Source organism: Camelus dromedarius, chromosome 20, assembly GCF_036321535.1.
Source record: "Camelus dromedarius isolate mCamDro1 chromosome 20, mCamDro1.pat, whole genome shotgun sequence".
In the NCBI taxonomy this organism is placed as follows: domain Eukaryota; kingdom Metazoa; phylum Chordata; class Mammalia; order Artiodactyla; family Camelidae; genus Camelus; species Camelus dromedarius.
This window is the reverse complement of record NC_087455.1, coordinates 12,994,021-13,066,109: the sequence shown is the minus strand read 5'-3', so window position 1 is coordinate 13,066,109 and position 72,089 is coordinate 12,994,021. Positions and strand designations below refer to the sequence as shown.

Sequence of the window (72,089 nt, the reverse complement as noted above, 5' to 3'; positions counted from 1 at the left end):
TGATTTTTTGTTACTAAATGTGTGAATTACAAATCATCAAGGCAACTCAACTCCCCGACTCCTCAAACAGTTGTCAGTCTAGTGAATGGGTACATTTATCTGATCTTCTTCACTTCTTTAAATGCATAAAATACTATTATCTTCTAGTAGAGGCCAGAAACTACCCTTCACACTCTTTTCACAAGCTATGGTGACCTGGGAATCGAAGAGTCATAAAGACTGACCTCTCTTCTCACAGATAACCACCATCTCCATACAATGCTTTCTAGGCTCTAGAAGCCTATCAAAAGTTAGCCTCTTGGCGGAGGCACCAGAGAAAGAGGTTAATTAGTGATCAATCTTGAGTTCATTTAGACATAAGAAAAGCCACCCTTTGGAAATGGCGATGAAATTCTTAGTTCCTCAGCCATCCATCACTGTCAAACAGGCAGGATTTAATCAATTACTTAGCATCAAAAATGTTGAATATCCAAGGGAAATCCATCTCTTCGAACTTTATTTCCAATGTTCCTTTCTCAACCTCTTGATTAATCCAATTTCCCTGACCAAGGAAATTGAAAGCAGGATCAGAGAAGAAGTACTAATTCATCCTCCCATCCACCACCACTATCACCATGATGCTGCCTGCAGATAGAGACCTTCAACTGGTTCAGACGCAATCCTTGCTCACAGAGCCTAGGGAGCTTTATAGCTTCCTTGGGCTCCATCTCCAACAGAGTCCCTTCTCTAACATGGAAGGGAGCATGCAGAAACTAGGATGACCTCCCTGGCTACTGGCAAAGCTGAGATCTCAGCCCTCAGGCCCTGCTTTCCAGAACTTTCCACACTAGACCATAGCCCAGTGTGGGCTATGAAGTGGGCCAGGCTAGAGTCCGAATCCCAGAGCTGACATCTACTTTTAGTTTGACTTTGGGTCCTGACTCTCAGTTAAAATGCACCTCAAAGACTTGTAGAGAAAGATTCAAGGTAATGTGTGGTGTTTAATCCCTTAGTGTCATTCCAGTACTCAATAAATAGTATTAATTATCATTCATGATTATAATTGCTTTTACACGGATGAGAAGGACCATATAGAAGGAGGACTAACACAACAAACAGTGATATAAAGATCTATCACTGATTAAACATGTCACCTCAACTAAACTCTCCACACCACTAGGAATGGTATGTACTTATCTTCAGATATTGCCGTGTGTGTCCCCTGGGAGGGGTGCTGTCTTAGAAAGGCAGCCCTCTGGGGCCAGTGGCCCTCCAAATTCCATATGGGGTCTCTTATTCAATGAAACAGCCTGTTCCCTTTTCCATTCGTTCACCTTGGTTTGATGGTCTCAAGGTGGAGGTATTCTTCTGCTTTGCTGTGATGTTAACAAATTCCTCAGAATCTTTGTCCAATTACATTCCTCCAGACGGGTTTGACTTAGATTCAAGGACTCAGACTATAGGACTAGGTGTGTATTTCTTGGTGAGCCTCTGATGCATCCCTGATTAGATTTCTGTCTGGTAGGTTGGGGTTTGGGATGGGGATCCAAAGTACGGGAACACCTTGAGGGAGAATGTGGGAGTGGCAGGCCTGCCATGGATGTGGATTCTCAGAGGAGGACACCTTGCTGACCTGACCTGAAGGGGACAGTGATTGACTCCCCCAGCTGACGATGAAGCTCTGACCAGATTGAACTCTGAGAAAACCTCTACCACATAGTTGCAGAGATGGTCAAGGACCCAGCAGAAATGCAGTTTGATGTGAAACACGTTCCAAGATGGTGAACATGGCTGGATATATTTGCCTCCTGACCTCAGGAGCAGCCATACGACCTGATTTTCACTACTTTGAGATGGATGAGAGGTTGTAAAAGGAAATAGAACACTTGGCTTTTCCTTTTCGGTGAGAAAGGAGAATCACAGGGAAATTCTCTCAGGGGACATTCTACCCATATGGGCCCAGTGAGGAAGGTGCCTGCCCCATCCTTCATCCTCAGAGCTTCAGATCACTCACCACAGACAGGTGGGGCAGCTGGAGAGACTGGTTGACGCCTCCACTCTGGATATTCCATCTGTAGCGGATAAGCTTGCAAACTGGTCTTCATGGAGGAAGGGATGCCCCTCATCTTAAGAATGAAGACAGAACTGGAGTCCAAGGGCCTTTCCAATGACTAGCTGAGGAAAAACACTACTTCGTGGAGCATCTTTTACATGCTGGGCATGACTCAATTTTTAACTTATTTTTTCAAATGAATCTTTAAAAAAAAAACACAGTAAAATAAATATCTAATTATACATTAAAAATATTTGTCTATGTGATACCCCAAATCATCATGCTTATCGGTGAACGAACATACCCCACACTTTAGGCAACAGCGATCTCAAACCAGCACGACACGTTAGCTCTTAAATTGTCAGAAGACAAGGGATAAAGGTGACATCTGTAGGGTTCAAACTCATCTTTGAAGTTCTCAAATTATCATAAATATTCAGCAGTTCAATTCCACCATGTGGCTGCACTCCTGCTGTGAACAGTAATTTGAATCACATCAGCGGTGAAGTTATGTGGAAAAACTGCAAAACGACCAGCAAAGATGGCAGGTGAAACTCTACTTCCTAACAACTTATGTTTGGTGAGTTCTTTATTTTTGGTGGGTGGGGCTGGAAGGTGAGGAGAGTGAAATTTTGAGGGAAATATGTCTTCTTAGCTATATAAAATTATAAATTATACTTTCCTTCTTCAGAGAAGGAAAGCCATCTTAAGTTTCTGGCATTAAAAGCATAAACAAATCTCTAGGCTCTACTATGACTTGATTTTTTTTTCCTTTTCCTGATTTTAAAAAGGCACACGCATCCTACACCAAATCCCAAGAAAAGGCTAAATACAGTCAGCATTTCGAGCCTGCTCCATTTACTCTGCAGACTCAGTCATTTCAATTGTGATTTATGCTCAGGCGGCAATTCAATCAACTTAGTCAGTTAACTTTAGTCAAACCAAAGATGTATTTTCCATAAAAATCTCCATGCTTATTCTCAGGCGGTATTGTTGTAACATGACTATTTTAGTTATGTGCTCATGGATCCACTTTGGGATCCCATTTATGTATCCATTGCCATGTGACAAACCCTCACAAAATTTAGTGGCTTAAAACAACCTTTGTATTTGCTCACTATTCTGGAATCCAGACTGGGCTTAGCTGGACAAGGCTTCTGCTGATTTTGATGGTGGTCCCTCATTGGCTGAATTCAGCTGTGGGTTGGTTGGGGGCTGGGCTCGGTTGATATGCTGGGATGACACTATCTCAAGCCACTTCACATACCCTCTAGTCAGACTCCTTATACGGCAGCTCAGGCTCCCAAGAGCATCAAAGCGAAGCAGTACTTCCTGACATGGGGCCACTTCTGCTACATTCCATTAGTTAAAGCGAGTCATAAGCCGAGCCCAGATTCATGGCAAGGGAAGTACACAGGGCTGTGAAAGCCAAGAGGCATTGTTTCCTGGGGCCAGAAATGAAACAGACTGCAATAATTTGCTGTCTGGTCCCTGATGGCTCGCAACCCTCCCACATGCCAAGAACCCTAAGAGCCTCACCCTATTACAGCATCAGTCTCAGGCTCAGGGTCCAAGATCTTTTCATCTATACAGGGTCCAGGTGTAGGTGAGACTTCAGTATATCTCCTTTAGATCTGAAAACCTGTGAACTTAAGAGGTGAATTGTTTTTCCCCACATACTGGTGAGACAGAGGTAGGATAATCACAGTAGAAATTCCTGTTCAACATGGAGGGGAATGAAAGGCTCAGAGTAGTTGCTGGTCCACAGCAATTCTGAAACCCAACTGGGCATATATTACCGATTCCCTCTGCTCCAAGGGACAGTTCTGACTCCTGAGAGGTATATTTTCATTGCTCATTTGTTTTCCAAATGAATATATCTCTAGGCAGTTCTGGGTGGAAAAGGGTATTTGTTAGAGAGCTTGTTTCTTAATTCTAAAGTCTATACCCTATTAATAATTGAACACATGCCAAGACCCAAAAAAAGGTGCAGTGTTATTATCAGAAAAGTCTCTTGCAGAATGGTATTACATTGCAGCATCCATTAAGGCATATTGCTTGGCTGCTTAGGAAAAACAAATAGCAGAAAGAGCAGACATCAATATATACAAAGCATCGGCCCCTCCAGGTGCCCTTCTCTTATCTGCCTCCCCTTTGAAGGCAGATTAGTACTGTGGTCAAGACTGTATATTCTGGAGTCAGACCAAATCCAAACACCAGCATGGCTACTTAGTAGCTGTGTAAAGCTGCACTAATTTTTGAGCTCTTTAAGCTTCCTTAGAGATAAAATAGAATGTTGACAGTACCTACCTCACATGGTTGTTGTAAGAATTAAGGAGGGTAACGCACATGGGGTGCTTAGAACAGTGTCCAGTGGGCACTCAAAAATCACTTGTCATTGTTTTCTCTCCATCTGAGTATTTACTGAGTACACCATACTATACGTCACGTACTCTAGCAGGTACTAAAAACACCCAGGGTACTAAAGTAGATACTAAAAACACCCGACTCTATCCTCACCCAAAGAGTCAGGAAAGGTTTTACTGACTCCTGATGAGACTTAATGGATAAGCAGGAGTTTGTCAGGTGGGCAAGGAAAAGAAGGCTGCTCCAGGCAGTGAGAATCTCAACCTCAGTCTCAAAGAGGGGTCAAGCCATAGCATCTTGTGACAATAGAAGAGGACTCATAAAACTTGAGCAGAAACAGCACAAAATTGAGGGAGTCAGGGGACAAGGGAGGCTTGCAGGCTGGAGGATGTCACACAGGGGACCAGATCACAAAGGACCTAAGCATCATACTCTGGAGTTTAAACATTATCTGGTAAGATCCACCTTCTTAAATTGGCAGATGGTCATGTACTAGCAAAGCTAGCATGAGAAGCTGCAGCGTAAACAGAGTGCATTTTTTAGAGTGTACACTTTACTTCAAGATCCTTGGAAAAGAACCATTTTTAATTAACACATACCAGTTCTAACATTTTCTGCCCCCAGGTTCCTGAAAAGAACGCAAAGAGGAGGACAGAGGATGAATTACCAATGCTACTTTCTCCTCCATGTGCTCCCTCAGTGCAGCCACCACAGCAGAAAGGCCTTCTGTTAGAATTCCAACACCGCCCCGAGAAGCATATTAGGATCTCACGAAGCACACTGGAATTCTGCCACCTCCCCATTCTTTCTTCTTGTCCCCTGATACTAGCTGTTCCTCCCAGGAACAAAGGATAGAACCAAAGGGTAGAAACCCTGGTGTGGCCTCATTATGTGCCACATTTGGTTGTAAGCACATGAGAAGATACCAAGTCTTACCCTCTTTGTAGTCCTCACTACAATACCCCTTCATCTTTGTCCTTTGAGGCTCTAAGTTTCTCTCCTAATTTAGCTCCAACCCATTGAATCACTCTCCTTGTTTCGTCCCCCTTCCACAGGTTGGGCATTATCATGGTCATAATCTCTCCTGACGCTGGGAGTGTTAAAAGTGGCCTGACTACCCTGCACACCCAGAACTTTCCCTGGGACCCAGCAATGGGTGTGACAATGTAATTTACCAAAATGCAGAGCCATAGTTTTAAAAGTTGCGTGTGTATTCTTCTCTTTTCTCTAACACCTTTTTTTTCCTGATGTTTCCACCTTTCCTTGGCCTTCATCGAGTCTTCCCTTTGGGCTCTGAATACAAAACTTCCATTTTCCCAGATGCATCCCGACCTAGTATTCTTTTATCTTTCACCTGCAGTACGACTTCTACAGCATTCGGATGCTAGAAATTTACATATCTGCTGTTTTTTCAGCAGCTTTGGTGTAATTTTGAAAAACCTACAGAAAAATAAGCTTTGGAGAGTGGAGAAAGATGGGCTATTTTTATTGAAAGCAAAATCCATTACTGGAACTGCTATCTGGGGTTTAAAAAAAAAAAACTTTTGGAAAACAAGGCATTCAACAATTTCCATAGCAACAAGGGAATCAGGCATTTCTACGTGGCCCAATAGAAAGTTTATGGAACCACCAACGCCTAGAAAGGGTTATAAAACAAAGAGCATAAGATTTAGAGGCCAAAGACCTGGATACCAGAGAACCACCTCTGTCATCCACTGTTGGTGACCTTGAAGTTCTCAGAATTCAAGTTCCTTGCCTATGAGATGAGGTAAGGGATACCTGTGCCTTCAAGGTTATTGTGATGGTCTATATGAAATTTTTTTGTCAACTAGAGAGCTCTAGATAAATTATAATCACTCTTTTTGAGCAGGCTTAGAGGTGGCAGCAATCAAAGAAGAATGACCAAACAAGGCACACATACACATCCACCCCAGACCTCTGGAACATGTAAAGGGTGGGGGTAAATGCAGAGACAAAAGTCATAGTAGATGTGTGAGTCCCTGTTTTCCAATGCATTTAAACAGCACACAGGCATCTAGCAAGGCCAAACTTCAGGAAGAGAAAGCTCAGTCTTTGGCCTGTGGGGCTTTTGAGTTGTGTGACTGAATGCATACAAGCCCTTTACATGATGTGACTGAGGGTTAGGGTCTAAAACTTGCGATCCCAGCAATATGATGGGGCAGAACCTTGGTTTCATCCTTACATCATAACCCCAGCACTCATCAGTTAGCAAAATCAAGAGGTTGGAGTCAAATCTAGGGGGTCACAGCTGCATAACATGGCAGAACCTCAGTATGCAGCCCAAGTCTGCCACCTTGGTATTCTCGGTTGCAGGAGCACCAGTCCAACTAAACTGCCACTCAGATTTCTGCTGTCAGTTGGTCTGACTGTCTTAAACTCTCAGCTGTAGCTGGTTTCTCTGGAGTTTTTCAGAGTTCATCCTGTAAGGAATCAGTCTTGGTTAGGTTAGCCCTTACTTTTCAGTGGGGTAATAAAGAATATTCCTTTTTCCTATTTGAGTTCTGAACTTTTCAAGAAACAAAAAGAAGATTAAAAATATCAGCCTTATTGCTGTTAAAGCCTAGGGAGGAAATACGGGTTAGGTGTGCAGAAACAACGGGCTTCATAATTCTGCACTGCAGAATTAGACAGACCAGCTATCAAGTACTAGGTATCTTTTGTAAACCATGGGCCTTTCTCAGCAGCAGAAAAGTGTTTTCTAATAAAATTATTAAGTGGCTAATTTCTCTGCAGAGGTAGATTCCAAAAAGGACCCCCAAAATGACAGGAGAGGAGCCAGGTTAGTGACTGAGAGAGGCTACGACTTACAATAGATGGCCCGTGAAGAAGTTAGTGCTATGAGATTAAGTATTTCCTTAAGAATCCAGTGAACTGTGGTCATCCCATTTCACATGAGAAAGGAGGTATGTCTGAAGTTTTCCATTAAATGGAATCCCCATTTCACCTCCATGGATGTTTAGTATTATTACAATTTAAGATAACAGCCATCCCAATGACAAAGCCATTTCCCATGTAATGTCTCTTTCAATCTTAAAACAAGCCTGTGAGATAATAAGAGTGTATGGAACTCATTTTGCAGATAAGCTAAATGACTTGCTTGGGATCAAACAGCTAGTAAACAAGAGACCTGGGGTTTAGGTTTAAGTATCATTTGAAAGAAACTACAGGAGTTTTATAAGACCTTACTAGCTTTTCACAACACACAAGAAAAAAATTGGTAGGCTCCAAATCATTGCACTTCAGTGCAGTTATTTTAAGGGTAGCAGTGGCAAAGGAATTTCAAAACTATCTGTTTGATCTGGGTTATCATTTGGTTGCTTAACTTTCATCAAGGCATGTCTAATAGACTGAGATTTCAATATTTAAAATCACACTATAAATGTGCAAAGAGAACGAGTGGAATGTTTTCACTTTCCCATTATTCTCAGCTCAAAAATATTCAACAGGTTCCATTTTTTCCCCCAAATATTTAAGCACCAAATTGAAGGCAGGAAGAAGAGCCCTAAAAACTGCTATCTTCACTATGACCATTTTCTGAGCACTTTCTATATGCTGAGAATTTTGCCAGGCATTAAAAATATATAATTCAATCCTCACAACCTTGTAAGAGAGCTGTTACTGTATCAGCTTTATAAACGGGACACTGAGTTGAGAGATTAGTCCTCATGTGTAAGTTCCCACAGTTAGGAATTGATTGGCTTAGAACTGTTGGATTCCAAATGACAAGTGCTATTATTAACATGGCTAAAGAAAAGCAAAGGACTTCAGCGATGAAAGTAGATCTTCCTATCTGACCAACTGCCAGATCTGTCAGCAGCAACCATTCCCCTCAGAGGCTCAGAGGCTGAAGGCTTAAAAAGAGAATTGAAAATGGGTGAGTAGTTTAAATCTATTCATGTATTTTTAATGAATTTGAAGCTCTCTTATCAAGTCTTTAGAAGTTCAAAATTGATATTAATGCTAATAAAAATATATATAGAAATAGGGAAAACCTATAATATGCTATCATGATAAATACCAAGGACACAACAATGAATTAGATATATCGCCTTGGCCTCAGTGTTGACGCATCACACAACAGACATAAAATAATAGTATCCAGAGGGAGCCATGGTAGCATGGAGAATTTAACTCAAAAATTCACACTGAATTTGAGTGATGGGAATGTTAGCTATCTTGATTCTGGTGGTGGTTTCATTGATATATACATCTATCAAAATTCATCAAATTGTACATCTGAAATGTACAGCTTACTGTACAGGAATCATACCACAATAAAGGTGTTAAACAATAATTTAAACTAAATTGACGTCTTGCTCTCTAAGATTGCTGTATTTCATTTATATTTTTCCTGAATTGGAGTAATTCATTATTTTTATTTAAAAGGGTACATTAAGTCTTAGTGCAGAGTAAAGATTAGCTAAGATGAATATGTCAAAATGACTTTATTGCCCAATATGTTGAATTATATAAAAACAAAAAAAACTATAATATAATGCATTATAAGAATGTAAGGTGGGTGGGTATAAGCTCAGTGGTAGAGAGCATTCTTAGCATGCACAAGGTCCTGGGTTCAACCCCCCCTCCATTAAAAAATAATAAAATGACACACAGCAAAAAAAAAAAAAAGCCGAAAAAAAAAGAGTATTATTCTAAGAAAAATATAGCTAAAAATAAATTACAAAAAAAAAAAAAAAGAACTTAACAGCAACATTGTGAACCATGTGGAACTCTCACTAAGAATCACAGAATTCTGGAGCTTGCAGATACCCAAAGATACTCTCTGATACCAGAAGATCCTCGAGGGAAGGGACTGGATCTCATGATTCTGTTGATCTACTCCCCTCAAAACTTTGCTCCTTACTGGACATCAAACATCAAATAATAGGAGTGAGTACAGAATTTTTTTTTTCTGAATTGCATTTTCAATCTCTAAATTTTACAGAGACAAAGAGGAAAGCTCAATCTTAAATTAGTTAAACTATTTATTAGCTGTCTGAGTGGGAAGAATATTGCAGGAAGATATAATTATAAAACCTAAATGTAGCTGGGATCTGGCCTAGAGTATTCAGTCTGTTTATAAAACATGCCAAATATCAGATGGCATGCAAAGGGTAATGTGTTAATAGCAGATAAGCAAAACATTGGCTGCAATTTCTAGGAAAGACTAAAGAATTTGGACTAAGATTTGGCAGAGCTGCTCCACAACATGCTTTGTCTTTTGAAATCTAACTGCTTAGAAATAAAACGGACTTGAAATAAATGAGGAGAGTTTATTTTAAGCACCTTAAGCATTGTTCTTAAATCTTTCGTTTCCTACACAGGAAAACATAAACACAAAAAGCACAGTACCAACCACCAGAATGTTTTCTCTAGAAATTCAAAGCCCCAAAGCTACCCACCCCTCTCTTCAATTGCCTAACACAGTATAATCCTATAAAATTTGAAGGAAAATAAAAGAGCCTAGAATTTGGAATCAAAAGAGTTGTATTTAAATAAGGGTTAGCTACTTAGCTTTGCAACCCTTCTCATCTATAAAACTGGGGATTGTATTGTCCTTACCTATTTTGCTCCCCAAAAATGCTGTGATTATTAAGATATTCTGATGGCTTATCAATAGTTGCTGTCTGCTTTTGCTTGCTATTGAGATTATTATTTTAAATGAGTTGGGACCTACCTTTTCTACCCTACCACTACAATGACACATTTTCAGCTTTAGTTTTTTCCCACATTCCTTTATTCCTCTCCTCATTTGGGGAAAATTCAACACTTATTACACAGTGTGCAAGGTCTGTGATCATTGCAAAGGGAAATACAAAATTAGTAAGATCCTACTTTCAAGGAACTTACGATAGAAGGGATACAGGGGGCAAAAAAATGCCCATGATAAGGCATAATCTGGAAGGATAGATTATTATAATAATAGCCTCCAATGAATAATGCCTCCCTGTGTCCGTATGCCTTTGCAATATATTGCTGTTCCTCACATCAGAAGGGTGAAGTCAATTTCCCCATCCCTTTAAATTTGGGCTGGTTTTGTAATTTGTCTTGACCAAGGGAAGGTGGCAGGAGTCACATAGTGTAAGGTCCAGAATATAGGCATTATGAGACCTCATGATTTCCACTTTTACTCTCTTGGAACCCAGTTGCCACACAAAGATTTGGTTAGACCACAAAATGACAAGAAACCACATGGTGCGAGAGATCCCAGTCTTCTATCTATGCCAAAAACATCTTAAACCCTCCAGCTTCTGCCAACTCACCAGCTGACTGCAGCCACATGACTGAACCCAGGCAAAACCAGTAGCGTAACTGCACAGCCAACCCACAGAAATGAGACAAGTAATAAAATAATTGGTTTCAGCCATTAAGTTTTAGAATAATAAATGAGACGTCTAATAAATACTATAATGGAAGCAAAAAGTGATTTTGGAATAAAGAAGAGTTAGAAATTATTTCCTGCTCAGAAGATGCGGGGTGGTGATGGTGGTAAAGAAAAATACGCAGTAATAATGGCTTTTATCGCTTTTCCTTTCACTCTTGTTTTTTGGAGGGGGCGTATTTTAACATAGCTTTATTGCAAATATTTAAAGTATAAAATTTGATAAGTCTTGGCATATGTAAAACCATCACCCTAATCAAAACAATGAATGCATTCATCACCCCCAAAGGTTTTATCGTGACCTCTTTATAATCCTTCCTCCTCGCTTTCCATCTTGACAACCAGATGTTTGCCATCCCTATAAGCTAGTTTGCATTTTCTAGATTTTATATAAATGGAATCATATAATGTGTACTTTTTTTGTCTGTCTTCTTTCTGTCAGCATAAGTATTTTGAGACATATCCAACTTGTTGCATGTATCAATAGTTTCTTTCCATTGTTAACGTGTATTACATTTTTCCAAAGAAGATGTACAGATGACAATACAGGCATTTGAAAAGATGCTCAACATCATTAATCATCAGAGAAATGCAAATCAAAACCACAATGAGACATCACCTCACTCCTGTCAGAAAGGCTATCATCCAAAAAGACCACAAATAACAAATGATGGTGAATATATATAGAAAAGGAAACCCTTGTACACTGTTAGTGAGAATGCAAATTGGTGCAGCCACAGTATGGAAGTCCCTCAAAAAAGTCAAAATAGAACTACCATATGATCCAGCAATTCTACTCTTGGGTATACAGCCAAAGAAAATGAAAGCACTAATTCGAAAAGACACATGCACCCCAATGTTCACAGCAGCATTATTTTCAATAGCCAAGATTATAAAAGCAACCAAAATATCCATCAATAGGTGAACGGATAAAGAATATGTGGTGTATATATACATATATATACACAATGGTGTACTACTTAGCCATAAAAAAATAAAATTTTGCCATTTGCAACAACGTGGATGGACTTGGAGAGTATTTTGCTCAGTGAAACAAGTCAAAGACAAATACTGTATGTTCCACTTATGTGGAATCTAAAAAATAAAACAAACTAATGAATATAACAGAAAAGAAACATACTCAAAGAGAGCAAACTAGTGGTTACCAGTGGGGAGAGGGAAGGGGAAAGGGCACGATAGGGGTAGGAGATTAAGAGGTATAAAGTACTATGTATAAAATAAGCTACAAGGATATATTGTGCAGCACATAATATAGTCAATATTTTGTAATAATTATAAACAGGGCGTATTCTTTAAAAATTGTGAATCACTATGTTGTATGCCTGAAACATATAATATTGTAAATAAACTATACCTCCATAAAATAAATAAGTAAATAAATAGAAAGACAAGGGGGGAAAACCAATACAATTGACTTCTGTATATTGGCCTTATATTCTGCCACCTTGAGAAACTCATTTATTACTACTAGTAACTTTTCAGTAGACTAATCAGGATTTCCTACATGATTATGTCATCTACAAATTAAGATGGTTTTATTTCTGTATTTTTAATCTGAATGTCATTCATTAATTCATTTACTCATTCATTCATTTTTTATTTCATGGGCTAGAACATCCAGGACCATCTGAATAGAAGTGGTAATTGTATACATCTTTGCCTTGTTCCTGATCTTAGTGGAGAAGCATTTCAATCTTTCACTTTAAGTATGATGCTAGTTGTAAGTTTTTCATAGATGTTCTTTATTAGGTTGAGAAAGTTCTCTTTTATTTCTCATTTGCTGAGAATTTTGGCCAAGTATGGATGTCTGACTGTTCTATTGGATTTTGTCAATTTATTTATTTGCATCTATTGAGATGGTCACATAGAGGAATTAGGTCCTTAAATACCAATGATTGTTCTCCTCACCCCCACTCCCAATCACACTTAGAATTCAGTTCTTGGACCTCCTCTCCTACACTCTACAAACTGAGAGACATATATATTACAATGGCTTTAACTAACATCTGTGTGTAAGTAACTTCTTAGCATATATGTTTCATCACAAATTCTCAACTAAAATTGAGAACCAATATTCTCAGCTTCTGAATGTACTCTGTCTACCAGGTTATCCTCTATATGTATCTGTAAAGATAAATACAGGTAAGATAAAGAAGCCAATGCCTATTTCTCAATTAACTGACACTGAATTGTAATGGGATCCTCAACTTGAATTTATACCTTTTGTACACTGATTGAGATCCTTTAAAGGTAAAATCAGGAAAAAATCTGAAATCTGAGAACTTCCCCCCCAAAAAACCCAAAAACGAAAACCAAAACACAATGCTGCAGGATTTCTTAATCTTGGTACTATCGACACTTTGTGCCAGACAATTTATCGCGGGGGCTGCCCGATGCATTGTAGATACTTGGCAGCATCCCTGGCATCAAATCCACTAAATGCCGGTAGCACCTCCACCCACCCCTCACTTATGACAGCCAGGAATGTCTCCATATGTTATCAAACATCCCCTAGAAGGGGGAAAAATCATTCCCAGTTTGAGAACTACTGATGTAGTACTTGCAATAGATCAATGCTCACACAGAGATCTAGTCGAAGAGCCATTTAAAAAAATCTGTTTGAAGGCACTGGGGAGCCTCTAAGCAGCTAGGATATGATGGGTTTCCACTGCCTTCAAATAAATAAGCTGAGGGATGGTGGTGGTGGATTTAATAATTTATAGCAACTAATGATAGCTGTGTTGCGCTTTCTTTCCCTTCCTGAAAAGAAACTGTCATTGCATACTGGGTGTTTAAGGGTAGACACTTTTTTTCATTTATAGGTTATCTGACACCACAAAGTTGGTTTAAGACATTATATAGAAAATGGCACATTCCCAGAGTTGAGTGCAGTCATTGCATGGAAACTTGAGCCCAATCTTTTGCAAATGGGTGTCTCCCAAAATGTCCTTCCCTTCTTCCAATTTTTGGCTATACACTTGGCCATACCAAATGGAGAGATTTACAAGTATCTCTTTCAGCTTAGTGAGCCCATGTGATGGAGGCCTGATAGGTAAGTAGATGAGTCACATGGTAACTTAAAAAAAGTTGGATAAAGCCCTTTCTTTTTAGTTCCCTCCTCCTGCGTACAATGTGGATATAATAGCTGGGACTTACGCAGTCATTTTAGACAATGAAGTGACTTTGAGGACAAAAACTACACATGATAAAATGGGAGGATGTGAATCTGGGTCTCTGACTACTTTGGGGAGCATCACCCTTACACTAGCCTTGGAAAACATGCCCCAGTAACTTTACATGAGGGAAATAAATTTCCATCTTATTTCAGCTCCTGTTATTTTTAGGTTTGTCATTTACAGCTAAACCTAATCTAAACTAACTAAAAGTTCAGGACAGCCGTTCTCAAAGTACAGAAGTGTGGTCTACAGCCTCCTGATTTTCTTTAGGGAGCTCGTGAGTAGATGAACCACAAATCAATCTACTTGAAGCAAAATGTGTCAAAGTTCAAAAGTGATATAAATGGGACACAAGAAGATTCTCAGTACTGAAACAGAATGAGTTGGGAGTCAAGCGAGAAGTCAAGTTCCTAGCGAGGACAGCATAGTGATATGGGTAGCACTGACTCACACATTAAACAACCTTCTACTGTACAAATACCGTGTGTCAGCGGCTGCACACAGCATTAAGGATAGAGAAGTAAGCAAGACAGAAGAGACTCCATCCTTCGGAGGGGCTAACATTTAAAGCACAATCAATACCTTCTTTTTCCTCTTATGAAATGTGAGCTCTTTACCTGAGTTGGTATGGAAGAAAGAACAGTTAAAATTGTTAACAATTAAAGAGTGAACTAAATTAACTAAGATTTGTTCTCCTCCTCCCACATGGGGGTGGGAAAGAAAGAGACAATGTTTGATTTAATGCTTTTAAAGTAACCATGTAGGACATAAAATATATTCTAAAAATTGCATTTCCATCAGTCTGAAGTTAAGGAAAAGAAGGAATAGAAAAAATACATTTGAGACAAGGGACAGAGATACAGACACACTGCAAAATCAACCCACTGCAAAGTGGGAATGGTAGGGTTACAGGGTGGTGGGGTGACATAACAGAACGAAAAATCTTAATTCTAATTAAGGTACCTAACAGTTTTCTTTGACTCAATTACCTCTCTTAAAGCCCATTTATATCTTGCATCTGCATAAGTATTTTATAAATAGTAAAGCACTATATAAATGCATAGCTTTCATATTAGCAAATACCAAGTCTTCACCAAATTCCAGTTATCACAGAAAATCCTTTTATCATACAGTTTTTGAGGGTTCTCCCCACCTACCCCCCAAAGTAGTTCCTTCAAGTTTAACTCTTTAGTCATCATTCTCACATTTTATTCACTTAAACAGAACATCTGACTTGTAGTTGCAGAGAAATTATATAATCTATCATATGCCTACTCTAACTTTTTAATATTTAAAAGTCAATAAACATTTTGTTGAAATTTCTTTCATTCATAAACTTATCAATAGCTTTAACCTATGTATGATAAGGTTTCATGTAAGTACCAATACAAAACATCATGTGCTTCATACAGCTGTCAGCATAAGATCAACAGATCCTGAAAGTCCTGGGGTTTCAAAATTAGTGTTACAAGTCCCTACTTCAGTCACTACTTCATTTCTGAAAGTTAGAGGAGAAAAACTAACTTCAGTGTTACAACTCATATACCAATAGCATTCACTACTTTGGTTAAAACAAGTCATCTGTTAGGAAGGTTTCACTTATGAGCACACAACAGACACTAAATTATTTGCTGATAGTGATATCCACTGACTATGAATCCCATGGTAGCTTCCCCAGGCTTCTGGGCCATTTCCCTCTACTGATGCCAATAAATATGCAATAGTATTCATTTTAATATTTAAATATTAATATTTGGGCTTAATCCAGAAAACATGAATAATACAAAACAAACAAGAAAATATCTTACAATGCTTTCCAGTGAAATGTATTTCATATGTTGGAGATTTTCTTAACATCAACTTTCTGGAACCTAGCATGGTACCTTCTCTTCCTAGATATGATGTTTATGCTCTCACTTCATTCAGGTCTTCCCTGACTGCCCTATATTAAAATAACCACACCTCCCCACCCCCTTACATTGACCACCAGTACCTTCTAACCCCCTTGTTTCATTGATCTGTATTGTACTTATCACCACCTGTTTAAGTGTATATTGGCTTCCCTGTACTCTCCTCCCCTACTTACGCCTCCCACAGAATAAGCTTCATGAGGATAGGGATGCTCGGGCTGTTTTTTCAGTGCCTTGAACAGTTCCTAGCACATAATACACAACCAAAAACACAGGATTGTTAAATGGGCTTTGAGATTTTAAGTAAAATTCCCTTAAGTTATAAGTGAGAAAAATAATTCCACAAATAGGTTTTAAAAAGGGCCCTAAACAGAGAATATATATATATATATATATATATTTTTTTTTTTTTTACATATATATATGTCCTGACTGCAATGATAAGTAGTTAAGGACACAGACTTCACACTTGGACAAAGCTAGATTCTATCCACTTATGAGTAGCGACTCTGTGGGCAAACGAACCTCTCCATGTCTCAATTCACCCAACATGAAATAGGAATAATAACAGCACCAACTTAACATTGTTATTAAAAGTGATTAAATATGACAATGTGTGTAAAATACTACAGTACATAGCAACAAATAAATGCTTAATAAAAGGGAGCTAACATTATGCTCATCATCACCATCACCATTTTACTCAGGTTCCATAGCCTAGTTACTAATATTTCCCAAATAATATAAGAAACTATCTAGTTTCTAAGTCTACACAGCAAAGAAGCAGCAAATTAGAGAGAACAACTGCCAGAAGAGAGAGCAGCAAAAAAATGGGAAGAAAATGAAAACTATTAAAAAAAAAAAAAAACAGATTCTGGAGGTACTGCATTACAGCACAATAATAATGTCCATAGAGGCGCTTAGCCACTAAGAAAAAGATTACATTCTATTACCTTTAATACACTCTTTTATGATAGAAAGAAAATATAATCCGAAAATTAGGAAGATTTACTTCAAAATGGTTTACACAAAAATTTGATGTAAAAGATAAATTTTGAAATGTATCTTCTAGAGAAAGGGAGTAAAGTAAATGAGGTGTTATTATATAGAAGACCTGGATATCTCTGCTGTAAATACCGTCACTGTAATTTACACCAATTTTCCCATCTAAAGTTTTTTTGACATCCTATTAAAGGTCAAATTCTCTCAATATGGGATCACTCTTCTCTCATAATCTGTAACGTCATATTATCAAGTGTGGACTTCAGGGAAGTGGTGAGTAGTTCCATTTGACTGTTTCAGTGACATTGCTACAATCCTGTAACAAATCTGCATTTATCAATCCTATCTCCTTAAGCTACAGAATAACCAGGGTTTTCTGAGATTAGGAAGAAAATTAAATTTTAAAATCAAAACCACATTCCAAAATTTCTTAAAAGATATTTTTTTTGTTCAGTTCCTCTGTAAAAACATTGGTCACCATTTAACATACAGTGGCAACAAAATGCACCCAATTTACATGCATCAACAAGTCTGTAAATCATAATACATAGACAATATGAATTTTAAACGAACAGTACTGACACAGCTCATGTTGCATTTAACCATAGCTATAGTGCTCCCAATATAGAAATAGCTAATAGGAGAAATAAGAATTCCAGTTTCAATCTGCAATAAGGTTCTTCGTGACAAGGAATATGAAACAACGATTACAAGAAGTCATTATCTTAAAGGGAACCATTTTTCAGAAGTCACTTTGTGCAAAGCACCATACTAGTGTAGAATAAGATCTTAAAAAAATGCATACCTTAGATTAAGGACAAAAGGGCTCCATTTTTTTAAAACTAATTAACTGAATATTGTAAATTTTTATCATGTCCATAAATTAAAATGCTTTTCAATATAAAGGTTATATACTCCATGTGTTTACACCTTAAATAAGTCTACAGATGCCCAGCTAAACTAAGAGATTCCGTAGGACTGTGTTATTTTCAAGAGCAAAGAAAAAGAAACAATAATCAAAAGCCCTTTCTAAACTCACAGGCAAGTTTTCTGAATATGGGATTTAATTAATAAAAAGAAAATGTAAGCACCACAATAAAAACGTTCTTAGAAAACAGAAAGAATGGCAATACAAGTTAGGGACAAAAGCACTTAAACATTTCCAAAAAAATTTTTTTTTTAAATAACCACTCTAATCCTATCATCTGAAATAATAAAAAATTTTTGATGTGTCTGTGCTATTATGTAGAAGATATAAACCACAATTCAATTTAAGATGTCAAGTTTTATCATTCTAATTTGATCAGAGATGTTATATTATTTGTATATAATAAGAATGTTATATATTTATTTTTATATTGTATGATTTATTTTTCCCTCATAAATCTATGATTAAAGAATAGCATTAAATTATTTTGAAGTGCACAGAAGAGAATTCAGGACAAACTGCTGTGAGAAAAAAATAGCTCCTCTGAAAATAAGAGCTCAAAGTAAATATGTGCAAATAAAACTTTAAAATAAGGTAGCTGTAAATACAGCCATTTTATGTTTCCCTTCTTTTACATCTATTTAGCAAAATACATAATTTCAGTGGCCCAAATAGTAATTTTAATTTGTTTTTCTCCTCCATGATGTATTTAATTACTCTTACAATTAAGAGTAATTTTTTGGCACGTGTAACAGATCACATGCTAACAAACTTTAAGGGTTCACAGAATTAAAATTTATGATTCACATCTATACTTAAGTCAGATATATAAGATTAAAAATAAGTAACTTCAATCTAGAATACGATTTAAACACAACAAAAACACAAAAGGACCAAGAAGGGAGAAAGGGTTTCTCTTCATGTAACTTTTGACTACTAGGCTATATATAGCAAATAGCAAAATATAAAATATTTATTTTTCACCTCAAAAGAAGTTATTCAGAAATTAAATTCGCCAAACAACATATAACAACATCAGGATTATGAGTACTCAAACTCATTCAATTCAGATGAGAAGCCATTTTTAGGGGAAAAAATAAATTCTTCCCAAACAATATAGTTTGTATCTGATCAACCTTACAAACACACCTCAACTTCACCACTTATACTATAAAACTTCTTAACAGTTACCATTTTCTACTTCTGTGAAAAAAATTCTTTAGCCTCTTAATTATCCAAACGTCATGTCAAACTACTTAGTTCACCTTAATTCTACAATCCCCATTAAAAATTCCCTAAAATAGTCATTTTCTTTCCCTTAAGAGTCAGAAACCACTGAGTAATTATTCAAGTTTGAGAAATTAAAAGTAAAAAAAAAACTCAAGATAATATACTTGTTAACATACATAGTTTTATGTAATAGGGAGACCAAAAAATCATTCATTCTGATTAATATCTGGCTCTTGAGACAGTAAGGTCAGAAAATTAAAGTGAGTGATAGCCACATAAAATACTTAACGTCTCTGTCCATTTTGAATAGATGTAAAAGCTTTTTTAAAAATGATTAAAATTATATGATTGTAAATGTTTACTGTGAAACAGTACAAAATTGATGTTGCCAAAAAAAGAGTTAAAAAAAAATCTTTAACTGATATTAAACACCCTAAGTAATTTGGAAAAAATCTTAAGGTTGAATCGTAACTACAGGGAACGTCAACAACAACAGGAAAGGCTTCCATGCACGTACACGTGGTGAGCAACAAACAGCCAAACCCCAAGTCAGCACAGTACATCAATGACTTCTACTTAAATGGTATTTTGGTATAGAAAGAAAGAAAAATAAAAGGTAAAATGTTGACTGCCATTGATGAAAAAGCATTTCAACAATTTACACAAAAGTTTTTTAAAAAGATCCTAAGAAAACCAAGCCACAATAAGTTAGTGTTTTCCAGAATACATGCTGAATTATTTGATCCCATATCTATTACACTGTTACTGTCTTAATTCCTAAATGTTGTGACAGCATATTTAATAATTGAGGTACATTAGTTTACATTTTTATAGGTATTCTAAGAGAGTTGATTTTTCTTTTCCAGTTTTTCATCTTCTTCACTTCCTCCAAAGAAAATCAAAGGGAACATTCCTAGAATGCAGCCAATAGTCACCCCAACAGCTTTGCCCTATGGAAACAAAAGCAAACATTTTTTGAAAGTTATTTCATCCCTGTAAGAGGAGTTCTTGCTTAAGTATGTATGATTTACTAGGTATTGTAAAATTCAACTGTGACTATATTTCTTTCGATTATAATAACTTAAATATAAAAATAATCTACAAAAAGTTTCTAAAACCAGTAACATGTAAAGTTCAAAGCAACCAAGATATTTTTTTTTCAAATTGCCATGAAAATAACATTAAAGAAATATTCAAGTAGAAAAACACTTTTTAAAAACTGTACATATATTTTAGTATCAAAAGGTAGGAAGAAAGAAAAAAACCTCACCAAGTACTCTCAACATATTTGGATTTGCTACCCTTTGTATATATTTCTTTTCAATATTTATCTCCAAGTAAACCTGATTATATGTAGGTCTAATCATTACATAGACGTATCTTTGTTTTTTTCCTCACTCCTCCCCTCAAAGCCACACAGGGTATAATAAGCTCTTTTCCAAACTGTTGCATAAACTTATAAAAACTTCTAAATTCCACTGAATTGATGGGCCTGTAATCTACCTAAACCTCTCCTTACTATTAAAAATCACTGCTACTTTTCCACCATTGTGATAGAACAATAAACGTTTCTGTGTATAGTTCTTCCTTGGTAATGTATTTAAAAATCAAATAATATGAATATTTGTGCATATTCATAGAGTATTGGCATGCTGTCTAGCCTAGACAAAACTGCAAATATATATATACCAATTGCAATATATTTATATGTATAGATACACACGATTTTTCTGCAACCTTGCCTATATTATGGACATTTTTTTAAAATGTGTTTGTAAGTGATTTTTAAAATTTGCATTCCTATGATGACTTTCAAGGCTAAACACTTTTCAATGTCTTCAAACAAACATTTACTGAGAATCTACAATTTGCCAAACTCTGGTAGGTACCAGGGAAACAGGGACTAATCAGTTGCAGTCTGTCTCTCTCCACCAGGAAATTCCAGTCAGTTATACAGAGAAAGGCAAATACACCAAGTCCTCTCAAACAGTATAGATGCTAAGACAGCTACATAATCTACAGTCTTGAATAAAATGTGCTTTCCTATACTTTGTCCATTTATCTAGGTTATACAGATTTTCTAATAAATTTCAATAGTAGACATTAACATTTTGATAATAGCTTGCATAAAAATGTTCAATTCTGCTATTTTGCAGGTTTTGTTGTTGTTGGTAGCAGTGATACCCATGTTTTATCAGATTTGTCATTTTCAGATGGTCAGATTTGTCATTTTCATCATATCAAATTTTAAAAGGTATCACTCCTGCAGAGTTTTAGTAAGCAGAAATTTTCTGCGTTTCGGATGCTGATAAAGTTAATCCTAAATTCTTATTTTGACCTTAGATACCATTTGTATTCGTTTATATATGCTTAAGAGAGATTGTATTCTATTTTAAATTCCTAATTCCTCATATACATGAAATGACCATTCTAACAGGTTCCACTTCCACTTCCCATCCATTCTTTTTAGAATGCCTGTTACTATGGTGCATGGAAACCCAGGCTTTCCTCCTCCCCCCGTCCCCCCACTTTAGACATTCCAGCCAATAAGTTCCAACCCAGTAATCTCAATGGGACATAAAGTCAACAGGGCAGAGAGGGAGAAAAGAAGAGTGATACCCTTTTCTGGCTCCCTCATCTAGGACCTGAAACACATTTTTCCATTGTAAAAACAGTTACTTATGTATTATTATCAGGTCTTATGATAATCTAGGCCCTATTGTTAACTACACTGGGGCTAACCTGAGGATTTGAGTACATCTATAACATTGTTCGGCAAGAAAATATTGATCGAGTTTCAGACTACCAAGTTACAAATGAGGCTTTAAAATACAACTTTCGTCAACTGGAACCCTGCATGTGTACTGGTATATACTCTTTCATGGGTAAATTTCAGTGTTGGCTTATGTCATGAATAGATCACTAACTTCAACTACTTCAGGTTGTAAGTAACTCAATGTTATATTAAAGAGTGGAAGATGTGATCCTAACATAAAATCAGCAGAGTCAACCACGAAGGAATAGAATCACCCCATATGCTGGTGGGGGTTTATCAAAACACACGCACATACACACACTATATATATGTATACATACATACACATTAGTTTAGTAACTGAGGCGCTTTTGTCATAGAAGACGGGAAATAGACCTGATTAGGCTATAGAAAGAAAACAGAATTATCAATTATGTGAGAAGAGGAAGCCTCAGGAAAATAATCTTCACTCGATCCCAACTGAAGCGCTAAAATGTTAAGTCAAATTGTTAGAATGTTAGAATATCTTTACTTGTCAACAAATAGCTAGTCTCACTTCAATTTACCTGCAAATGGTAGGATATGGAAATATACATACATATATATATATATATATAATTTTTTATATAGGTCTAAGGTAGAGTCTGAAAATTTGCATTTCTAACAAGTTTTCAGGAAATGTTAATTCTGCTGGTCCTGACGACATTTTGAGAACCACTGCCCTATACAATCTCACCTTCTCTCATGCTTTTAACTACCACCTACCTTTTCAGTGAGGCCTGCAGTGACCTTCCTATTTAATACTGCAATCTGTCTCCATCCTAGCATGCCTAACCTCTTTTACCCTGCTTGGCTTTCTTTTTTCCTTTAATCCCTGTAACATTTGTAAAATTTTAACGTACCAAATGTGTGTCAAGATATTTAATTGTCTGTTTCCCCCTACTAGAAAGTAAGGTTTGCCAGGAAAAAAAAAAGATCTTGTTTTGTTAACCAATATTTAAAACTCCTAGACCTACACCCTGCATGTAGTAGTAAACAATAAATATTTGTTGGATGAAAGAATGATAATATTCATCATCACTAATTTATATCTAATTTTTGACCATTAATCCAAATGCCTATTAGGTGTTACCACCTGAATGTACTACTAACATCTCCAATTCAACATGTCCAAAACAGAACTCATTATCTTCCCTTAACACACTTGTTCTTACCCCTTTTCTTCATGACTTAATTGATGGCATCATGATCCATTCAGTTTCTTTTCACTATCACTCCATCACCTAGGTATGAGGTTCAATCTCTTTAGCATAGCTTATTCATAGACAGGAAAATGTCTTTCCTCTCTGATCCACTCCTACCTCTCCATTGCTGTTTTCTGCTGCTGCTTCTGTCCACAACAATTACATTTTATAGTCCAGCAACACCTAATTTCTTATATTTCTCTGAACACATCCTGTTTTTATTACGCTTTTCTACTTGCTAGTCGATAACACTTGGAATTCTCTTGTTCACCTAGTGAATGTCTCATCAATAATTTTAAAATAAGTGTAGATCTAATACTGACAAAAATCTCCCCACCAAAAGAAACATCTCTCCACAGTTAATTCTTTTACTGGTGTTACTGCTATATCTAGTGTATAATTCCATTACTGCATATGTCACACTAAACTGTGATTTGTTCATTATGTCTAGTTCTCTACCTACACAATTCTCAAAAATAACTATAGTTTATTACTCAGTTTGCCTTCAGTCTCAGCACATAACTGATACTCTTCAATATTAACTGAATCACACAAAGAATTTTAAAAAAATCAAGCATACCTACAAAAAATAAAAAGTTGATAAAAATTACTGTTTTTCTGAAAACTGTCAAATCTTGGACAATTTCTGTTAAAAGTTCCCCTCAAATCAATTTTAGTCTCAAATTTCTCAAGGGACTGAACTATACAGTGTTTTGTCCTGGCTACTCAAGCCCATTATCATAAACCATATAAAGTACTCACCAAATGTGTACTAACACGTGTTTGCCACATGTCAACTTGCTTTGGTGTGAGATCAGGAATTGACAGGCCTAACCTGGAAGCCAAAGCTTCAACGTAGCCTGCAAGTCTTTAAAAAACACAAGAGGACAGAATATAAGTTTTTAAAGAGACATTGTCCTCACACAGGAAAAACTAATTTACTACAAAGATAAGATAATTTTACACCTGTAACTGGCACTCTGAAATGATGTAAACATTCTTTTACAATTTTCTTCTTTATTATGTATAAATACATGGTTTAAAATTTTTCATATTGACATATTTAATACATAGGTAAATTAACTGACTTAGAGCAATTAATCTCTACTACTACTTTAAAAAGAACAATTCAAGGTACAGAAAAAATTTTTACAATTACAATTTATGCATTTATTCCAAATTCAAAGCAAAGCCCTTTAACATATAAGTTAATAACTGTTATCATAAAACAAAAAATTTCCAAAATTTATCAGATATACTAAGAAAAACAGCTTACAATTTTCAGAGAAATTTCAAGTATTTGTCAATTCTAAGTTGCCATTGCTTATTAGATACAATCTTACATTACGAATTGTAAGAAAGAAAAAAAGCTGCCAATTAAACTATGCATACCATCAACTATAAGATGGATCCTAATGTCAGATATATTAAGTTCTAAAAACCTGTACAATTAAGATTGGTGTAATGTGGTATTTGTTACTTAATGCTGTTTTTTTTAAGGCAGAGGAGAAATAGTTCTTAAATATAAGACTCCTGACAAAATCTTTCTCTTTAATAACAAACGTTTAATGATGCAATCTAAAACTAAATGGCCTTAAAGGTCTACTAGATCATTTGTTTCTATTAAAATATAAAAAGTTATCACAGTGGCTGTATAAAATTATCCTTATCAACCTTATTGTTGGAAAGTGGGAAATGGAATGTTTAAAGGGTAGTATCACTGAAGATTTATGCCAGGAATTCCAGGAATATAAAATTTCTGCCTCAGCTCAGAAGCATAGAAACTTTGTTTTTAACAGTAGCTTTGGCTCCAAACGCTAGTGCAAAAGTCTAATACACAAGGTTAGATAATGTAGAAGCTGCCTTTGCCTTGATTATAGGGCTAAGTAGACTTCTATTTGACCAAAATCCAAATCTCAAAACCATTCTAATGAACCAAAAAAGGAAGAAACAGAACCAAAGACTGAGCAAAAGAGAGTATGTTTATCACAATAATTAATGCCAGCTTCGTCTAATTTGTACTTCCCAGGCTTCCCGAAGCTCAGGAAGAAGACCAGGCCATCTGTCGCTTGGAAGAGAGAATGTAAAAACAGAAAGAGAGAAAGCTGGCCTTTTGCAAATAGGCATCCTCAGTTTGTTTCATCATTCCCGCCACACGGAATAAAAAGAGCAAAAACTAGCCAAGCCCATGTGTGCTTTGGCCATTATCCCCTTTCAAAATTCCTCTCTCTAGAAAACATGCCCAGTCAGTATCCTCCCATTTGAGCCATATCTCTTATCTTTGGGCTTAGTGAGAGGAGGGTGAGGGTGAAAAAATGATAGGGTTTCTTACTTTTAGTCCTGTATCATCCTTGGAAACATTTACAAAATACATATCAACATTTTAGTATATGAAAATCCAACTCTGCTTACATTATAGTTTTAGGAAAAATTTTGGATATATCAGAATTGCTTGAGAAGATTATTAAACAGAAAATGTCAGGGCCCCATCCCCAGAGACACTAAATCTGCATGACTAATTCTGCAACCTAGGTATCTATATTTGATGCACACCAAAGATTTAGTGCTACTGATGTAGAAATATTAAATTAAAAAATCTAGTTCTAAAACACACACAAAAATAAATGTCCCTCTTTCTTATCCTCTTCAATTAAAGGAAAATGGAGAAGAGAAAGAGAGCAAGTATCTACGTGCACAAATGAACAAATGAATGAACCTACCCAAGACCTGCTAAATCTGACACAAGATTTCCCAAAGCAGCAGCTAAAAAAATGAAAAACAGACAAATGAATTGTTACATAGAAATCAGAAAAATCATTATAATACATTACTATGTAATCAATAAAGCACTGGTCTGAAAGAGTTATCACATTTCTCAAACTACAACAAATATATCCAAAGTAACTCATTTGATAGCTCTGAATCTAAGATTTCAAAATAGAACACCATTTTTCTGAGATTATAGTATTCGACCTCCAACAAGTAGTAGGCTTTTTCTGATGGAGCAGCCAGTTTCCATTTTAGCTTCAATATTAAAACACCTATACAGCATTTTGTAGTTGTAAGTTTCAGATAATTTTTAAGGTAATTTGGATACTTGAAAGTTAAAAACTAAAGCTATATGTACAGCTCTGACTTTCAAGAAAATCAAAGAGAAGTACTGTCTTTTTCATTAACTCAACTACTTCATGTGTTCCATATAATAACACAACACAGAATCATTCCCAAATTTCACCATCATGAAGAATAGAGTGGTAATTAGGGGGATAGAAGGAGACAGAACCAAATTAGATTTTCTATCTCGTATTTCCTTCCTTGATTTTCCTACCCAATTTGAAAACAAATAATTTAATAGAGAAAAGGGTAGGAAGCTTTAGGGTAACACTGAATTAAAAGAAAAACTTTAACATAGTCAATATAGTAGATTATTGTTACCCATTAACTAGCATAAAGTACTTAAACTTTCTCAGAAAAATATGTGCTATATACACAAAACTAAAAGTTAGAGGAATAGTATTAAGGAGATAAACCAGTAGACAACTCAATGAACAAACTCATCTAAAGAAAAGTATCCTCTCCTAAACCTAATCTACTAAAATTCTTCATAAATATACAATGGAATAATAAAGATTACTATTACTAAATACCTGCCATAGTTGAAATTCCCAAAATAATTCCAATAGACAACTCAATATGGGTTCCCTGAAAAATGATTACAAAGAAATTAATCTTAAAAATTAAAACTGGACTATAAAATAGCAAAGTATTAATAAAACAGATAAAATAATCAATATACATCAAAATTATATAATAAAATATGCATAAATATACACATATATTGCAGCAATTCACTTATTAAATATATGCATTCATGCAGAAATGATACATTTTATTCATTAAAATTAGGCTTTCATAAATATTAAAAATAGCAACACATGTAGTAATACAATTCATCATCAGTAACCTAGAATTCATATTTTCCCATCACAGAAAAGCGCTTTAATGCTCTTTGAACACAAAGATGACCTAACTTTACAACTCTGAATGATACAACTATACTATTGATATTTACCCTATAAAAGATTTAAAAGACAGACTAAACCAGTGTCTAAGGATCCAAAGGATCACAGAGTTCAAATCATATCCTTATATCACTTAGTTTTTTCATTATTAAGTAATGAGACTGTATGATTCATTTATAAGCAACAACAGCATTTAATACAATAGAGCTACAGCAAAAAATGAGGCGCCATTGTATTTTCACTGAATTTATTCATTCAGGGATTTTAAGACTTTCTATGCCCATCTCATTTCTCTAGAGAAAACGGGCTCATATTTTTACTTCTACTTTAAAGAAAAGGAACTGAAGTGAAGAAGATTAAACCACTTTAATGGGTTATTATGCAGACTAAGAAGAAATTCTAAAATCTTTTGTGCTAATTCAGTTCCAGTCCTTATGCAATGCTGCCATAAATGGCCTTAATTTTCAAAAGCTCTCTTGAATACTGATACTTGAAAATTTGTAAAAAATTTTTTAAATTTCAATGACATTTGTAGAGGAAAAAAAAGAATGGCCTATTTAGTATGTAGAAATATTGCATTATTCAATTATTTACAAAGCTGAAGAGAAGCTGGTTTCATTTCTTCAATTTTCTTGCCCCTAGGCCTTTTGGTTCCACTCCTTTAAAATATAATTCTTGTAGAGTGTGGACCAAACAGCCTGATGTACAAAAGTTTCCCAGGCACTTAAAATTGCAAGGTTGTAAAGCTACCCAAAGAAACAGATTTCTCAAGAAGAAAAGAAAAGAAAAGGCACAAAGAAGTATCTTTATATAAGGATGCAAAATGACCTGGAGCATCAATATAGAAGAGAGGCATCTGACAGCTACAGTGTATAAAAAATAAATACAGCATCTTTAACAGCAATGAATCATTAGAAATGACCCAAGAAGAATGTTTGCCAATACATGCGTTTAAAAAGCATTTTTTTAAAAAAAGCATTTAAGTGCTTAATCATTTGGTTGAATTAAAAAAACCGGAAAGTCCTTCTAATAGTATGAAAAGCCTCATATAAAGTCTAAGTCAGTTTGAAGGCAATGGACTATCCACTCCTTTCCCTTTTCGCATAGTTACATCAAATTTTATGTTAACAGGTAAGGCAGAAATTAGAACTAAATCTAATACTAGTTATGTTAAAAGTATACTAGGTTTATCACATTAATACAACTAATCTATGCTAGAATTCTAATAAATTCTATCCTAATTAAACTGTAAGAGAAATAATACCCCCAAGCCCCACTAAAATATGTTATAAAAAGCAATCCCAATAATATAAAAATACAATTTAAAAAACTATGAAATCAAAAGCTTGGTATGAACAGCAGCCAACAATAAAGGTCAAATCTACTACCAGACGTTATACAGGAATTTGCTTTTCTGACTACAACTAGGGTAGCAGCCAAGAGAGTATACCTAACAGGAAAAACATCAAATGGTATGACAGGAAAGAAGAATCAAATAATTTCTTGACTTAATATCTTCCAACAGTCACAGCCATCCTATAATGTTAGAAGGCAATCAGCATTTAAAAAAAAAAAGGTGAAAAACATTCTTAAGATTATAATGTTCTTACTTCTTTTTTCATAGATTCTATAGTTATATAATTTATGAATTTTAGTCTCACCAGTCTATTAAAAAGCCTGCTTGGAAAATTTCACTGTTCCTGAATTATTCTGCAAATTTTTCACAGGATAATGTCTTTACCACACCTATTAATCAGGTTTAAAACCAGTGGTTTAAATATTTAATTCAGTACTATATGAATTAAAAAAAAACTAGTGATAAGTCTCAGAAACTTTTCAATATAAACTAGAAAAACAAGTATTACTGAATTAGAGTGAACCATCTCAGGGCCTGGAAAAGTAGTCCACTATCAGTGATACTAATAATGAGACACAGGCCTCAGTAACACAAAACAGGAACGATATTACAATAATTTGACTCTAGAAAGTGGGTGTTCTGTTTGTTCTGTTAGTAGCTGTATTAAACACAGATATCTGTTACTTTAGATATTTATTTCAAAGAAATAGTAAGACCATACTGTGAAGGTTTTATCGTTTTATCCAGGATCAAAGCAGCTACCGTTTCCCTATTCTGATATCTCTTCAAAATTTCTGTGCACCCCTCTTTATGTAAAATATACCATCACAATACTTCCCTGTAGCAAGTCATCATTTGACTATCTGAGATCTGCCCAAGTGAGATGAAAAAAGTAAAGATTATTAAGATGTTAGAATGAGGGATACTAGCTGTCAATAAAGAGAATCCAAAATACTAAAGAGAATCTAAAATACTAAAATACTGAGTGTAAACTTGAAAGAAATACTTGGCACAGAGAAGCTTTAACTCAATCGATTCAAGAACACACCAAGTCTTATTAAACTACAGATTATAAATTCATCACAATGGAGTTTTCATTACAATTAGATTTTATTTACATTAACTATTTAAGTAATCTAACCAACTCAAGATTTTAGTAATTTCAGAAAAGGTAGTGTGGTATGGTTGAATAAGTTTTTGTATTCACAGATACATAAATTAGCCAACTTGATTCTTATATATATATATTAGGAAAATATCATAATCAGTCAAAAAAAACAGCATTTTGCAATTATATTTTAGAGGCGCTTACCAGACTACTCTGCTAAAGAATTATCCACCCAATGGGTGCTTATCACCTTCAAATTATGTGCATGCTACAGTATCATCTGTGACCGTTTATAAAGTAAGATACCTTCCTGCTGTGTGAACCCTGTTTCCTTAACCAGGTGAATGGCTAGACTTTCTGGATATCTGATCCCCATCAACCTGGACATAAGGTGAGACTATATAGTAAAGAAAACCATTCTTGAGTGAACCAATTTTAGATATTCTTTAAGCAAATTTTATAATCTATACAATGTAAATTATACTTTTATCCCTATTTTGAAACCAAATATTCTATTTAAATCCATCTGTAGTACACGTGACCTCCAAAACACCAAAACAAAAAACAAAAACAAACAACAACAACAGAAAAACCCTGGCATCTCCCAAATATATTCTCTTCACATTCAATAATCCTAAAATCATTCCCTTTTTTTTGAGCAGTCTCCCACCCAATACATAGAATTTACAGAATTTTTTTTTAAAAGTTATAGTCAGTGAAGAGAAGTGGATAGAGCACTGGGAAGTTACAGAAGACCTGCATTTTAATCATGGACTTTTATCCGACTTTTTAACCTGGACCCATATTGGTATCTACTGAGAAAAGGAGTCACAGAACAGTTAGAAAGGTAAAGCAGCCATCCTGAGATGAAACAATACTTTTAAGAAATTTCTTTAAATTAAAATGACTTCAGCAAAAGAGAACTTTTTAACACTAAAATGGAACAAAGACTGAAGGGTTTATTATTCCCAGTATTCTGAATACCTTCAGGTTAAATGGATAGACTGTGTATCAAAACACCCTTTTAAACATTTTGTATGGGAAAACTGGACAAGGAACTAATTAAATAATATACATGTGATGAGAACCGCCGATACAATTTTAAGAACATCAGAAAATTTTACATACTTCTTTCTTTAATAAAAGTGTTGAAACAGAACAGGATAATATAGACCCAATAAATATGTGTTTATTATTGTCAATGCTTTACCAAAAGTCTTAATGATTAATAGATACGATGCCTTAAAAGTGATGTTAATGAAAACTTTATAGCTAAAATATGTAAACTATTAGGAAAATTTAGACCACATTAATTTCTTTATTAACTCAAAATAGAAGGGTTGAAAGAACTTACTGCAACAATCATAATTGCATTATCCAAAAAGCCAAACCCTATGAAAGGTATCGCATTGTGGATGAATACTGAAAAACATCAAAAACAGAAAAATATATTTTAAGATTTCTATAATTTTAAAATGACAAAAAACAGACCATATGATTAAAGTTTCATAAATAGATTTGATTAAGTTTTGAAATTTGCTTTCCATTCTCCATAGCCAAAAGATTCTGCTTCTGCTATGTTTAGATACTTGGTAGAAGCTATACAGGGGGAAAAACAAAATAAAAGACACGTAACACATAAAATTAACTGTGTTAGGCTTTTGTGTTTTCTTACTGGCAATACACACACACATACACACACACACATTACATACAGTTAATGGCAGAACAAATAAATACATATCATGAGTACCATGCTTTACCTGTAAATTACTACTGACACCAATTTCTTTCCTTCTTAGACCTAAAGACTGTTATCATAAAGTTGATCTCCATATTAGAAATAATAGAAAATGTCCGGAATCAATTTCAGGGAAGTTATCTGGTCACTTTTACTCACTAAACAATTTTTTAAACAAATGTTAGAAAAATGTGACTATCTCATCCATATTAGACATCTGTGTTCAAAGTCTTCTTTCCCCCTCAACATATCAGTATCCCTGAATGCTTTCACAAACTAAAATAAACAATATCTGATTTAAATAAAAATGTAACTTGTCTTGTTCCTACCAAAGGCACACCTTATCTCATCTATCTAGAACATAATCTGAATGATCTGAGAAAACCGAAGTGTAACTAGGGAGAACAAATATCTAATATTTATATATTTTATATATTTAGCCTCATTTTTTTTCATATTTGTATCTTCAGCAGTTGCAGAATGCCTAGTGCACTGATGCTTAATAAACATTAGTTAATTAAGTTGAGGACCACTAACCTGGAAAGGAAGAGAATTCCAGATTAAGAGAATTGAAGGAAGACTGTGAAACAGACTGAAATCTGGGGAGAGTTAAGACTTTATTCTAATTAATCTATAAATCTGCCAAGGTATAGTCAACATCTGTTCAACTGAGGACTTTTTTTACATAAACATCAAAGCTCTCAGTTTTATATCACATCCAAAAAATAATCCTTTAAATCAGTTACTTACATATGTATTCAGTGACTTTAAAGTCTTTTTTCTTTTAATGCAGTTAAGTCTCCAGGAAGTATAATTAAAATACAATCAAGAAGTTACAAAAATTTGATATTACTATAGTGAGTTATGCACCTATCAGGGAAGGTTAATAAGCAGTAAAACAAAGAACATTTCTACCTACAAACACTACCAAACACTAAGATCAAGAGAAAATAGTATATATCCTATGTCATTTCAGATTTCTTCTTTTTATCACATAAGAATGTCCCAGGTAAAAGGCAGCATCTTTTTAATTATAAAGTATATTATTTTAAAAGCTATGAAAGATGGTAAAAGTCAAATGGCACATTAATGAAATGGAACTTTGGGGGGGGGTTAAATTAAGGAGTCTAGTCCTAATTATTGACTTTTTGCCTAGATTTAGCTGCTCAATGATCAGACATTCAAAATATTGTAATAATCAACTTCTAAAACACATACACAACTTCAAGAATATAATACAAATTTGATAAGTCAAAAGAGTATAATGAAAATTTAAAAATTCAGTGAATGAAACATTTATAGTGAAGAGAGAGCTACTTAAATATATATCTGGAAAGAAGACTCCCCAGTAATCTTCTCAACTGTCTTTGAAATGAAAATATGGAAAAGTAACTATGAAACCTTTGGGATTATTTAACATTTGGGGGTTAATTTGATGGCATCTCTGAAAGTGGCTAGTTATAAATATCTTAAAATTAGGTCTTAAGTTTATTAAACTAAGTAAGACAGACTAATTGCTATCTTAGTAAAAAGTTGGTTAAGTAAAACTAAGGCACGTTGTTATACTAATTACCTTGAACTATAAAATATATCATGTTTTGATGTTTAGACCTAAATAAACGTATCCTATAAATAAAACTTTATTTTCAACCCAAAGGAAAAATATAATTTTCAAAAAGTTAAATAAACATGTACTGAGCACTCCACTGGGAATCTGAGACTCAAAGATACTTGGTTACCAAGCCCTCAAGAAGTTTGGGTATGATAACACAGCCATATAAACAGTTAATTCCAATAAGACCCCTCACAATGATAACAGCACTATATAGTGCTATGGAAATAAATGAATCTAGGTGAAGGATCAGGAAAGATTACCTGGGAAAGAAAAGTCTTAAAGAATTCTTAAATTGTCTTGGGATCTGGAAAAAGTTACTTATTTCTAACAAACTATATCGTACCTCTGAGAGAAAAAAAGATTAAAAAGAACTGGCTATTAAATTTTAATTATGTAAGTTTGCTCTCCAGTAAGTAATGATATCCTACCAATTTGTGATTTCTTCAGTTTCCTTTGGGAAATAATTATTCTATAATTCAGTAGTTGTAAGCAAATCACATCTAATATTTAACTTTAACTTACAACCTTTTCAAATTCACTGCACTGTTAAATAATTCTCTTCTTCCATTGTCTCTATAATAAGACCCCAAACTGTTTTACATTTCTTTGGTGTTAGCCCTTGTATATGTATTCCAATCATAACAGAGAAAAGAAAGCACACCCGCAGCACTGTAAGGTTCTTCTTCCTGGTGGTTTAAAATTAACTTTATTTACTTTCTTCATTATTACAAACAGCAAGTCAGTGTATTTTCTTCACCAGAGGAAACAGCCTAGAAATTCTAGTTCTGAAATTACCCAACTGAAATTCAAACTAAAGTAAACATACCCTTATTCCCGGGAATTAAGAAAATCTCTACTATAAGTATAATTCTATTTCTATATGGTAACAATATTTAAACAATAATAGATCTATGGTTAACAATCTTAGAAATTCCATAATATTGTAATATGTCTTAAGCCAAGTATATAAACTTTTTGCTTAGGCATAACAAATAGGATAATCCACTTCATCTGAACAATTTAATTTACTGGCTCTTCTGTACTAATAATGAATGACACAGTTATTTCAAGTCCAAAAGATAGATGTATAAATATTTAGCAATTATAGAACAATTACCATATCTCAGCTGTCCTGGGGTAGGTGGTGCAGCTTCCAATTTTTCTAAAGGGGGAAAAAAAGGGTGTTGGGCAAAAATTAGTCAATACAGCATGTTTTCTTTTTTATTACAATGAATAAAATACCAGCAGATTTACAAAGTGAGAGAATATCTGAGTGTATTTATAAATTATCTTTAGGTTAATGGACTGAAGTTATCCAAACAGAAAATATTACTTGGTATGGATTAAACTGGCTAGAAAACAAGACAGCTTCAGCAGTTACAGGCCTCCCATGGACCCTACAGCCCTAGGTAAATAATTTGCTTTTTGGTTTTTTGTTTTTCAAGTCCTTGCATCTATATAATAAGACTGTTTACATTAATTACAGTAAAAAACAGACAAAAAAACCTTCAAAAATGTAGCTACCCTTCTCTAATATGGCAACCCTAGATAACTTAAGAAATATATACCAAACAGAATGTGAAAATGAATGTATGTATATTCATGTATGACTGAAAAATTGTGCTCTACACCAGAAATTGATACAACATTGTATACTGACTATAACTCAATAAAAAAGAGAAATATATACCAAAAAAAATTGATAGCAGAAAAAAAGGATATTCAAACAGACCTCGATGTCCTTTAAAAATAGGAAAATAATATTTTTAAAGCAATGTATTACAACAATGACTTCAACAGGTTGTGTTCTGTTCCTTAAGTAATATCCCTTGATAATATACCAAATGTTCTGAGTTTTGAAACCTATAGTACTGGATTATATAGAATATTCTACACAGTAAAATGCCCCCCAAAAAGTAGCATTAATTCAACAAATGGCAATATATGATTTATAATATATGTAATAATAAACACACAGTTTTCCCAGATATATATATCAAAGTAAGTATCTTCAAGTGCCATCATTAAATCTAAAAATTAACAATTATTACAAAGAAGCAACCTACCTAAATCTCATAACAATAACCATCTCACTCATTTGTACAAGTAAAAGAATAAGCTATGGTAAAATAGCAGAGAACTCTACCTTCTTTTTCCTCATCAATCCAACAGAATTAACTGATAACCTATAGAGATGACCCCAAACCATGGATTAGTCTGATCTAAAAATTCAGTACAAAAAAATTGTCCAAGGAAATACATTACAAACTGGATATACATTTTGTAAAATATTTATTTGTAATGTATGACAGCATAAAAACTGAAGAATTCAGTTTAAAAAAAGTAAGAAGCAAATTAATCTCCATTAATAAGCTATATAAAAAGGAGTATGATTCATATTTGTAAATGGTATTTTACTAAAATAGTAGCATAATGGCTTTACAATAAGAATATACTGACACCTAGAGTTTAGTCAATTATCGTATTATTCAGAAAGTTCTAAGAATGCAAGTTTAAGTTTTGTTTTTTCCTTTTTTTAGAAGAGTTAAGAAATGAAGATATTCTAAAACTTTGTAGAATCGTGTATCTGCTTAGAATATATTCTCCATTCTTTGACTACCACTATTACCTCAAAATCTACTTTGAAGGCATGCAAATGGTTTTCCAAATTTTTAACAAAAAATATGGTACCACTGTACTCCACAGAGTTTTCCAGTGAAGTAAACATGCAAAAGTGGTTACATACCAGAACTATTTGCTAGTTGCATTACTCTCATCATCACTACAGTTCTGACACTGTGAGGAGTCCTTGTCAGTTGACTGGAACATCTTGAAATACCTAAAAATTCAACAAGCAGGACCTTCCCAATATAATGAGAATATACAGAGTCCTTGCTTTTACTTCTTCAAATCCCCTACATATTGAACAAAATATTTAAAATATTGTACAATTCCTAAGACAAAAGGATAACGGCTAGGCAAATGCATAATGTGTAGCAGTAAAGAGGAAAAACTCAAATAATGTAGTCAAATTCCTAATCTTTCTTTCCAACTATGCGTAAGGACTAAAAAATTAAAGGTAATGAAAAAAATAACTTTTTTAAAGAGAGAGAAAAAGAAAGAAATATAAAGTAAAGGAGATAGAGCAAGGAGGAAAACCACTGGCATAGAGATTAAAGTAAAATCAAAGCATAGATTCTGCCTCCTGCTTCATAAAGAAATTCAGGAGTAATAAGAGGAAACATGAAAGTAACATTTCCTAGAAAGTGGAAATTTTATTGGAAAGTATCCATCAAAAATTATGAATCATAAACTGATCATTTTGAGGACTCTGACATTAAAAATTATCTTCTTTCCTATATTAACTGAATGAAAACAAAATATATATCAGAAGTAAAAGAAACATTAGATGTATAATACACAACAGTACTCAACCTTGGAAATAAATCCAAGGTTTCAGTAATCCATTCAAGTTTTTAAATGTCATGGTGCTAATATAACCTAATTACCCCACACACACACACACACAAAGTATAAGTAAAAGATAAAAAGACAACATTTTTTTAAAATTTTTTAAAAATTTAAATTATTTTAAATAATAATAAATAAAAAAATTTTAATTAACTGGTTAGGCTTAAAAACAAAATGAAGGTGACAGAAGAAACAGCTAATGAACATGATGATAAATTGGCAAAATTACCCAATCTGAAAACAGAATAAAAGGACTGAAAACTAATAAACCAAATCTCAAGGACCAGTGGCTAAATATCAAAAGGCTAATATATGTATAACTGAAGTTCCAGAAGGTGAGGAGAAAGAGAAGAGCCAAAATTTTTTGAATAAATAATGGCTAAAGCTTTTCCAAACTTGGAGAAAGACAAAAATTTCAAAAGATTCAAGAAATTCAGTGAATCCCTAGTAGGATAAATATGAAGAAAGGCAACGATGAAGAAAAAAACAGTGAAAAGCAGTCAGGAAAAAATGACACACTAAGGAAAGGAAAACAATAATTTGAATATACTGAAAACTACATCCAACTATACAATTACTTTCACTGTTAATGGACTAAACAATCCAATTAAAAGTCAGAGATTGTCAAAAAATGGATAAAAAAAGCAAGACTTGCTGTATGATAGCTGCAAGAATTACATTTAATAGGTTGAAGGTAAAATGAATAGTAAGAGATAAACTACATAAACAGTAAGCTTATAAATGCTGAGGTGACTATATTAACCACAGATAAAGACAAAGTATTACCAGAATCAGGGACATTTCAAAATGATTAAAGAGTTCATCAAAAGGCATGATAACAATCTGTTTATGCCTACTAACTTCAAAATACATGATGCAAAATCTGACAGAATTAAAGGGAAAAGAAGCACTTCCACAATCACAGCTGGAGACATAAAAGTCTCTCTCTCAGCAACTGACAGAAAACTGGGGGAAAATATCGGTAAGAAATCAGATTACCCAAATAACATTACCAACCATCTTGATCCAACTGATATTCAGACATCTATAGCCAACAGCTACAGACAGAATGCATATTCCTTTCAAGTGCAGATGGTACATTCATCCAGATAAACCATTTGCTGATCCATAAAACATGTTAATAAATTAATGATTTAAATTGTAAAGAATATGTTCTCTGAGCAAAATGGAATCAATAACAATAAGATATCTAGGAAAAAATTTGGAAAATAAATAACATCTTCTAAATACATGGGTCAAAGAAGAAATTAAAAAGGAAATCAGAAAATAAGTTTTAAACTGAATAACAATGAAAATACAACATATCAAAATTTGTGGGATACAGATAAATGAACACTTGGAGGGAAACTTCTAGTTTTAAGTACTTATACTAAAAAGAAAGGTCTAAAATAAATGACCTATGGTCTTATCTTAAGAAGCTCAGAAAAAAAAGAGTAAGGTAAGTAAAGTAGTAGAAAGAAGAAAATAGTAACAAGTAAAGCTGAAATCAATGAAATAAAAAAAAACAATTTAGGATATAGAAAAAGCCAAAAGTTGGTTCTTTGAAAAATCAACAAAATTAATAAACCCTTAGGTATACTGGTCAAGAAAGAGAGAGAAAACACAAATTACTAATATTAGAAATGAAACAGGGAACATCAGTACAGATGCTACAGACACTGTAAGAGACTATTATGAATAATTCTATGCCAACAAATTCCACAACTTAGATGAAATGGACAAATTCCTTGAAAAATATAACTTACCAAAACTGACATATGAAAAAAAATCTGAATAGCTCTATCTAATAGCAAAATCAAATTTGTTACCAGGCAACTTTCCGTAACATTCACATTAAAAAGCCCTCCAGGCCCAGACAGTTTCACTGTGAGTTATACCAAATAGTTAAAGAACAAACAGCAATCTTAGAGAAATTTACAAGCTCTTTCAGAAAAAAAAAAAAAAAAAAGAGGAAATATTTCCCAATTCATTTTATGAGGCCAGAATAGTACTAAAAATAAAAATAAAACCTAACTAAGAACTTACAAAAAAGATAAAACTACAGATCAATGTTCCTCATGAACACAGACAGAGAAATACTTAATTTAATGATAACTGTTCTGCTTTCCCAAAGTGGCAAGACAAACATAATAGTGGCCAAAAAACAACTAACATCCAGACTTCTTACATTTTTCCCCTTCTCAGATATTTCTCATTGTTTTAAGGAGAAGTTGCTCTTAATAGGGTTCCATGTTTAGAAATATATAGGTTAGGAAAATTATCTGCAAGTATTTGTGAGATAATATTTACATATAGATCTTTTTTCCTTTTGATTTCACATTTAAAAGTCTTAGCTGGAGGGAGAATAAATAAGACCAGATAGTTGTTGCAAACTGCTAATTTATACTGTATCAAATCAAATGAAAATTATTTGAAATGAAACTATCTCTTCTTCCGATCTGTCCTTGAGAACTTAAACATATTCAATTATAGTAATGAAGAGACAAATCTTCTCCAAATAAAAAAATCCTAGAAATTCATTACAAATCCTAAAAACATAAGAAAACACTTTGCATGTTTAAATAAAAACATTTTTAACAATTTCAACATTTTTTTCTTCTTGCTTCAGTAACTCAGGAAGATTAAAGAAAATAATTGAAAACATTTAACTTCATTTTTATTAAATGAAACTCTAATTTTTTAGAATGTACAAAGAATGAGGTATTCCAGTTAATTTTATAATTAGCTAAAGTAACCAAAAAACTGATGTAGCTTATAAAATACTGTTACTATCTAAGTAATATTGAATGTTTTTTAAAAGAAATATTTATTTAATAAATTGGAATATTATAGTGCATCAGAATCTTCATTTTAATGCTCAGTTATTATCCATTTAGGAAATCTAAAACTGATGGGCACTGTCACATAAAAAAGAAATCAGAAGAGAATCAGAAGGAAACACAAATTAAGACTTTTTTCTCCTATTTCAGGAATAAAAATATATTTAATCCAGCTGTACTTTATAGTTTGTTATTAAATTTAAGTATGTATATTTGTTTTACACTGTATTCACTTAAAAAGGGGGGAGCTGAATTAGGAAGAGAAAGACTAAGGGAGAAATGAGAAACAGAACAAGGTAAGAAAAGCAGATGAGGAACAAATGTAGTTTTTTTTTTTAAAGGGATAAAGTTTTTTTTTTGAAGAGAGTCTCAGAGAGGGCCACACAAGAAAGAGACTCCCTAGATCTGGGGGATGAGTTGCTGGGAACTGTTTTTTTTCTAGATCCTCTCCTGTGTTTCTTTGCTGATCAGCCATTGGGTGGTTGAAACTTGACACGCTGGGATCAGATTCCCTTGTACACACAGATGCCTCTTAATACATAACACAATGCTAAGCACTATGGGAAAACCAGATGAATGGAAAACATCTCCAGCTGTGACAGGGGTTCCCAGGTTTTGCTGTAGGACACAGATCTAAAGGTTTCCATATCCCAGGCCATGTTTTAAAAGTTTATGTTAAAATAAATTCCTGATCAATTATTTAACACTGTCTTAAAAAAACAAAAACCCAAAACCCAAAACCAAAACTTAATATGGCATCTGATGAGAGAGGAAATTGGCTAACTGTAGGCTCTAATAAGCTGACTTCCAGTTAATATTTTTTTTAACTCCTGTACTGAAAAATAAACAATAATAGTTTTTTGATTGGTAAGATTAAGAAGAAGCTTTTCCTAGGACATATATTTGGGACGGTACTCCTACAACCAAGCCTATACTACACTACTTCAATGACCATATGACCTCTAACCATAGAAGAATAAATATTACCATTTTAAAGCTCATATTTGCTTTAATTCTGAAAAATTCCTACTAGGTTTTACCAAAACGATTTAGAATACTTCATAACTAAGTTGTAACTTATATATTCAAATACTTTTATCAGTACTATAAACATACTAAAATTTACCTTTATATTAATGCTTACAATAAAGTAGAAAATTCTTTTAAGTTGTGCTTTTCAGGAATATACAACATGCAAGTTTTAGAATAGAACCTCCGAGAATAGAACAACTGCCTGCAAGCTAACCACACAATGACGTGTGCCTTTGTGCTTCTCAGTCAAAACTGATTGCTACAGTGGAAATTTACTGCAAACATCTTACATTAAACAAGCCACATTTATATATACACATATACATAATTTATACATTTATTTATTCATATTTACATATATCAAAAGGATGAGAATATTGAGATTTTTTAACTTAAGAGGAATCTTTAAGTAAAAATTAGAAAATAACAATTAAAATAACTAAATTCCCTTGGTTTTATCTAAAGGAATAAATTACACTTTTCAACTAAGAAGGTTATACATATTTATTACAGAACGTTAACAAAATTCAGAAAAACAACAAAAAAATTAAAATCACCCATAATTTATCAGAAATAAACATTTGATGTATTATCCTTCTATCTTTTTTTCTATAAAGAGGTATACACAAAATCGTATTCTGCCGTTTTCACAAAGCACTATATGGTGAATATTTCCCCTTTAAATTTTTTAAGATAATTTTTTGGTGATATTTTATTTCATCATATGATACATATTTAGTGTAATACCCTATGACTAGATATTTATTCTTTTTCACATTTACAAGTAACACATATATATATAAGCCTGTACCTAAATCTTTTTATGTTTCCCTGAAAGTTCTTTAAGGTAGATCCCTAAATGGCACTATTAAGTTAAAAAAAAAAAAGGCATAAATTAAAACATTCTAAAAATTTTGCAAAATTTCTCTCAGAAAAAGTATGTCAAATTACTCCCATCTTGTTGCATTTTTTTTTAATGTTACATTTTACTAAAAATGTTTTTGGAACATAGGTAAAATGTCACTAAACAAATTCTTGAAAAATATTTCCAAGCCCCAATCATTTGCCAAGTTATTTCAATTGGCAAAAGATTCCAATACAACAAATAGGTAGGGCAGGTCAGAGGGGTTATTATAAAATTTAATTAACTTGTATATCCCTCCTTAATTATAGTTCCCCTTAAAAATAATTTTTTAAAAAATCTTCAGTCCAATATTAACAAGTGTTTCTAGAATATCTCTAGAATAAGCTATGTCTGGTGTATTTCTTTTTTAAATAAGTTATGCTACCAAGAAATACATCTTAAATTGAAAATCAAAATACTTTGGGAGAAGAAAATAAGTGAACACCTATAGTATCTACATTTTAGTCTCCAATATAAAACAAAATGTGTTTACAATAGTGGTGCTGGAAAATAAAAATTACATCCCTTGACATATAGAGTGAGTTTTATTATATTATTTAATAAAAACTGTAATTTGTCATTTTCCTTGTTAAGCCTTCCATTAAATTCAACCATACTTTACAAAGTATAAATCCAAACTTGAAACAAAAGAAAATCTGAAAAACAAAGAGAAAGGTCTTATATTCTATCACACTTTCATGGCAATCATAATTCTAATGTGGTAACTTATTTCAGTCTATTACCATGGATGTAAACATCAATATAAGATCACAAATCAAGGGGAAAATTCAGAATCATTTATAATAGACAGCAAGAAAAGTACCAAAGCAACATCACCCTGAAATAACACAAAAGGAGCAGTTTATTGCACACCATCCCTTTCATTACAAAAAACTCAATACTCTTTCTGATCTTTTGACCACCTAGTATTTGTTCTAGGCCCCATCCCAGCATCTTCCCTGAGAAACTACAGGAAGTAGCCTTGGCAACACAAATACAATTTGGCCTAAAAAGAGACTTATGAAAAGAATAGAGATGAAACCATTATGTTTAAGCAACAATTATGTGACTACAAGTTTCAGTTACCCATATTTCTAAACATCTGAATAACTGCTTAGACTTTCAATAGAACCAAAAGTTCCAATGGGTAAGGTTAAATTTACAACAAATATGTAACACATTAAAGAACACAAACTTAAAATGCAAACCATGCTGTATGCAAAATAATTTAAGCAAATCATATTAAATGTCTAAAAAATCAAACATGCACCAAAGGAGTTTATAAAACTATGCAGCAATAATTTTTAAAAGAAGCAAATTAATATGGCTAATGTACTTATAAAAACTGACATTCCAAATTAAAAAATAAAATACTTTAGAAATTGAAAGCAACTTAACTTTTTAACTTAGTAAATTTCAATAGGTCTTGTTTTTTAAAATAAGACTATTAATTATAAAAGGACCTTTAAACTATTTTTTAAAATACATGCTTTAGCTAAGAGCAAAACAGAAAGCATTTGAGTGTGATTTTGTAATTTTATTCGGCATTTAAAAGTTTACTGCAACATGCATATTATTTAGCACATAAATTTTTACGTAGATCATGTAATACTGTCACCTCATTAACCTTCAGGGGAACATAACATGTGACCTGGGGCTTCACTGCAACCTAGACTGGTATCCAGTTTACTTAAGGGCAACTAATCAATTCCTGGCGTGAGGCAGTCCAGTGTCATAACAGCTGAGGACAGGAGTTGGCCAGTAGTAATGATGAGGAACATGACAGTACCCAATTAATCATCACCTTTATTAACCTCATTACTGTAGTAACCTGTTAATTTTTTAACTGTGGCTTAAGAAACAGTAAATACTAGCTATATAGTAATATATTTCCCTCATTTCAAGGTTTGTTTTTTTTTTTAAGGATAATCAAACATACTATTGATTTGTGGTTGCTTTTACACGTCTAACTTGTATACTTGGAACAATTTATACACTACCTAACAGCGACTATATCCCTTCCCTTCCTTCATGCCAAAGGAAAACAGACAAGGAAAATAATTACCATACATAGTAATTTCCCTTTTTTTAAAGGCTAAGATATTAAAACAACAGTACAAGTTTTTTTAAAAAACAGATCTTGTTACTTTTACTTATTAGGTATAGAGACAGTATGATAAAACTTTTAGTTAAAAAACCATGTAACTAAGTATATATAACAGGGATATATCATATTATAGATGGAGAGCTTAAAGTGAGCTAGAAAAAATAATAATTCACCTTGGAACATCATTAGTGTTTGATCTATCTGTGGATATAATGACATAGATCCCCCAGAAAACATTCATTTTAAGATAAAATTGCTTAATACTAGGAAGGAACAGAGATTTTTTTTTTTTAAGTCAATGAAGACTTTTTCCCTTTCAATCATTCCCCGTATAAGAAGCCCTTCATGGAATGTTAGAAGTGAAAGGATCCTTAGAAACAATCTGCCAATGGTTCTCAATATGGGGTAGTACCTCACCCTAGAAGGCGCTTGGAAATGTAGGGTTGTTTGGGGATGTGATAATGACTGAGAAATGCTACTGGCATTAGGGATTCTAAACATGCTACAATGTAAGAGAGTCCTTCATAAAGAATTATCATCCAGCCAAAAGCCAAGAGTATGCCCACTGAGAAATACTGACTTAATTCTCCATTTTGAATATCCAGCCACTCAGGTCCAGAGTAGTTAAGTGACTGACTTAAGGACACACAACTGGGTCTAGAACCCAGGTTCTCATTTTCTTGTTCTACTTCTCTTTCAATGAGTAAATTCTCAATAGGAAGACATAGAAGAACCAAGAATCAATCATATATAAAAGACACTGTCAAAACATTGGTCATGCATTAATATTTGAAATTGAAGTAAAACCACAATTAACTAAAATATTAATACCTTTTCAAATTGCCTTTTTTCCCTCTTAAGAAATCATTCCCTTTCAGATAAGCCATTTTCAAAACTCCATCAAAGTTAAAAGAAAGAGGAGGAAATCAACTAATTTATTAAGGTTACCAAATACAACATTTCTAAATGGGAAAGTTACATGGTTTCTGGTTTCAGAGCAACTGGATACCCTATAGTCTAGTGCTAATCTCCCCTGCTAATGCTGAAGAAATTCATTACAGTGAAAAGAGCACTGAACTAAAAATCCAAAGACCCTGACACTAATCCCTGCTCTTATATATATATATCAGTTTCATGCTATATAAAATGAGTTTAGGTCTCTGGATCCTTTTTAGCTCTAAGATTCTGATTCTATATTTCTTCTTCATTGTATAACCAGTAGGATTTAAAAAAAAATAGAGAGGTACCATCTAAACATTCAAGTAGAAGCACACTGCAGTGCATTAGGGGGATACAACTAAACACTGAGTCTCAAAAGGTGATCACTGAAAGGTTAAATCCTACTATTAGTTTAGTTATTGTTCAGCAGAACCTTACCTCCTAGTGATGTAATTTGCCATCATATATAGAATAAGTATCATTCCTTTCCCCTTACATTGTCCTAAAAATGAGAGCTATTTAAACAATCCAGAATAATTCACAATTAAAACTTTACTCTTCAAAAGACATTTTCACTAAACGTGTGACTTCTGCATACACAGAGATTAAAAATTTTCAATTTCAGAATTACATTAGAACTGGCAAAGTAGAGCAAACTAGGGGAATGTTGCAATGCACTAATATGTTAATATATACATACATTGTGCATATGTGTATATACACACACATACACCCTAAGCCTCTACATCTCTTGGAGGTTCTCACAATCTTGTTTTTTGCTCTTGACAGTATACATACAGCCTAAGAAAACCGAGTTATATTTACCCTTTATCCTTACAAAATTTCAATTGGTCCATAAAATATTTCTGATTCTTTTCAATACATTGTGTTATACTTCTTAGGCAATGCATTATTAAATAGTAATCAAAAAATAAAATATGGACAGAGAGACATTTATTTTCATTTCTTCTTCCCTCCTCCACCCCATACACACACGCACACTCAGCACAATTCCTTTACTACCACCACCACCACCACAGCATGCAACATAAGTTAGATACCAAGCTGCATGGAGACTGCATCTAAAAAAACCTTCATGAATGGCCCTAAAATGAACTTATATAAGGCTTTCAAACTATTCAAGGGTATATTTTTTAAATGCATATTCCTAAAGTTCAGTTACTTATATACACTTTCTCTTTGCAATATTCTGAGGGTTTCCCTGTGTGTGGCCCTTTTGTCCTATTCATTCATCCTAAAGAAATTCAATCTTTGTTGCTTCCTATGTCTCACTTGTTATGGTTATTTCAACAACTTTTAAAATACGCTACTTAAATATAATTACATATAAGTGATTTTGTCTTTTGTTAAGGTCATAAATGTAATTCTTCAGTTAATTAAACATGCAATTATTAGTCCATCATATCTACAAGGTCTAGGGTTAGATAATAAAAATAAACATTCTGTAGATAGTCTAAAACACTGATGCAAAATAAAAAAGAAAAAGAAAAAAGACTATCATTATAACCAAAGCACTCTATTTCAAACAAGCAAGAAGTTCTGTCAAATAGATGCTTTTCCACTTGCAATAAACATCTGACAAACAATCAATACTGCAAGATTGTACTATACCAAAACTATCAGGAGTCTCTGCTGATGATACCTCCTTCGCTCGCTTCACAATGGCAATCTCGGGTTTGGGATATCTGCCTGCTAAAAATATTTTCAAATCAATGTACTCAAGCAATAACATAAATAAAATATATGTAAATTTTAAAATGTTTACAAAATTTTAAAGTGAAACATACTAGAATATGGCAGTCCTCACTTTGCACAGTCGTGTGGGGACATAAAACGACAATGCGAGCTGAAATCATTCAAAGCAATCTTAATGACCAATGGGAAAAAATCACAGTTGTTGTATGACCTTTAAACTTTTTATTTCAAACCATTAAAAATTCTCTTACTAGCAGTTATAAATATAGAGGGAAAATTTTAAAATACTAAAACTGTTTCTGTACTATACTGTAATTTAAAATATAAGAAACACTAAGAAGTAATGTGTTTCATTTCTTTGCTAAAAAAAAAACAATCAAAAGTAGCTTCAATAGTGCTAGCACTCATTTTCTCATCATATAACTTACAGTATGGAGCACCTTTTCTACACCTTGGTGACCTGTCACCCTCCTTTCTAAGTCTGAAATAGCTCACATTTTATCTTTCGTATTTTTGATACCATGAAATATCTCTGTGAGTGAATTTTTCAGCAGAGTCATTTCCCCTGGAACATCTTCACCCTTTTCATCACAGCCTCCTCACTTTCCTCATTTATATCTATAAGTTTGCCTTCTCTTAGCTCCTCTGGCTGCCTAGCTAGTCTCTCAAATGGCAGCAGTTCAACAGCAGTGTGAACATTCCCACAGTCAGCTATTTCCTCTACAACCCCATTTACATTTGATTAAAATTTCTCTTCAGCATTATCACTTTTAATTGCTTTGCTGCATTTTCATCTTTTTGGTCACTTCCCTTTTGATTATCCATTTTTTAAAAATGTCTTAAAGGTTTATCACTGGGAGACAAGGAGGCAACACAGCTACATATTTTGCTGTCTATGTGTAAACTGAACAACAGGTAAGTAGTGACTGATCACTGACAGACCATGAAAGAGTGGTATGGTTAGTCATAATCATAATGCACAAAAGTTTTTACAGTGATTTGTGGCCTGAGGGGCTAGTAGCAAAGTTAATACTTCATGCAATTACTCACAGTTAATTATTGTGGTAAATAAAATTTGAACCTTGTTGTTATGGACTGGTGTTATTTAACTAAAACGCAGTTACTAAAATTCATTCGTATGGGAACTGTATAAAGCAGGGACTGACTGCAATAAACAAAGAAAATCATTTAATAAAATGAGATAAATTTGATGGTGGTGATGGGATACAGGTGACATATAGGAGGAATGATCAAAAGAATAATTATATTAAAAAGATAATGGGAGTCAGGTATTTTTCCATCAGAGAATAAAGTTAGGAATATAGAAAGATAAAAGCTAGAATGTACCCTGTGGTGGTGGATCAGAATTTGAAAAATTGTTATGAACTCTTATTTTATAATAGATGTAAACAGATGGAAAAATATAAATCTATATGATATTTATTATGTATATAAATATATATATTCATATTCATATATTTACTAACTCTGTTCACTGTGGGGGCCTGGGACATCAACACACTGATAGCTATGAGCACACTTAATGTCCAGGTCTTGGTTTCTAAATGCCATTCCACACTGACAAAAACAGGGCTCATTACAGGAATGGCTGATTCCAGGGCCAGGGCAGGAAAAGTGTAAGATAAGCCTAGAACATCTTATGGTGCTAGAAAGGAAGGAAACACTCAAAGAGTAATGGAAACACGTCAAAAAGACACAGAAGCCAGCATGAAGGGGTTCCTACTGGTGAAATATGGGACTGTTAGAGGATCAAAAATAATAGTAATGAATTATAACCCATTAAATAGAATAAGAATCCATGTATATATATTGATACAAATTCATAACTTGAATAGTTGATGAGGAATGGGGTATTTCATAGACTCAAAATATCTCTGCACAAAATATTAATTACAGAAAGGAAAACAGTAACTTTATAGTGGTAAGTCAGACAAATGTAACTTAGTCAAGTGTTCAAAAGAAATGGTTAACCTGGAAATGGTTAACATCATCAGAGACAAATCAAAATCATGAGCCAACTGATATTATTAGGATAAAAAAAAAGAATATAAAATTACTTCTGTGATATTCCTGCTTAAGATCCATAACTGGAATCTCTTCATAAGGAAAGACACAAAACCAAACTGAAGTATACATTACAAAATAACTGTCTGTACTCCTCCAAGGGATCAAAATAATGAAAGCCAAGGGAAAGATGAGAAACCGTTTCAAATAAAGAAAATTCTAAATGCAACATGTAATTTTGGACTGGATCGTTCTGCGGTAAAGGAGCATTATTGGGACAACTGGTGAAACTTGAATGACACCAGAGTGTAAGATGGTAGTAATGTATTCACGTTACACTGTGCCTATATAGGAAATTGTTCTTGTTTGTAGGAAATATAAGCCAAAGTACTCTGGCCATAGTGGGCATTGTGGTACAGTCGATCCTTAGCTGCCCAAAGTCCTTCCTGAGAGACAATCCTCCTGGGGAGCTGCCTCAGCTGAAGAATGCTGCCTCACCTGAGGCCCTGCCCCCTGCTCAGGGCAGTTCACATCCAATAGCTCATTTTCTCAGAGGTGGAGGCCCAGACCTCTCACCCAACTCAGGACAACACTGGAGGGTCATTCCTATCTCTAGAACTCTCCTCAGGTTCAGCTAAGGCTTCCACTGAGATCATATCACTTTACTTCTACCTCTGCCCGAACCTGCTTTCTTCCCTTCCCTTTCTAAGGTGAGGATTCCAACAGCACTCCCCAAAAAACTGCCTGCCTTAGAGACTGCTTCTCAAGGAGCCTAGCCTGTGCCAGGGATGACAGGGCATCATGTCAGCTACTTACTCTCAAATGATTCAGGGATAGGGAAAAAAGCTAACTGCTATACTTAATACTTTTCTAAAATTTTAGATTGCTTCAGAATTTTTTAAGTAATACAAAATTAAGTGGGGAAAGCACAGGAAGAGCAGGATGAACAAAAGCAGAAGAAAAAAGTATGACAGAGGATTCTCTGAAGAAATGAGACTTAACCAATAGACAGCATATTCAAGGTTAAATGAACAAAAAAGAATATATCTATTCCACAGCATTTATTACTCAAAAGTGATCGTTGCATAACTATAAAATCAGTGCTAACAATTCACATTTTTGGAATGTTTTTAAGAAGCCCCCTTGAGTAGAAAAAATGCTATGATAATTTTTTTAACCATAAGGTCTTTCTTACACATAAACATAAAATTCTGCCAGCTTACAAAATATGCCACATCTTACATTATCACTCTCACATCTGCTTGTCTGTTTCCTTTTGCAATTCAAGCATGCCAGAGTTTATCTACATAACTTCAACTCTTTTTCACCTTAAAAACAAAAACACCTGCTATAACCTTGCTATTCAAAATACTGGTCCTGAATCACTGAATCACTAGGAACTTGTTAGAAATGCAGAATCTCAGGCCCCCTCAAATCTACTGAAATAGCTTCTGTATTTCAATAAAAATCCCAGATGATTTTATGTGTACATTAAACTAGTTTTCACTGTGGGATACAGAGAGCTACAGAGTACTGCTCCCACCCTGACAGTGAAACAAAGTAAAACTAAATCCAAGTTTATGGCTTATTTTGAATCGGTAAGAGAACTTATGTCACAGAGCAATCAACTGGCCCTAAATCAAAAGAGAAGCAGGCCCTTGCAAGGACAGAGGGGACGTTAGCACTTGCTTACTTGAGACAGGTGCAACCAGACACCATAAGAAGAGTTCAGCTAGAATAGTAAGGGAACAGGTGAAGGCAGGGTGAGGGCTGGCGGGACAGTGTGAAGGTATTAGGTTAGGAATAAACTTGCGAGTCTGCACTTTCTTGCAGGTCCTTTCACCAGAAATTCCACCAGACACAAAAAAGGTAAAAGAGGGAATCCTAAGAAAATGTCCACTGTGGTATGGACCTAGAAGACAGGAAACGCAGGACTGCAGAAGAGTCATGAAAAACTCTACTCGGATCCCTTTCTCAATCTCTTCTATGAGTCAGAAGCCTTAATCTGTGAGAAGGGCAAAAATATTGTCACTCTTAGGGTAGGTAAGGTGACCAACCATCCAGTTTGCCTGGGACTGTTTCAATTTTAGCACTGAAAGCCCCATATCCCTTCTCCCTAGCTCTTAGGTATTCTAATATGAAAAATGAAATTTCCAATCATCTTCTTGATTTCTATAAGCTTCTTACCAAAGAAAATGAAAAGACATTACTTGATAAATGGCCTGTACATTTTCTACACAATGCTGCTAAAAACAGGTGGCCACCTGGTCTCGACCACCATCATCGCGAGCCTAGACTACTGCAACAGCTTCCCAAGTGGTCTCCCAGTTTATGCATCTGCACCCTCCAATCTGTTCTTCTACGGCAGTCAGGGGGCTCTTTAAATCCAACTATTTCACCCTCACGTTTAAATGCTTGAATGGCCTTCGTATGGTTTACCCAGAAAGGTCTTGATTGATTTCGTTTCTGCCTACCTACCCATCTCATCCCATTCCACTCTACCCTCTGTTCATTATATTCCACTCATATTTGCCTTCTTTTAATTCCTACACTATGCCAAGTCTCTTTCTTAGGATCGTGGTATTTGCTTTTCCTTCTCAGAATGCTCTTCCTTCACCTGTCTGAATGAATAGCTTCTTCAAAATCCTTTATTTTCAGCTTAAATATTACCTAAACAAAGGCCTTCCCAAACCAACTTAAGTAAATGTCCTTCTGTTTATTCTAATAGCACACATTATCCATAATTATTTATTTACTTTATTGCTCATTTCTTTCCTCTCAAAAATGTCTCACGAGAGTATTTTGCTGAATTAATTCTCTGACATACCCCCAACATTCAATATTGTGTCTATTATATGGTAGGGAGAGTAACAAATAGTTGTTACATAAATAAATTTTCAAAGTTTAGAAAGCTTTTTTATAAATAGCATGTCAGATGTTTAAAAAAAAAAACTCATTCAAAACTCTAAAAGAAACTTAGAGTAAAGGTTAGAAAGAGCAGAAGTTCCAAATACTAGTTTTCTGACTTTTTCAAAATCCTCTCACAATTTATAAACTTTTTTGCATATTGATTTTATTTTGATTTCCCTTAATTTCAAAGTAACAATGCCATATTTGCTTTTGTATTGAATGTTGTATATTATGCAAACATACAGAAGACAAAAGATATGTTATCAGCACATGTGACTTATATTTAGCATTTGAGTTGTTAACTTTTTTTCCCAGCATGTGTTAAAAATCCCACGTATGAATACCCAGAAAGGTGTAATAACAAGAACAGGGGTTTTAGAGTCAAAGAAAGCTAAATTAAAAACTCTACTCTGCCACACAGGTTTTAGGATGCTGGGCAAGCTCCTCTTAGCCTCAGCATCTCAGTCTATAGAATAGAGATAATTCCTTCTCTCTCCGAGAGAAGTAATTACATGAAAACTCACTTAATTAGCAAATATTCAATTATTTCTAAGTAACAGTAATGAAGATGGTGTTAGCAACAGCAATAGTGGTAGCAGTGAGATGTCTTCCATAAAATGTAACAAACATTATACAAAAGAAATTCAGAAGTTGTGCTATAAAATACCAGGCTGTTTTTAAAATTACAAATGTTTTAATAACACAGTGCCCTAAATAATCTATATTAAAACTCAGAAAGAAGACAAAAAATATAAACTAAACCAAGTAAAGGACACCACTCTAATTTAAATTTCCCTGAAACTTAAAGACCAATAAAAATAAATGCCTCAGTTAAGTACCTTTTAGGTGTTTAAAACAACAATCTTCTGAACATCCATAATCCTGATATTAGTAAAAATACTCACAAGATCCTCAAGGTGAGATCTGGAGTCAGAGATCAACAACAGTGTGACAGGTGCAACTAGCTAGATGGAAAGACAGAGAGAGTAGTGGTCCATGACCCTGAAGTGTCTATCCAGGAGCATAAGGGGTTCAGAGAGAGGAAGAGAGAGACAAAAAGTGAAAGAAAAATAAGAAAAACAAAACAAAACACTATGGAAGAGTGGCAAAGAGCAGACATCAGAAACAATAACAGAGATACCAAGAAGCAGACCTCCTTACACAGCAGAAAAGTCTACCACAACCACAGGGATGACAGAACAAAGCAGCATAATCTGAGGGCACGAGGTGGGGGGGGACAGAAGAGGCTCAACACATTTCCCCAGCACTATGACACAGTCTGAAAAGCATGCCAACTGAAACAGCACAGTGTTCTGGAGGCATCTGGTGTGATGACTACATCTACAAATAGAAGTAAGTAGCCCCAAAGAAAATCATTGTATTAAAACACAGGATATAAGGACTCTGACATCTGGTGGAAGCTAAATTGTGCTCATTATACTTTTACTAAGGCAGAGAAAAAGGCAGTATGTTCAAATATACTGCCATCAAAAACCATCAAAGTAAATATTTCAGAGGGTAAGAGGAATGACATTTTGTTACCTACAAAGTCCTTTGCCTAGAAGAGTCTCTCATTTACCAGATGGTTTGAGGTAACTACATTATTATATTTCAACATGTAACTACTTGCTTTTATGCAGTTGTTTTCATTAACTTAAAGCAGACATAAACCTATGAGTCAAAGACAAGGCTAGAGTCCTATAAATCTACATACTAATTAATTCAGCTGACTTGAGCAAGATGCTAGTGAAATCTGCACTCAGGAATTTAGTCCCTATTTGTTTCAGTTAGCTTTATCCTCTGACATACCAAAAAAAAAAAGAAAAAAGAAAAAAAACAAACACAAGTATGGTTATACAAACTCACCACTATTTTCAGAAAAATGGAAACAGTTGCCACTAATAATGGTTCAATATCAGATCATCCCCAACATTCAAGATTATCCATTATCTTTAGTCCCACCTGACCCTTTGGATGACCCGAGAAAGTTGCAGACTTTGTATTATCTCAAGGTTCCTATCCACCAATTTGTTTACAAAAATTTGCCTGTCACAATTGCTATAAAAAGTCAGAAAATAGGAATTACTGAAATGAACACCACTAAATTACTGGTGAATTAAACTACAGCAGTGTTTGACTTATCTGGAAGCCATATTTTCTAAGTGTCTAATATTTAGAATTTAGTTAAAACTTAGAAGTAAAGGGACACCACAATCAAGGAAAACTGTTATACAAAGCTCATTTATTTGATAATGAGGTGAAGAACCTGATGGAAAGGTGAGGAATTACTCTTCGTCCTTATCCAGAGACAAATAAATGTAAAATAAAGCAAATGAGCTATAAGCAAAGAAAATACGCTGATAATAGCAAGTATCAGTGGATGACAGGAAGAGAGACAAGGCTGAGGACTGAAAAAAAAACAAAAACAGCAACAGCCTTTTCTGTTTATACATTGATATGAAACAGAGCATTTCATACAAAGCAATGACCCTCAACCAGAGTTATTTTGCTAACTTCCTCCCATTCCTGCAACACAATGTCACCTCCAGGAAACATTTGGCAATGCCTAAAGACATTTTTGGTTGACAAAACTCAGGGTGAGGAGAGTGGGAAGGTACTACTGGCATCTAGTGGATAGAGGACAGGGATGTTGCTAAATATCCTATGTGGAGGACAGCTGCTACAGCAAAGAATTATCCAGCCCAAAATGTCAATACTGCCAAGGCTGAGAAATCCTGATACAGAAGAGTCCTATGCAGATAGATAGATAGATAGATAGATAGATAGATAGATAGATAGATAGATAGATAGATAGATAGGGTCCTATATATATATATATATATACATATATATATATGGACTTATTACGGTGGCACTCAGTATAAGAACGTATGTTCAAAAGTCTTAAGAAAAGCAAACTATCAGAAACCTACTATGTTACTGGTATGCATTAATACAAAAAGATACAATACAAAATTCCCTACAGAAATGACTAAGTTTTTCAATGTACCAATATAAAGGAACAAGCTACAGTTAATAGTAATGGTCACCTACATGGAATATCTCCTAATTTCTCTTCCCTTGGCTCTAGACTGGCCTGAGTGACTTACTTGACCGATAGCTTGCAACAAAAAATGGTGTCTGGGACTCCCAGGGCTAGGGCATAAATGTGTATGGTAGGCTGAATAATGTCCCTCAAATATGTCTACATCCTAATCCTCCAACCTGTGACTACATTATCTCATATGGCGAAGGCGAGTGTGCAGATATGATTAAATTAAGGATTTTGAGAGAGTGAGATTATCCTGGATTATCCAGGTGGGTCCTAAATGTAATCATGAGCATCCTTAAGAAAGAGGCAAAAAGGACAATGAAGAAGAAGATGATGTGACAATGAAACGGAGATTAGAGTGATGTGGCCAGGAACCAAGGAATGCCAAAAGCTAGAAGAGACAAGGACCAGATTCTCCCTCTGAAGCCTCCACAATGACAGAGCCTTGCTGACACTTTAATTTTAGCTCCTTAAGTCTAATTTTGGACTTCGGACCTCCAGAATGCTAAGAGAATAAATTTGTGTTAAGACACCGTATTTGTAATAATTTGTTACAGCAGCAATAGGAAACTGACACAAAGTCTTATAGCTTCTACCCAGCTCTCCTGTAATATTTTCTCTGGGAGTCCTGACCCACTTTAAGACTGTCATACTAGTGAGATCACATGCATCTACTATGCCCAACAGTTCCAGTAGAACCCAGCCTTACAGCCATCTCCAACAAAGTGCCAGGCAAGTGAGTGAAGCCATCTTGGACCCTGTGACCAGCTCATCTGCCAGCTGTTTACCGAGTGATCTCCACAGATACCACATGAAACAACAAATTATTCACCCAAGTCCTGCCTATATTCCTGATCCACAAAATCATGAGATATAATGGAATGTTGTTGTCATGTATAACTCTGGATCTCAAGTTATATGTTACATGGTGATTAAAGATTATTAAGTAGAAATATATCCATTTTATAATGGAAGAGAAAAACCCTATTTACATTACCTGTTTTCTAGGCAGTAATCCCTAGCTATGTAAGGCTATTCCAATATGCCCAGTAACTCTAAAGTATTCAGAATTAAGCTTGTTGGAATATATTGCCATAATTAGGTTCTTCCCATATTGGTAAAAATAACTTACTGTAAAAAAGCTTCATTTACTTATCCAGGTCCAAGAAATAGAAGCTCTCAGCTTATTAGGGATCTCTAACTCCTCCTGATTCTATTCATACTTCTCCTCATCCTGGTTCTTCTGCTCTTGCAGGGTCTAGTTGGGGCTACACTTCCCTTTTACTATTTCAGCCAAGGCACTGAAATATCTTTATTCACAAATCTTAATTTAGAGTATGAAATGTTTTCTTGCCTTCTTTCTTACTCTCTTTGAGCAAAAGCCAAGATTATCTCCAATTCATCCCAGAGGCTAATAGTTAATGCTGCCACTTTCTTACATAATCCTATACAAAGGGCTGAGAAAAATGGGGATACTCTTGTTAAGAGTCCCTAGTGGATGGGAATTCCATAAAAAAATCTTACTTGTTTTTAAGTATTCTAAATATGGTATATGGCAAGTTCTTAAAATGAAGCTCCTCATCCTCCCTTAAGTAAATAATCGCAAAATGTGGGGAGCTACAAGATTAAAGTTTATAATTATATGGTGTATCTATATGGATGTACATAAATGGTAAAAAAAAAAATTAAAACATACAATTACCATTTACACAGAGAAACAAAAAAATGCAAGCTGATTAAGATCTAACACTGATAGAAAAACTGCTCTGTTCACCTCAACATGACATCCCTTATCGCTATATGTAAAAACAATCTCATTTTAAAAACACCTTAAGTACACATTCAACAAAAACTAATCCTTAAGAAGGTCCTTTTTCCACCTCCTGGTTTTCACACCCTGTACAGTACCCTCTCACAATGGAAGAGGGCAAAAGAGGATGGACTATCTCTTCTAAGATTGGGTCATAAAAGACTGTGGCTTCTAGCTTAGGTTTCCCTCTCTCATCACTTGTTCTGAAGGAAGCCAGCTCCATGTCTTGAAACACTTAGGCAGCCCTGTGGAGAGGCCCACATGGCAAGGAATTGAGACTTCTAGCCAACCCCCATGTGAGTAAGCCTTCTTAGAACTGGTTCCTCCAGCCCCAGTCAAGACTTCAGATGATGCAGCCCCAGGTAGAAGCTTGATTACAACTGCATGAGAGATCTTGAGCCAGAAATATCTCCCTAGGCTGCTCCAGAACTCCTGGTCCTCAGAAACTGTGACACAAAACATATTTATGTTAAGCCACTATGTTTTGGGGTAATCTTGTACAGCAATGTATAACTAATACAATGAGCACTGCCTAGCCTTTAAAAACCAAATTGATGTTTTTTAAAAGTCTTTTCAAATAAGTATAAATAGAAATAGTAATTACAAAAATTGGAAAACAAATTTGTTTTAAAAATTGTGACTAAAATTGGAAGGCAACAGTAATAATATCAGCTTGCCAGTCCTACTTGTAAAAACAATGAACCAACAACACACCATCAGAAGAATATGGACTGTTTCTAGAAGAACTGAGAGCAGGTTGAGCAGATAATTTGAGAACACAACATCAACTTTTTTAAAACTGGGGAGGAAATCGGTTTGTAATTTAAAAATCATGGTATCTTACTTAACTATAACAAAACATCCCACAAGGTCTGCCTTATCTATTACAAATTGTTTCTAAAGCTTTATCTTGTCACAGACTGTATCAAATGTCTACTGATAAACACATATGAAAGATAAGGGCAAATATACCAAATTTCAGCAGTAGATTCCACTTCCATTTCAAAACATGGATGATTTATTTTCCAGATCCAAAACACTTCATTAGATTATACAAAGTACACTTTTCAAGAACACGAAGATTTCCTATTATAAAAAACAGCTTTTTTAACATAATTTATTTCATCAGAAAGTGCACTGAGTACACATGTTTAGTGCATGGGTCAAATATTAAAAAGCAACAATAAAAGAAAAACATGGGAGGTTTTCATTTGTCTAGGGCAAAAAATTGATTTCAGAAATGGAATAAGCTGCATGCTTTCTCAACATAATAAATCCTCTTTACCTTAAATGGTTAAAGAATGAGGTAATTTACTAGTGATGATTCCAGTTACCTCCACAGAAACTATATGTATTGATACTGAAAACAATGAGGAACACTAAGACTGTACTAAAAATTAAAGCATCATCATCAGTAAGTGTCATTTGAGTCGAAGGGCAATAATTTAGTCATCAACACTGGCAAAATTTAGTTGACTTAAACTCTGAAGACTTTTAGCTTATAAACAGGATAAGCATTTGACTACCACAGTTTCCCATATCTTTGCCTATTTATTTTGAACAAAGACAACTTAAATTACCAACTTCTCTCATACAACTTATGTATTATTAAGCTTAATTGATCCTGACTGATCTCCATTGACTGAAGTTTATATGTCCTTTCCAAACTATTTAAAACCATGTTAAATTTTAAAACATTGTCTTCTTTTGAAAATGTACCATCCCTACCACAAAAATACTAGCATGTGCTAAAATAAAAACATATGACATAAAATTTATCCATTTGTATCACATGACAAGCTTTTCAAGAACTGTCATAAAATCATATTAACAAGGCCCTCCAGTATTGTAACAATGTTAATGCAGAATTTCCAAGAAATTACTTAGAAAAGGCCAAATGTATATTCAAGTAGTCATGCCCATGGAGAAAGATTCCTAAAATTAATGCTTCTTGCATGACTGTCTTTACACTGTTTTCCAAGAAGTACATTTTCAGAATTGAACATTTTAAAACCACACACTGACTGCACGCAAAGCTTACAAATATGCTAGTATTTGATTATGACTTCATATAATATCATGATTACATATTTAGTAACTGAATTGATCACGATGTTACACTTTTCCTGTAAAAGCATTGTGGGTAGAGGATGTGTGGAATCACCCAATTCTATAAATTGGTCCACAATTCCCTGAATTGGGGGGGGGGGGGAAGCAGTTAAGAGGCACAACTAATAAAAAGTTTCTGAAGAAGTAGTTTAGAAAAACCATACTTATATGAGATAGATAATTCTTTCCTCCATTCCTGTACATAGACCAAAGAAGCACTTTCAAGTGCCTCCGGCAAATAAAATGTCTTGTTCCAAATATATGTGCTCTTAACTTAAGGAATTTATGGAATGTTTATGAACCTACCAACCTTGAGGGAGAGGACGAGGAGGAAACTTGGGGGGGAAAACAAACTTTCAAAGACATCAGAATGTAATATAAAATAGTAGCAATTTATTTCGTCTGTATCGCCGTATTTAACTGGCAAAAAATATTTTAAGACTGAATGATTTGATCATTTGCTCCTTTCATCCTTTTGATTTTCTGACTTTTTAGCTTTTTCACTTGGACTCATATTCTGGCCTACCAACATTCTGCACTAGTTTTAAAAATATCCTCTTTTAACGTGTTAGCTTAAAAATAGCTTTGCTTTCACCACTCCAAATTATTTTTGAGCAGAAGTCTGCTTTTTATTGTAGAGCCACAGATTTCCAGAAAAAAAAAAATACCTTCTTATCTACTGCATTCTTTCATTCTCTGGGGAAACCACAAAAACTGGAGTTTAACTTGGGCACCACCAAACCTGTGACGGGCTTGCAATAATGTTATCTGCAGTTGCTGGTTTGATCCACTCTTCCCATTTCCCAGGAAAATGTTTCATTTGGCTGCTTAAATGAATACAATTTAGAGGTGTGTACAAACAAGCAGCTGAGAGCATCTCTGCCTTATGAAGCAACATCCCATGGACCCCCTTTCATCTTCGTTTGATAACCAGTCAAGAAAAGTTTCCGCCTGTCTCTTGGGTATGTAACACTTTGAACTTGCATGGCTGCAAGTTCACAAGAAAGCAGCAAGGGCTTGGGGACAGGAAGGCTGACCCGGTGGGGGTGGGGGGGGTAGGGAGTGGAGGGGACAAGCATCAAATCTAAACAAAATCAAATCAGCATTGGCTCTGAATTGAGGCTAAGCTCCAGCTGCTGAGGCTGGGGAGCAACCAACCAAACGGTGGCCCCGGCTGCCTGGCACGATCCGCGCGCGTCCTACCTGCTCCGGGGACACTCAGGAGGCGAAAAGTTCCCCCCCCACCCCTGCACTTCCCAGGCGCAGGGCCAGGCGGCGAGTGGGGCCACGGCGAGGGTCCCTGGCCGAGGGGCGGGAGGGTTCCCGGGGCGCAGGCGGGGGAGGGGAGGGCGCCGCCCACACCCCCGGCTCGCCCCCTCTCGCCCCTTACCTTGAGCGATGGCAATGGACTCGAAGCGGTGTAGCTCCTTGAGCAGGCAGCTCCTCTCGGTGGAGTGCAGGCTGTAGATGAAGTCGCGAGCGCCCTGTGCCGTGTTCAGCGCCTCCATGGGCTCCTTCTTGGGGTGGGTGCCCAGCGCCCGGGGGCCGCCCGGGGCCGCGAGAGCCAGCAGCCCCCGCCCGCAGCAGCACCAGGACGGCGGCCGAGGCGCGGCGGCGGCCGGGCCCGGCCTCAGGCTGCGCGCGGTCCGGCTCCTCAGCAGCGGCAGCAGCCGGGACATGGCGGGCTGAGGAGCGGGGACCCCCGCGGCAGCCCGGGAGGGAGATTTCTGGCGAGGCTGCGGGAAGAAGAAGCCGGGCTCAGCCCGACCCCGCCCCGATGTCCTCTTGACAGGCAGCCGAGACGCCGGGCACCATGCACTCCTCGGGCCCGCGCGACTGTAGCCTCTTCTTCCGTCTCTCTTCCCTTCCCAAAGGCCCACAGCGCCTCCGGTCCCTCCCGACGACAAAAACTTTCTCAGAGGCGGCCGGGCCGGGAGAGCGCTCACGGAGAAGGCAGGCGGGTGGTGCGGGCGGGCGCCTCCCGGCCGAGGAGGAGCAGAGCGGGCGGGCGGTTTCGGCAAGGGTTTGTGTCTGTCAGTCTGATCTTCCAGAGGGATGAGTCAGCCACGCGCCGCCCTTCTCCGGCACCGCCCTCCTCTCTCGCCGGTTTTCCCACCCTCTTGCCTGCCCTCGTCCCCACTCCGTACCGCTCCCGCGCCCTCAAAGCAGCCGCGCTGTCAAGCCACAGCCGTAGCCGCTACCCCTAGCGGCGGTATAAGGGGTAACAGGGCGGAGCGAAGGAAAGGGGCGGGGCGGGGTGGGGCGGGGTCGCGCAGGCGCAGCGAGCAGTTCGCGGGCCGCGCTCCCTCCCGGGTAAGAAGCGTGCACGCGCGTCTCCACCGTCTCCGGTCTGTGAAGGTGGAGGGAGAGAGGGCGCGCCTCGCTTGCGCTAGCCTCCGCCACGTTTTAGTCCAGCGGAGGGAAAAAAGGAAGAGAGCTTTGAGCCCCTCGCTCAGCGAGGTAGTGCAGCTGCATCCGGTCCACCCTAGCTCCATGCGTAACTCCTAGGCTGCTTCTGAACGATGCCCCAGAGTGCGGCCCATCTTCCCCGGCACGGGCAAGGCCACAGCGCCCTGCTCAGGCTTTGGGGGATGGAAGCGCACAAGCCGCGCCCTTTGCCAGGTCAGCGCGCATCTAGTTTTCGGCCACTCTTGTCTCTGAGGCACCCACTCTGGGAGCTCCAAAGGGAGGGCGACTCCAATTCTACCCCTTCCCAAGGAGAGCTTGAAACTGAGACCTTGGCACTGAGAACAACCTTTTTTGTTTTGATGTAATCAGCTTGCAGATTGTTAATGCTGGAACCTGAGGCAAGAATGTCACAGACCGTTTCCAGGTGTTTATCAAGGTTTGTTGATTTGGTGTTTTTTTTTTTCCCTCTATGCCAAGTTGGAAAGAATTCTGCGATTCTCCACTGTTTCCACGTGTCCATTCAAGGCCTAGGTCTTAGGATCTCCTATTGCAAGCTTTCATTTATCTCTTCCTAAGGGAGATGATCTCCACTTTATCTGAACCTGTGTAATGACACTTAGGCTTCCTGTCTTCTTAGAGAACGGATCTACTTAGAGAATAAATCTGCTCAAGTGTAATCAAGATCTAAATCCTGTTCTTATCATATCTGCTGCTACACCAAGCCCTAGACCTTGTATGCAATAGATATGCTATAAAAAATGTAAATGCAATATTACAAATGTGAGTCAAGGGGGTATGTTATCACTAAATACTCCTACTGCTCCAACTCAGTGATTCTCAAAAGTGTAGTCCCTGGACAGCAGAGCTTATTAGACATGCAAATTAGTGTGCTCCACCAGAGACTTCCCTGAATTAGAAACTGGGAGTTGGCCCAGTCCTCTGCGTGCAAGCACTCCAGTTAATACTGATGCGCACAAAAGTTTGAGAATCACTGCTCTAACTTAAACTTGGAAAGCATTTACATTTTTTTTTTAATTTCAGGGCAATGCCTCTGGTAAAATAATGCCCATTAAGAGTGTTCTCTGTGGAAATGCAAGTTCTTTAAGTGTAGAGACTTTGTCTTTGAAACCCCCAACACCTCCGGTGGGTGTTAGAATCTTCTGCAGAGTTATTTAAAGTCTCAAATTCTTAAGATTTCCACCACTTCTCCCCTCTATATCCCTTACCCTCGGGAGATTCTGACTTGGGCTTGGGGTGGGGCCTGGGAAGAGAGGCTTGAAAAAGCCCTTCAGTAAGAATTTCCAACAGCCCCCAGGACACCAGTTTTGTGTGTGGGCTCCAGAAACATTGCTGAAAATTTGATAACTGGATCAACCACTTCCTAGCTATGTTTTAGTATTAGACTGAGTAGTGATCCCAATGATCACTTATGGTATCTACTCCCTTGTCCCACATGACTGTGGGCTTGGCCATGTGACTTGCTCTAGCCGGTAAGTGGGCCATCACAACCATGCTTTGATAAGTGCTTGCTCCTTGGGGCTTGCTATAATGTGTTTGCTGTATGCTTTATGAATATTCAGTTCTGCTATAGCAAATAAGAGAAATTAAAATGTAGACACAATTTGCCTCAGTAAGTTAATTCTAGAGTTGGGGCCATAAAAGTTAGTGAAGAAGGAAGAAGATAACATTGCCATACCAGTATAGTTGAAGGTGTAATTATTTGCCTTTTGAAGCCAGTTGGAGCTCTAGGAATAGGTGGAAAGTAAAATCAGGTGAACTAAAAATAATAATAATAATAATAAAATAAAATGTAGACACAATTTGCTTATAAGATGTTATACAGAATAAACGAATATGTGTTGAACATAGATAAAAAGGATGGAACAAATGAAAGTGCTACTTTAGAAAGGAGATAGACCAAGTGAACTTTAAATATTAGTAAGGCATGGATCATACTACCTCTAGACTGACAACTAGATCATCCCTAAATTGGCCACCTACTAGTGACACCCATTATAGCTCCATTATGGCCTCATATAGTCTCTGCACAAGAAAGGTAGATAAATCCCTTGCTACTCAGTCAGTTAATGGCCATCTACAGTTATAACCCAACACACATGCCTCTTATCACTCAGATGTGTGACAGAACAGATATATGTCGGTTCCAGGCCCCTTCACTCTGCCTAAAGCCCTCACTCTCCACTCTGGTCCTTAAAACCATGCCATCTGTGGGACTGGTACAGCAGAGAGGGTTAGGACATAAAAATACTGCATGAAACAAAATTTAGGTACCATGGTCCGCACCCTGCTTATACCCTATTCTAAACTTGTTTATCTATCTCTTTTCCCCATGCTGCTCACTGTGTTCTAAATTAGTTGATAAACTGGGTTACTATTGCTGCTCTTGGAGTGAACACGTTATACCAAACTTGGAGTAGCTAGTTTATTTTGCTCCTGATTTTGTGCCAGAAATTCAGAAAGGACTTGCTTGGGCAGTTATTTGAGTCTCTCATCAGGTATCATTTGCACCTGCTGTTGTTTGACGCCTCATCTAGGCTGGACATCCACAGTGGTACACTCATGTGCCTGACAATTGATGCTGGCTGTTGCCCAGGTGGGAGCTCAGCTAGGGCTATGAACCAGAGTGCCTTACACACCCCTCTAGCATGGCAGACTTCTCACATGGCAGCTGGCTTCCCTGAGAGCAAATGTTTATAAAGAACCAGGTTCATGGCCTTTTCTGACTTATCCTAAGAAGTCATGCAGCATCAATTCCACTGCATTCTACTAGCTACCAGCAAGCCACTAAGGCCGGCCCAGATTAAAGAGAAGGGGATGTGGACCCCCACCTCTCAAGGGGAGCAATGTCAAAGAATTTGGGAACATGTTTTAAAGCTGCCACATAGTATGTTTCAAGCATCTTAATTTGTTCTGTAAGCCTATCTGTTCCATGACCTATGGTACAACCTGTCTGGTGGTATACTTGGAGGCTGCCATTGCATCAAAATAATTTTCCACATAGCATTTGCTGTCTTGGAATTTGGCTGCTGTATAAAAAAATCTAGAGCATCATGCTGGAAAGGCCACATGGAGGAGGAGGTGACACCCAATAGCCCTGGCTAACTACCAGGCACGTGCATGAGGCCATCTTGGACCGTCCAGTCCCAACGAAGCCCCAGATGACAGCATTGCAAAGTGGTTGAGAACATTTGCTCTGGAGCCAGACTGCCTAGGTTTGAGTCCCCACTCTTCCATTTCCTAGCTATATAGCCTTGAGCTAATGACTCAGCCTTTGCATGACTGCTCATCTCTTTGATGGGGATAAGGGCGTGTTGCTAGGTTTGCTCATCTGTTAAATGGAGGTAAGGGCATCTGTTTTAGAGGGTTATAGTGAAACTAAATACAGGTAAAGCATTTTAAGCAGCACCTGGAACATGTAAGTGATCAAGAAATATTAGCTATTATTATCCAAATTCCCATAGACCTCTCAAATCCATAGGATTATTTCTTTGGACCCAAATTTGAGAAATATCTATGTAGCCATCTGTCATTTAATGCACATGTAATGTGCACTAACTGGATCCCCTATCCACTCTTTCTCTGAACCCTTTAATACCCTAAATATGAATAAATGGAGGAGATGGGGAGGGGGAGCACTTGGGGGGTCAGATATGGAGCCATGGAGAAATATAAGGATAAGGCAGGTCTAGCTGTGAGTGGCAAGGGGAAGGTTCTGAGGAAATGTGAGGGTGCTGAAGAGGCAGTGCCAACAGGTTGGAGAAGGTTACAGAAATGGAAGAGGGAGAGAAGGAGGGCCTGGAAGACAATCTTGGCCTGGGTTCAGCCTAGCCTGCCCTTCACTTTTAAAGATGACAAATGTCATGCCTCAGTTAACATTCACAGTCTCCTCCTTACGAAAAATTACTGCTGAATCAACAGTCCACAGTAGGTTGCACCATGCAAGTACTCCCCAGAGATCCTGGCATCCCTGTTGCTGGCAGGGCCCAGGGCAGTTTGCTGTCTACATATTATGATACATTATCCACCCAGCCACTGCCATCCACTTTCAAATTCTTGAAATTGTCGCTTTACTTGGTGGGTCCTTTAATCATTTCTTCTGCCCACATTTTTACCATTCTTTTATTGTACTTCTCATCCATCGAGTCTTAGAATTCTGACCCCTGAAATTCCCCTGCCCCATCAGGGTTGTGGTGATCAATTGCTGCTTCACAATGAAAAGTCTTATTAGAAAAATTAAAGAAGACTTAAATAGATGGAGGAAAATACCAATTCACATTTGGAAAATTCAATAGTAGATGTCAGTTCTCCCCCAAATTAATCTATAAATTCAGGGCAGTCCCAAGCAGAATCCCAGCTGAGTCTGTGTCTCTGTGTGTGTGTGTATGAATTTGTCAATTTGATACTAAAATTTATTTTGAAATGCAAATGTAGGCAGTATAGCAGACCAGAAAGCGCATGAATCCCCCTGAGTTCAAATCCTAACTCTAACACCTACTCTCTGTGTCAATTTGGACAAGTTGTCTATTATGCAAAGTCGTGGTTTGGGGGTTTCTTATTATTTCTTAAAATACTACCCTACATAAGCATAAGATGAGTTAATGTATGTAAAACACATGACACAATGCCTAACATGTAGAGGGGCTCAAAAAATGATAAGGTAGTATTGACAGGCATTTAGATTAAAAAATGTGTTAGCAGTAAACATGTATCTCGAAGTATCAGAGGTTCATGTAACTTCAGAACTGAAAGAAAGAATCCAACTAGATCTCTGTTTTCTCAACGTTTCTTCACTCTCCAGTGCCTGGCAATGGAGCTGTTTTATTTCCAAAGGACAAGGCAGGAGTTACAAATTTGAGAGCCATCAGCATCCAGGTATGATTTAAAGCTATAGAACTGGCCAGGTTTCTGGTGGGTAAAGTAAAGATGGAGATTAGGGGAGAGCCTGGGATCGACTCTGGGACCCTTCACCACTGAGAACTGGAAGAGGCAGAGGAGTCAGTAAAGTAGGGGGAAAACCAGAGGACAATGGTGTTTATTGTCCTTCCTTCTGTTCCTATCATTAGAACGATGTTCACCTGATATAATACTGGTCATCATTATTCTTGGAATATTGGATGATTTTTTTTAACTTTCCCCTTTGCACTTGTCTCTGTTGCTTGTTTATAATAAGTGTATATAATTTATATGTAAAGAAAGCTTTACTCTAAAGAGAGGAACTACGGAACACTTTTGGTATGAAGAACACTTGGAAAATCCAAAATTAACCCCAAAGAGACAATCTGTCTTTTGAATCCTTTGCATTCCTCTCCACCAGTCAATCATTACTGCCGCTCATCACCACCTCATTTTGATACTTCATTTTAAACAATTTGATCTGCATGTTGGAAAGTGCCCATCACAGGGCAAGAAATAGTATCTCATGGGAGCAGTCTGGAAAATATGAGAGGGGCTATCAATTGGAGCTCAGAAGTCCTGTGTCAATTTCATACTCCAAGAGGTTCATATTTATCTGCCCACAGTGTACCTGTAAGCAACAAGAGTGTGCCTGTCCCACACCTCACATGAAAAGTTCATGTGCACACATAATACCCACTCATATAAACACACACATACACACATGCACACACCCTTACTGACTCCTTCTGGGCAATATGTTGTAACTCTTCCCCCTTCCAAGTTGCCCATTTTGTTTGATTTTGGGCCAGAATGTTGACCAAGGTAAATATAAACAATAGGGCTATGAAATGACTTCTCTTCAAACTTCAGTGAGGCTTCCAAATATTTAGATGCCACAAGAACTGTTTTTGAAAAATTACTCCAACTTTGAGCCCAGTAGGAGGGTCAGTGGAAGGATTTTTGAATGTTTCTATTTGTCTTTGAAGGAAAATAAGGCATCAATTCAGACTCTTCTGAACCTCTTTTTAAATAGGCTTATTAAATCATCTTCTACCACATATTTGAATTCAAATAATATTGCCCCCCCATACTAGCTACTGACCTAGGACTGGAAATTAAAAATTCTTTTTTTTGCTTAAGGCCAGATTTTCTGTTTTAAACGGAATATTTTCACTATTGTCAGTTACTAGTTTTCAACAGAATCAGTTCTCAGGGGCTGAGAGGATTGCTCTTCTTTGTGCCCTTGAAGTTAGGTGAGGCCATGTGACTTCTTTGGCCAATGAATGGGAAACCTGACATTTTCACCTCCAAATGTGGGCACTTGATTGCCTGCAGTCAGCTGTGCTGCTCTCTCCTCTCAGCATGGTGAGATCCACAATATGTGCTGAAATGGAAGTTTCATGAAATTGAGGAGGTGGGGAGTAGTGAGCCAACATAAGACGACCACTGTCCTGGAGAGTTGCTCCAATTCATGGCAGATTTTGCATGATGAGTGCAGCTCCTGCTTGACTCTGTTTCTTACTTTTATAAAGTTAAGTGCCTTCCTTCACTCCTATTTTCTTTATCTAAAAGGAAGCCTGTTTTGGCCCTAGAGTGTTCGTTTTCCCTTGGGGTTAAAATATAGGGAAACAGGATCCTCTTATTCTTTGTCTCGTTTCTGAGCTTTATGTGGGTCTGGAGCCACAGGCAAAGATTTGGTTGTCAAGAGCCTTAAGGAAGTCATTAAACCCATGCATTGGATGACATTGTCTATAAAAAATGTGTAAATGTAAAAGGACAGAGATTTGGGAAACAATAGCAGCAGTTAAGGGATAAGCAGTGGAAGAAGAAAGAAGAGGGGGAGAGGTAATATGGCAGAAAGAAAGCAAAAAGCAACTTGGTGGCCACAAAAGCCAAAGGATAATAAAGTTTCTAGAATGAGTAGTCTGGAGTTTCAAAAGCAGCGGCAAAATTGAGCATCTGAAGGACAAGATAATACTCACTAGAAATGGTGGGTTGAATGTCAGTGGGTGAAAAAAGACAATTCCTCAAGCACAGAGTTAGTAGGAGAGTAGATGACATCAACACTGTAATAATACAAGGTGAGAAGCAGATAGAGGAGTGGTAACTAACCCAGTGGATCAGAGGGAGGTGAAAACCACGCTGGAATGGAACAACCTAGAAGGTTCATTTGAGTAACAACCTCAAAAAAGTACAAGAATTGGAGGCATCACGTACCTCTAAAGGTAGACATATGATTGAGCCAAAAATAGAAGAATTATAGAACCAGGTCAGGAGGTGCAAGAGAGTTAAAGAAGATAAAACGGTTTTGAAAATGTAAGGGAGAAAATTGTCAATGAAATGTCTGAAGGAATGCTCCCCCAAATGAAGGTCATTTGTTCCCAGATCGAGAGAGTTCATTGAGGGCTCAGAATGCTAGATGAAAAAAGACCCATTCCAAAGCCTGTCATCATGACATTTCAGATCACTAGGAACCAAAAAAAGAGTCTAAAAAGTTCCCAGCAGCAAAGTTAGTGGTTGTCAAGGGAAGTTCAATAAAAAGAATCCCATTTCAGAATGGCTTCAGACTCAACAGCAGTGCTGGCCCTCTTTCCTCTGAGATTTCCTCTCGCTACCAAAGAAGAATTCAGGCAATTAATACCACTAAAGTGAATGGATTGGGGCTTGCAATTATATCACTTAAAAGTAATGGTATTCACAGGATATCCAATATAGCAAACTTTATCAATAAATAATAAAAGGCTTAGCTCAGTGCAATCAATTCATACTGAATTGCTGAAATTATTCTCCAGTAAATATTCTCTTTTTTTGCAATCTATAATTTATCAATGGCTGAAATTCTAAGAATTAGCTAGGTAAATTATTTGTTTGCAGCCTGGGGTGTGTTTGTCCAAGAAAATTACTCTTCTCAGTGGTGACATGTCAATCAAGGCAGGAAAAAAAAAACCCTGAATTTAGTACCATACTGATACTAGGCCCCCATGATTCACACTGCCTGCCTCTGTTAAAAAAAAAAAAAAAAAATCGACTATAGACTTCCAGAAAATTGTTTCTGGGCAGCAATCCTTCCTTCACCCTACCCTATCCTCCCGGGCTCCAGTGCTTTTGGATTTCGTTTTTGAAAATTGTTTGGTTGTTGCCTTTTCTTCTTGCCACAACATTAAATAGGCCAACATAAAGTGGAGAAAGTTTCTGTAAATTCAGCAGCAGGTTAAGAGGATGACTCAGTTGGGCGGCTTTACACTTTCTCATCTGTATTCAACTTCAGTGGAGGAGTGGATGAAATTTTTGCCAAATGTTCCAGGGAACCCCATCAACTTCACAGTAGTCTAAATCTCAGGCCAAAGAGCAGAATTGTCTTCATAAATTGCAATCAGAACTTCCAAGAAACATTAAAATGAACAGTGTTTTCTATTAAATACTACGTACATGAATGGATTGTTAAAGCTGGGTAGGAAGATGAAGATCACCTAGTCCTATCCATTCATGCCTCCCAAGAGAAGATTGGTATATGGAGATTAAATAACCTACCCAAGGTCATGCAGTGGTAGAGCCAAGTTTCCACATGACTGCTCTATCCCACAGAGAACAGAAGAACCTATGTTGATGTTCCTGTCACAGTGGAGCCAAGAGACTGCTTTATGGTTCTCAGTAAAGATTTGGAGCCAAGAGACTGCTTTATGGTTCTCAGTAAAGATTTGTTGAATAAATGGGACTCCCTTACCTTGAAGTTCTAGCCTTGTTTTGATTCATAAAAAGTATTCGTGTCCTTGAACTTAAGCTAGACACAAATTCTAATGACTCAAACTGACCCTTGATGAATTTTGCCTATTGGTTCAGGGCAAAGGTTCTCCTGCCTCCTGGGAGTCCATGGATAAAATCCAGAAAGTCCATAAACTTGAATGGGAAAAAGTTACATCTTTACTGTCACTAGCCTCTAGCTGAAATTTAGCAATGTCTTCAATGATGGATGCAGGCAACAAACCACAGTATCATTAGTACTGACCACCCAGTAGTAATCGCAGATGCTTTATATCACATTAAAATGTTTGCAGATACCTGAAAATATTTTTTATACTCTACATTACTTCAACATTATGGGAGTTATTGGCCCCAACATGGATCGTGTTATTTAACACAGTCATAAAGAGTCACATATATCACTATATCACAAATTGGTTGTTATAGCTTTTTAGTAGACATAGTAATGATTCCCCGAAGATGTCCACATCCTAATCCTCAGTATGTGAATATGTTACCGTACATGACAAAAGTAACTTTTCCAGCGTGATTAAATTCAGGGTCCCGGCATGATTAGATTATCCTAGGTTAGCCACATGGGCCCAGTCTGGTCACAGAGGTCCCTAACACGGGAAAAGGGAGAGAGGAGAATCAGAGCCAGGGAGATATGAACATGGAACAGAGTGATGCAATTGCTGGCTGGGTGTCATGAGCCAAAGAACGTGGGCAGCGTCTAAAAGCTGAGAAAGGCAAGGAAACAGATTCTCTCCTAGAACCTCCAGAAGGAGCGCAGCAATGTCGACACCTTGATTTTAGTGTCACAAGGCTTGTTCTAGATTTCTGACCTCTGGACCTGTCAGATAATAAATTTATGTTGCTTTAAGTCATTACGTTTGTTGTCATTTTTCATAGCAATAGGAAACTAACACAACATTTTACTATCGTTCATTGTAACTGGCTTCCTTTGTGATTTTCTCTGCAGTTTATTTTATGCATTTTTAAAAGTTTGAGTTCTGCCACTGATTAGTTGCTATGACCTAGAGCAAATTACTACCCCTTGTTTCTTCATTTATAAAATGGGAATTTAAAAATCCACCTTGCAGGGTTGTTGGGAGAATTAAATGTGACAATTTCTGTAAAGACTGTCCAGCACCAGGCTCATAGTAGGAATCCAAGAAAATGTTCTTTCCATTGCCTGTCTCCCAAAACCCTTATGATTATAAATTTCTTAATGAATTTCAAGATAATAATCAGCATATCACGTTACCACATTTTCCAGACCTGACCAGTGTTGTTAAATCTTAATTGTAGCTACTGCTAAAAATACCTATGCCAGTTGCTTAATCTGACTTTGACCTTGAAATATTTAAATACTGACAGTGTGTTTGGGAGCCTAGTTCCAATTTTGATTAGTGTTTTCTGAATAGCTTTGGGTACATAATTTGTTGTTTCTATTTATAACTTTGCTTCCTTCCTTTTGAGTAACCTTTGGCACATAAGTTCAAATATAATTTATAATTGAGATGGTGATTAAGACAAGAATGAAGTGATTAAGTATTTTTCCAGAAAGTATTCATGAGAGACATTATTGTCTTAATGATTAAATTGTACTTGATGAACCCCATATTTTGTTGGTGTTTGAAGTAGTCCCTTGTTAATTAGGCTCCTTTGAAATCATTACCCTTTGGGCGTCTATTTGATATCAGCAATGTGTGACATAATAAGTAGCCAGGCTATCCAGTGTTCAAAGGTCAGTGCCTGATAAATCAGGAAGTACCTACCAAATTCCTACTTCTCTATCAATTCCTTGAAGGTGAAGATTGTGTAATTTTTATTCCTCCCATTTTTGGATAATTTGGAGAAATTATCTAGGACATATGCAATTCAGTGACATGTCTTCAAAATTTTTAAAGCAGGATAAGAAAACCCCAAATTACAAACAGGTTATTTTACAAAGGTTTCCCTTATCTTAACATAGTTTTCTATAGAAATGTAGGTGTATGTTTCTTTAGAAATTATAATATGAATAGAAACTATAATATAAATATATTAATAATCATGGCATTACAAACTTATAACTATTGTAAGTATGTAATATTTATAAGAAAATGTCATATTAAATATATAATATATTGTTTCCAAGCTTGCCTATAAACTCCAATTGAGCCCATAATAAATAAAGCTACCAGATTGCTGCTTTATTTTGAGCATCATTACATATATTTTAATATATGACAAGATTCTTAAGGATTATCACTAGGCTAGGTTTCCCTTCAAAACAAATCTTTGATTCATAGCCACTGTTTAAATCCCCAAGCAGGATGCTGAGACTGGACTGGGAGATAAGAGAAGAGAGATGAAGGCAGAGGGGATGCCTATGAGCGGATTCTGATGGCAGGAAAGGAGACTAAGAGACTTTAGTTTGCACTTACCTGGCTCCCAGGAAATAATGTTAATAACAGCCTCTGCCAAAGTTAGTCGTTTTCATTTATAATGTGTTTTCATGAACATCAGGCATGTATAACCTGGGGCCCATGGGGAGTCTGTTGGATCTATGAAAGAAGTCCTAGAGTCTGACTCCTCTGAAATTGTAGGCAAAGTCTAGATATATGCACATTTCTCTGGAGAGGGCAATTCTCAAAGGGCTCTGTGACTCGAACAAGTTAGGAGCCCAAGAGCCCAGTCACAGTTGCCCCCCCCAAAGCCACATGGCAAGGGGGATAGTATGAGCATTAGCACCTCAGGATCCTCCCTCAGTCCAAGGCCCTGGGTAACAGGTAGTGGCCACACAAAGTTCACCAACCAGCTGCCCAAGCAATCAGGAGTCAAAGTACGTAGGAGCAGTGAGCAGGACAGCTGGCTGGTGAGAAGAGGACTAGGAGAAGGAGGAATGAGGTGGAGAGAATTCCCATGGGGTAATCTGTGTGTGTGTGTGTGTGTGTGTGTGTGTGTGTGTGTGTGTGTGTGTGTGTAAGAGAGAGAGAGAAAGCAAGAGAAGAAAAAGAGGAAATCAAGTGGGATTGAAGGAATGAGAGAAACCTGAAAAAATGGCAAGGCTACAAAGAAATGCCTATAAAAGGCACAGGCACTCCCTCCAGGAGCCCTTACTCTTGCTGGGGCGTGGGGATGGAGAAGTAAGGATAAACTCATAGTTGGACTGGTGGTAAGTGTTATTTTGTGGATGTGTCCATATCTC

The 72,089-nt window shown here is 36.1% G+C and overlaps 1 protein-coding gene across 3 annotated transcripts; it reads right to left on the bottom strand.

Moving 5' to 3' along the window:
* Positions 1–15,715: 15,715 nt before the first annotated feature.
* Positions 15,716–60,003, bottom strand: TMEM65 (transmembrane protein 65). Of its 3 annotated transcripts, none has more exons than XM_064476862.1 (8): positions 59,217–60,003; positions 45,837–45,917; positions 34,029–34,073; positions 30,910–30,977; positions 26,716–26,770; positions 25,789–25,831; positions 23,831–23,936; positions 15,716–20,019 (listed from the first exon to the last, which is right to left on the bottom strand). In XM_064476862.1, exons 1-8 carry the CDS (start codon positions 59,503–59,505, stop codon positions 19,909–19,911), a joined length of 798 nt encoding a protein of 265 aa, XP_064332932.1. In that variant the 5' UTR covers positions 59,506–60,003; the 3' UTR covers positions 15,716–19,908. The 3 variants fall into 3 exon arrangements, with proteins under 3 accessions (XP_064332932.1, XP_031295445.2, XP_031295447.2); XM_031439585.2 differs by lacking the exon at positions 45,837–45,917 and adding an exon at positions 35,658–35,750; XM_031439587.2 differs by lacking the exon at positions 45,837–45,917.
* Between the last annotated feature and the right edge of the window lie 12,086 nt (positions 60,004–72,089).

Excerpts from the sequence above, each read along its gene's own strand:
- TMEM65 (XM_031439585.2), bottom strand. The coding sequence starts at position 59,505 with ATGTCCCGGCTGCTGCCGCTGCTGAGGAGCCGGACCGCGCGCAGCCTG. Across the intron at positions 35,751-59,216 it reads GTCCATTGCCATCGCTCAAG|GTATTTCAAGATGTTCCAGT; the intron begins GTAAGGGGCGAG and ends TTGAATTTTTAG. Across the intron at positions 20,020-23,830 it reads CACGTGTTAGTACACATTTG|GGCAAAGCTGTTGGGGTGAC; the intron begins GTGAGTACTTTA and ends TTGTTTCCATAG.